Source organism: Bacillus rossius (assembly GCF_032445375.1).
Source record: "Bacillus rossius redtenbacheri isolate Brsri chromosome 4 unlocalized genomic scaffold, Brsri_v3 Brsri_v3_scf4_1, whole genome shotgun sequence".
NCBI classification, from domain to species: domain Eukaryota; kingdom Metazoa; phylum Arthropoda; class Insecta; order Phasmatodea; family Bacillidae; genus Bacillus; species Bacillus rossius.
In genome coordinates this window covers 31,465,200-31,528,091 of record NW_026962010.1, presented here as the reverse complement: position 1 = coordinate 31,528,091, position 62,892 = coordinate 31,465,200, and the positions used below count along the sequence as shown (strand labels likewise).

Genomic DNA, 62,892 nt, shown 5'->3' with positions numbered 1-62,892 from the left:
CCCAGATGTTTCGCTACGCCGTGTGTACTATACCCATTTCCGTTAATTAAAGGTGCACGGGAACGTGCTGGCGCCATCCGGTATGGGTCAGCTCACTGACAGCACCATGTATATTGTTTTGCACTCTATTAAACAGAACTACAAACCAGCCATGTGTCTTTCCTTCCAAATGGCGTCTTGAGCGGCCGACAGCTCGAGGGGTCACTGTTGTAAGCCACATGGTGAGGACCCTTTTAATCCCCGAGTTTTCATGCTAGCCGGCGCCCACATCACGATAGAGAACCATTCATTACAGGGGTCAGAGAGCCAGGTGTCGTCAAAGATATACGTTATTTTTTTCCATATAGGTAAGTTGTTGCCCATAATCTTCTCCCTGTATAAAACAATATATTTTATGTTGAAATCTCTTATTCGTTAGGATATTACCGCTTACTTATTTATTCAACAGACATATAAAGTTGTCAGATGTATAAATTTTCTTTTAAAGACTTTTCAAACATTATAGCCTTTATCTGTTCGTCTTTGTCGCCACTGAAAAAATGTAGCCAGCGCTATTAGGCATCATTCACGGTTGGTTAAGTGAAGTCTGTATGGAGTGCCGACACAAAGTCGAATATTGATAATCAATAGCTCATCAATTGCGTGCAAAGCATGCACTCTGTCTAGTGGTCAGTAAACTACATTAGATAGCCCATACTCTTCGTGGTGTGTACTACGACTATAGTTATGAGTTAGTTCCGACTCACATTCGGATCACGAATTTTAATTTTTCTATTTAATGTTGAACAAAATGTTTTTGTTGCATGACTTACTAATTTGTTTGGTGTGCATTTGTATATCGTATTTACTCGCATAACGTCAGCAGTAATTTGGCTACATTTTTGACAAAAAAAATGCGGTGCGGACATTATGAGGTGAAGACGGGAAAATAATTTTTTCCTCAAAATTTTACATGTTTTGTGTAGAGTAAAAAAATTGTTCTCTCATAATTATTTTATTAGTACCCTGATTTTACGTATGCTCATGGTTCCGCGGATTGCATTAGTAAAATCGCTGCTTCGTAAAATTGGCACCCTTCCCTCGGCCCAGTTGAAAAATATTAACGGCGGCACACTACTTTGCAGAGTGCTGGTGACTGGCGACCCTCCGCAGCGGACGTGAGAAATGTGACAGGTGTCGAGATAATTGGGTGCCGGCGATTAGTGGAAGACACCACTCATTTTTTTTTTCTTCTCTCACTCGCATGTGCGCTCTTACGTTCAGAAGCCGCAGCCAGCCTACACAAAATAAATGCTTTGCGTGAAAAGATGTTTTTTTTAATCTTTCATTGAAATGGCCACTAACGGCACGGGGCAGATGTATAATGTCTGCATTAGCCGGTGCCGGCGAGCCTCCCTCCCTGTCCCTTGCCCACTGTGTGTATAAAAAAAGTTACCGGCAGACGTCTGTGCATGCGAGTCCCCTCCTGCCCTGCTTTACTGAAGCGGGAGAAGGAGTGCAGAGCGTGGAAAAGGCTGAGCAGGAATTTTTAACAAAAACAAAGCAGAGCCCTGTCTTCCTGACATGTAAGAATTTATGTATGTCCATTCTGTTACAGCTGATGTTTTCTTTACATTGCGTATCATATCTTCATGGTTGCTACAGAAATAGAATCTTAGAATTCCCTGACTGTTTTCCAGAAATTTAAGAGAAAAATTCCCTGACTTTCTTATGAAGTACATACCATAAATATTAACGTGCATATGATTAAATTAGTGATGGCCCGATATTCGATATCGGAGATCGGTAATATCGGCACATTTTTCAATATCGGACATCGGTAAATACTTGCGATATTTTGATAACCGATGTTTGCTCTCGCCAATAATACTTCTCACATAACCTTAACCGTAATTCCAAGCTTATTTTCCGCGGGCGTAATTTATCTATCTTCACGTCACCATATTACCTAGTAATTTCAAGCATATTTTCCACAGAAACAATTTCAAGCCTATTTCTTCTTTCTGATACTGCAAAGCATCCCGACGGTACAATTCTTCCATGTGTACACAAATCCCAGTCATTAGTGCATATTTATTCGTTTCAGATATTCGCAAAATGTTTTCGCTTGATGAATTTTCGAAGTTCACTATGTGTACATAAATTGAAAACATAAACGAAAATAATTACGATATTTAATTTAATAAGTGGTGTAGCCGTAAGTAAACATGAAGAAGAATAAAGTTGCTGCTTGATATAACAGACATTTTCTTTCCGTGTCGTTTCACGGTCGCCAACTGCTGTTCTACACAAAAACATTACGTAAGTTTTTACAAAAGCTAAAATATGAAACGTGTTTACGTAGGGCAAGTTGCAGCAAAGGTATTATGTTGGCTATATTGAGTGCATTGAAAACAACATAAATAAAGATGTGTGGTTTTATAAACTCTGCAGTACGTTTCAAAGTTGTATTGAAATTACTTTTCACGTATTTTTAACGTGTTTTCGCACCAATATATGGAGTGATACACTTGAACAATGGTCACAAAATTTACTACTTGAAGACCTTCCTTTCTAGCGTGTCGTTTACCGTGATGAAATTTTACAAAGGGTACAAAAGTTTGATGTTTTTCGGCGGTAGCCTACAACTCACGTAGTTTAGGTTCCCTACCACGTTCGTGCAACTTCGGATTTCTCTCAAAAATTGAAATTAAAAAAAATCGAAGTGTTAGGTTAGGTCAGTCACAACATGCTTGAACTTCTGATTTAGCGGCTGAAGTGGCGTTAATAAACTTCGGAAATCTTCGGAAATTCTTGCAGGGAACCGAAACTACGTTAATTGTGGGCTTCCCGTTTTTCGGACGGTATTTTTCGTAGATTACAGTTGAGACACTGGACTCAGTACATGCAGTGGCTTGTAATTCATACATTATAAGCAAATACACTAGCGACTAATACCGGACAGCTACAAAATTTCTCAACATTTCTCCACAAAAATCTGAAATTTGTTTCCTTGTAGTTACAATATGTTTTTTTCATACTGTAGGTAATACCTACACCAGAATATTGCTTTATCTGGCCTTGAAAAACAATTTAAATTTTTGAGACCTTGAATTTAGAGAGCTTATTTGTAGGCCATTATGATAAATTCATTATTAGCTTTCATTTAATGTGAATTTACTATATTTTACATTTAATAAAAATAATATACATTCACATATGTATGTTTAATTAATATTTAACATTTTTCATTATTGTCTCTAACAATACTCCAGAACCACAATTTTATAGAATCAGTGTTAGAAATGAGATAGGCCTATTATCGGAATATCGGGTATCGGTTATCGGATCGGTAAATTTGGAAATATCGGAATCGGTATTGGTATCGGGTTTTTGGATATCGGGCCATCACTAGATTAAATGAAATATAAAAATTTCAACATGAGGTAAAATAAGGTTTTGTTATTGTGTTATTTTGACGGCAGAATTGCGAATGTGTTTTTTTCCTTCGACATGGCTGGTGAGAGCTCTTCGGCCCATATTGCTGAGTTGAATACTTTTGTAGCACAAAGTGCAGTACGCAGAATTTATGTTTTTAGCAGAGGGTTTGATATGCTGTAACTGTGACTTCTTGAGCCAACTCTCCTTAAAAGTAGTTTTCTTTGACATCTCTAAGCTAAAAAAAAGTACATATTAATATTTTCAGGTTAGGTTAAAAAATTATTGTTTATGAATTCTTAAAAAAATATTACTACACAAATACAAAAACTATTACAAATTCACACCTAGCAATATAACGGGCCTACTTAGAGAATTACAATAGCAGCATTACAACATGCAATACTCTTACATTCTTACAATGTTAACTAACGACTCTGGGGAAAAACATGTTCAGTTATGCATATTTTTTTATACACAATGTGTCACGCAACAGAACTCACGGATTATAACGGTTGAAAAAAAAAGTAATTAACAAAATTGTTAGAAAAAATGCAAAAACATAACCGCACACAAAAGCCACGTGTTTTCGTATCAGCTTGGTAGTTTTCAAAATGAGAATTGGTATTGCTTCTTTATCAAAATACACTTTATTTTCTTATGATCGCATCAAAAACTAACTTCACCTGAAATAATGCCTTTAAATTCACGTAATAAGCTTTGTACTCATCTTATTCCACGTGAAAATAGCCTTCAAAAGATAAACGACGCCATGCCCGTTCGGTAGTACAGATATGGAACGGAACAAAACACAAAGTCTCAAGGGCACAAGCCCCTGGCAAAGTGGTCAGAAAAATAACACTAAGAGATAAATACCATGTGCATCGCCAGAACCACTGGCAGACAAAACGAATAGTAGGCAGTCTTGTACTTGACGAGCGAGTTGTAGCGGTCCATGGTGTAGTGCTCCAGTCTCGGGCGGCCATCTTTGTGGAAGCTGTGGATGTCCAGCGACTGTCCCAGGAAGGTCTTGTGTGTGATCTGGAACAACACAGTCTCTTCAATAATGTTCCTTGTTTTGTTGGGGCTTACCAAAAGTTATGAGTTGTAACCCAGACATGAAATTTAAGAATACATTTCCAAGAAACACAAAAAAATATATATATAAATAAAAAAATTTCCACACAAATAAAATCATTCTGAATGTCACTACAAATATGGTAATGAAATGTGTTTAAAAATATGTCTGAAAGCCCAAAGCAATCAGTATTGTATTGTAGTCACCCATCTGAAACAGTAAATGAAACATATAGCATCGTGAGAGGTTAAACACAGCGGCTACGGTGAGTCTCACTGCTGCACACCTGGTGAGGCAGCCCTGCATGTGACATGACTTCATGAAGCAGTTCTGTTGCCAAAGTCCAGACTTCCCAATACTGTTTTCATACGTGGAAAATTATGAATGAATCAATCATAAAAATCAATGGGACTGTATCAAAAATAATCATGTTGCTAATACGTACTTACATTGCAAAAGCTACTTATATAAATAACTTTTAAAAAAACTTCAAAATTCACAAAAGTAACATAAGTTCACAAAAAAGAAAAAAAAATGTATGTGCTAATTTAGTACTTTTTTTATTTATTTATTTATTGTAATTAGGAACTTATTTTTTATTATGTAATTATTCTTTTATCATTTTGAAGTCGGTGCCAAGTAAAAAAATACAGAGCGCGTGTTAATCTGTACATGTGATATAAGTGAAACTTCCTTGTCATTTCAAACCTCAACTAATTATGTATACTAGTGATATCTACATCTCTCTTTGGCTAAATAACTATTCTTTGTCCTGTTCGCGTTTGAAACGTTCCACAAAAATGTTTCATGAAAATGTTGCACTATACATCGGCATTGAAATTTTAATCTCATTGCGCCCAAAGAAGTTTCAATTAAAAAGTAAACTATAATTGTTATTGGTAGTCACTAAATTCAATGTCTGTTCAAAATCAGTTTCAACGCTAGTTAGGAAACAACTATCGCTAGAAGTGCTGGGCGTAGTGGTTACCATGATTTCTAGAGTGTATCCGGTATTCAGCTGTGTAGTCTTTGCTAAGTCTTTCTTTATGTTGTTTGTATGAGTTTGCAATAAATAATGGATGATATATACATACATATCAAATATTATACAAGTAAATTTTTTTTGTTATACTAGGCAACTACTTCAAATTTATAAAACAATTAAATTGGTGTATAAAGAATCTTTTTTTTTAGTGAATTTATGTTACTTTTGTGTATTTTGAAGTCTTTTTTTTTAATTATTTATTTTTAAATTTTTTGTGATGGGTAAGCATAGTAAAAATGCTTCTGGAATGAGTGAACGACGGCTAGCTGAAACTGAAGATGAAAAACGGAAACGCTTAGAAAAAATAGAAACAGAAATTTTAAAAGATGTAAGAATGAAAGTCCAGAGGAGATAGAAAATAGTTTGCCATGTAGTAAGGTTTATGTGTTAAATAAATTAAGAAACAAACGTATGTTATGCTCCAACTACCAATGTATTACTCAAAACACAATTTGTGGAAGTTACATCCTTACCTGGAGTCACATAGTTAGAAAGACTCTGCATTCCATATTTTTACTTCCTATTGTAAAAGGCAACACCCTGACATATAAACGTTTGACTGTACAGAAGCTTCTTCAAGAGAGACGCAACTGGCACTATATAAATTGGCTAGTCATTGACCAAATTTCAATGGTCTCCTACGAGAATTTGAGTATTATCCATGTAAGTCCAAAGGAATTTAAAAACAACAAGAAATTATATGACGGAGTTCACATCTTACTCTTTGGTGACACTATGCAACTGCCTCCTGTCAACGGTCACTGTGTTTTTTGCAACCATCATGGTTTGCAGCAGAAATTAATTTGTGACATCAGTTTTCAATTTACGAGCTGACAATACATATGCGCAAACAAAACAATAGTGAATTCATCAATCTGTTAAATAATTTGTGAGTTAGTGAATTACCTAATAATCATATGCAATTGTTATGTCAACATCGCAGTATAACAGGAGAGTATGCTGACAACAATAACATCACAGCAGAAAATGTGCAAACACATAAGAGTTCATACCATAAACGCTGTAGATGAGTCTCATGAACTAGCCACTTATGGAAATACGCCATCAAAAAATGTCGTTCCGAAAGGTGTCAACAACTGCGGAGGTTTATTATCAACGCTATAGTTATCTGAAGAATACTGGGTCATGCTAAAGATGGGCTTGTAAATCAATGGGGATTGTCAAGAAAATAAAGTGGCATGCTATTCAGAGAGCATAAATTGAAGAAGGCGAATTACCTGAATGTGTATTAATAAAATTTGTTTAAGATACGATTGAAAGCAGAATGAAAGATGATGATGGTTTGGTTGCGATAACTCCTGTTGTTGCAATATTTCAGGAGACTAAAAGATATGGAGACGTCAAGTTCGGAATGTTATCCTTGATTCTAAGCTGGGCAGTCACATGCACAAGTTACAGGGCACTACACTTAATAAAGCTATTATAGACTTAGGAAACAAAAATTTTGCTGAAAGCCGGGTCTATGTAGTTTTCAGTCTTGTAAAAACCTTGAAAGAAATAACATTGTCTGATTTAGAATCAAATAAATTATTGAGTTGGCCACACGAATATGATTACAAAGTCTAACTTCATCCTAAGATTGACATTATATACTAAAAAATTATCCTTTTTACTTATAATACGTATTTTAACTATATCTTCACGTGACTAGACATATTTCGTGAAATATGTTACACACGGAGAAATTAACTCACATATATTATCAGTGGCGTCTCGTCACGGCAAGCAAGGCAAGCAGTGCTTGCCCAGGCAGTTTCCAGACATTGTATTTTTTAAATAAATATTTTATTCAGAATAGTATTTTACTTTGGCTCGTGCAGTTAGGTGTATGTATTTTTTACACTATCTTCTTGGGACCCAATACTGTGCGCTGTGCGCTATAAAAAAAGAACTCGTTGACACAAAAACATGCTGTTTTAGAAGCGTTGCTAGGTTTAGAAGCGCTGGCAGGACCGCTTTCAGCAGGAAGGCTGCCGCAGTAGTTTCCTTTCGGGAGGGGGGGTGGCATGGTACAAAGGTTCAGGGAGGGGATTGGCTGGAAAAATACGCGGTAGAAGCTACGAAGGTAACGCTTTCTTGCCGAACTGGAGCGAACATGGCCGAAGCAGACTGTGGAATTTTCCCGCCGACTGCTTCGGCTATGTCCGCCACAGTTCGGCAGGGCAGGTGGCGATGTCGCGTTTCAGTCGGCGGTCGTCTCTCGGGGCGCGCGCATCTCTCCCGCGGGCTGTTGGCTGGCAGTGCGTGGGGGATTTGTGGGCGTACGATGATACTCCACTCCCACTTAGTATATAAGTAATGTAGAGTAGGTATTTTACTATCAGAATAATGTAAGTCAATCATTATTTTTCAAAAATAATGTATTTAAAAAAAATGTCAATTTTTCTACCTGTGGAATAGTCAATGTTCAGTTAAGAAAACTACTTAAATAGCACCATTTTGTACCTTGAAATCCATATTTTCCCGGCAGAGGGCCCCCGGACCCCCCCCCCCCCCCCCAACTTCATCATGTTTTGGTGTGAACGGAGTTATTGCTTCCCCTCATGTAAACCTCACGCCTCGCCACTGTATATTATTCTATAAAAACTTATGCAGCAAATTAGTTTCTGAAAAACTGGAAATAGAAAATAATTAATTGGGAACTTTTTTTTTTTAATTAACTTGGATGCACAAGAACATGCGATGTCAACTATACTTGGCACTGAAATAAGATAAGAATTTAAGAAATCAATCATTAATAAGTTGTGTTACTAAGTTCACATATATGCAAAGAAAAGAGACAATACATTAAATAATCTACACAATATGCTAATTCCTTCCAATTCAACACTAGATCATAGGACGCATAAATTAAATTTAATGTAGTATCCAAAATTATATATTGTACTTACAAAAGTTCCAAAACTTCAAACAATTACATGATATTATATATATTCTTATCAAACCAAAACAAAATCTGAACTCATAAGTCATGATTCATGAACAATACCAGCTAATCACAATCAGAGAACAAAATGAATGAGAAAATTAACCTGTGCAGTAACCTCTGGACAAAACTAAGCACCAAATTATAGTGCAGGAAATCATGAAAACAAAATGTAATACTAAACCATCATTAATTTGTGTTTGACAGTACAGAGAAAATTGAATTTTGGATTGTACATAGACATATACATACAACACTTTACCCTTAAACCCTTTACCCCACAACACGTACCAACGGTCCTACACAATAAACACCCGTTGAATTCTCCTTCCTACAGTAACTTTTGCTCATGTGAATCCAAGTCTGTCAGCATACTACCAGATATGGAAGTCTGATGTTGCAAAACTGGTATTCTTATAGTACACTACGGTGTTTATCACCACTGCACCTTCTGTTACACCGTGGAACAATGCTCGGACTTTTAATAAGTGTAGTTTGGCACTATTATCTCTGTAGTAGGTCTGTACTTCTTAAATGACGCTGTTAACATACCATCAGTCATGAAAAATATTCTAATAAAGGCTTGGATGTGTGCTGAGTTATATTTGCATATGTAATACAGAGGTTGAGAGACCCGTTAAAAAACCTAACTTACGAATAAATGGATCGGAGTCTTTATAATGACCAGGATTTTCCACTAGATAAACTATAAAAAAAAAAATTGGTTGTCTGTAAAGTTGGTTTACAGACGATAGTTTAACGTGACGTCATAACAAAACATTGATGAAATGATTACATACTTTTATGAATAAAATTGAATAATTTTTATTGAATTATCACTATTTTGTATGGATACAAAGAAGGAGTGAAATAAAATCTACAATTTAATTGATAAATTTATTTTTTTTTTGCACTCATTAATTCAAATATGTTTATTACTTTAACGAAGATATTATTTTAACTATAACTTTTATACATGTTTGCTATTTAACTTCTTCCAATCTGTGTTATTCTGTTAAGGATAGTACGATGATAGGAAAAGTAGGAAACGAATGGGAGTGTTTCAAGGATGATGTGAAGGAAAATGGCTTATCCAACACTAAAATGCAGTCAAAAATAATATATTTGCACCACGGACTCTGCAGCAATGCTAGGAGGAACGGTTTAGCAAAGAGCAATGAATATGTTACATTGAAATGCATGAAAACAGAATTACGCCACGGACTCAGTCGTAATGCTAGGATATTCAGGTTAGCAAAGAGCAATATAAAATGAGCGTAACGGGACACAACGAAACGGGAAAATGTGCATAACGGGACACTTTTTGTGCGTGCAGCCGGCGTTCATCGATTTATTAGACGTTGTCATGTCAAAAAGGTTTACGTTAAGTATTGAAATAACTCGACTGAAAACAAATTGGTTGTCTGTAAAGTTGGTTTACGGACGATAGTTTAACTTGACAACGTCATAACAAAACATTGATGAATTGATTGCATACTTTTATGAATAAAAAAGAATCATTTTTATTGAATTATCACTATTTTGTATGGATACAAAGGAGTGAAATGAAATCTACAATTTAATTGATAAATTTACTTTTCTTTGCACTCATTAATTCAAATATGTTTATTACTTTAACGAAGAGATTATTTTAACTATAACTTTTATACATGTTTGCTATTTAACTTCTTCCAATCTGTGTTATTCTGTTAAGGATAGGACGATGATAGGAAAAGTAGGAAACGAATGGGAGTGTTTCAAGGATGATGTGAAGGAAAATGGCTTACCCAACACCAAGATGCAGTCAAAAATAATATATTTGCGCCACGGACTCTGCAGCAATGCTAGGAGGAACGTGTTAGCAAATAGCAATGAAAATGTTACATTGAAATGCATGAAAACAGAATTACGCCACAGACTCGGTCGCAATGCTAGGAGATTCAGGTTAGCAAAGAGCAATATAAAATGAGCATAATGGGACACAGTGAAACGGGACAATGTGTGTAACGGGACACTTTTTGTGCGTGCAGCCGGCGTTCATCGATTTATTAGACGTTGTCACGTCAAAATCAACAAATTTATATACAATGTATTATATATTTTGCTGGTCTCTTATCCTGGTTTTCATATTGAGATTATCATGTGGGTGGAAAAAAAGAAAGGGCACTTTGTACATAATGTACTTATTAAAAAGAACATAGATTCACCAATTATCATTTGAAATCTGTAATAAGTCACAAAGTTTTCAGTGTTTTGCTAATAAAATAAATAAAAGTTGTTGCTTCCCTAAAACATTGAAGCTCAGCAGAAGTGCAGGAAGTAGCATATTGAGGAGGCATCCTCAGGAATGAAGGCGAATTTTGCAGGAAACCCTTAAAATGAAGGAAACCGGTGAAGTTATTGGTTGATAATAGTATAAGCAGTAGAAACTTGAAACGTAAAGAAGAAGAAACTGGAAATATTGAACCCAATTCACAACAAATAATGTGCAGCGAATTAACATAAAATAAAATGAACACAAACCGACACAAGATTGTCATGTTAAAAGAAAAAGGAGGGGGGGGGGGGGTGTAGAAGAGTTAAGAAATGTAGGTCAAACTACCAAAAGGTGGGTAGAGAATGCGTGTTGTCACTACATGCCGACGAGAAGATGTCGCACAGGAGCATCCATGCTCCGGGGCGTGGCACAACACAAGTAATATAATAAACGATACAAGCAACTAAACTACATGTCGAAAGAGAGTAATAATTTGGGAACTATCCCATATACTTAAGCGACTACATGCCGTATTAAAAACTGGCACTAACGCAAGTGAATAAGAACTCGGACGAACAGGATGTTACGTCTGTTCAGGACGGAGGTGCGCAAGAGACTCTATGGCGTCGCGGCGAGAGCCGAGGGATGCGGGAAACCTCGTGTATCAGTGCGCAGGGAGCCGAAAGTAGTGCGAGAGGTAAAGGCAGGTCAAACATGGGAGTATTTGGACCAGGAGGGGGGGGGGGGGGAGAGGATAGAAATCAAACTGCACAAGAAGGCCAGGACGCTGCAGAATTGCGATAAGGATTTAGGCAGGGGGCACGTGGAAAGTTTTATTTTGCGAGCAAAGCATCGTGCTGGAAGGAAGGTGGGGAAAGGGTGTTAGAATGGCGTGATGCGGTCTTGCATGGGATACAGGAAATGTTGTGAACAGCACTGGAAAAACAAATCAAGAACACTGTTGCTTGGCGACAGGATGCTGCAGATGCCAAGCCGAAAGGCTTAAGAAAATTATATAAATATTTTAAAATAAAAATTCACTTGAATAAATCTAAAATAACTTCAATATCAAAGAAATAAAAATTTAAAAAAGTGCCATAAATTACCTAAAAAGTGGCACACTGTTTATATATCACTTATAGACACACTCTTCTATTAAATGTTGAGTCTATAGTTTGAAAACCACTGCCACGGACGCCTCTTGATTAGTAATGTGTCCCCCAGAAAGTCTATGTGGTGACTGTAGACACAAATTCAGTGGTCACTGACGAAAAGTCTATATCATGAAGTCTCACTTCGAATAACTCCTGGTTATCTTGTTGGTGATGTTAGATTTTTGTAGCTGCGATAATTCTGTATGCAGCCCAAAAAACATTTCAAAGTCTAGAAAATTCTCAACTCAGAGAATAAAATATACAGTATCTTCTTCGTCGAAAAACCATTCAACTGATGAATATTGTTTGTAGACTCACTTTAATCTAGGCTACATATAAATGGTCCTTGCCATTTCTCAATAAAATATTAGAATGAGACTGTAACTAGGTCTTCTATTTGAAAGTTCTAAAGAACAAACTTACATAATTTCTTTAAAATGAAACTGTTTGCCAAAAAGATAATATTTTCATTACTTACATTAAAAAAAAAAGTGCAATGCTATTGAGTTACTGACTTAACTGAATTTGTATAGTATTATCTGCTACATAGCATAGAGTAATAAACAAGTAATTTGGAAGGAAAATAAAACCTTAATTACCATTGTACGTCATTACTCATTGAAAAAGAAATATCCTTATGATATATATTACAAATTGTATAATTCACACACAATGAATGATTCGCCATACTTATGCTGTTGTTTTTTGTTAAAGAGTTTGTATGTGTTTCTGATTAGTTCTATAGTATGGTACCTATCGTATTGACATAATATCGATAATAAATCAATCTAAACATTCATGCTGTTTGTCGTTAACCTTTATAGTCCAAGTCCATTCCAGTCCAGCACGTCCTTGACCATAGTTAGGTTCCCACCTTGTTTTGGGATTATCATAAACCTAACAAAACCTCAATCACTATACATTTCAGATTTGATTTTGAGGAGTTCCCTGGTGTATCTTCAAAGCACAAAGTACAGTAACAATGAAATTAAAATGTGACCACTTTGGAACTATACTGAACCCAACGAAAAAAACATAATTACAATCAATTTGTAAACAAAGAAGACAAATTGAGAACCTCTTCCTTTTTTTTAAGTCGTTTAAAAAGCACACATAGGTGATATGGATATTAGAAATAGATTGTATCGGTTATGCAAGTAATTACAATACTAATTTTGATATTTTTCAGTTGAACTTCTTACTTACCAATAGTTCAAGACATGAGAATGATGTACAGACTTTCAGTATGTATTTTAAAGAACAAGTGTATTAAGTTAACCTACATATGTATATAGGTAAAAATATTTAAGGCATATTTTATATCTAAGTTGTGGAGCCCTGAGTGGCTCAAGAGAGTATTTCAGAAATCACTCTAGAGCTGGGATGTTCCAGGAAAAACATAATTAAGACAGCAAGATAGTACTAATTACCTTCTTAGGCAAAATTATGCCTTTTTAAACTACAGTAAAACCCCGTTGTTACGCCCCCCACGGTCAAAATATTCCATTTTTCACAGCAAGTCCTTGTTTAGTCATCTCTGGCAAAAAACTGACCAGTTTTCAGTACTATATATAAATTTATTTTAATAGCAGATGTCGGCATTTTGGACCACCTACTGCTGCCATCGAACCGAGTGTAAACATGGTGCAATACACAGTACACTGTATCTTTTAACCAGCGCTATATCCATTTTACACTGATTTCTCAAGGAAAATTTTAATTTATAAGATGTGGATGTGACTATATACCATGCCAGTGGTCAAAAAGTTTAGGCGCCATGACATCGCTTTGTTACAGCTGGCGTGAGCAGGCAAGATGTGGAATGTTACAAGGGTGGGGAAGGAGCGTGCATGGAGGACGGATAGCAGCCACTTGCGAAGTGTGCGCTGCGCTCGGGTGAAAGGGGCCACCTTTTTTTGTGCTGTGAAACTAAATTTATTCTGTGGGTCACCCTCAACTGTTCACCAAAACAAACCAAAAATTAGGGATGTGTGAATCCTTGATTTTCAGTTCGGTTCTAATCCGATTCGAATCCCTGACAATATTTGAGATATGAATCCAATTCTGAATATTAAGCACAGAATAATTAAAAATAACTGATTAATTTAAAAATGTGTGTTCTCTTTTTTTTAACTATAACTACTGGCAATAATTTACTACACTGAGATTGAAATGTTTATAATTATGTAAACTTAATTAATAATAAACATTTTAAAATATGAAAACCAAAACACATTCGATTCTCCTACTCAATCGTAATAAACTGCACGCCACAGAGAAATCTCAGTTTTATAAACATTTCAGCAAATGAAACCATTTTTTCTCCAATAAATAGCCAAGACTTTTTTTCTTGTAGGTATATAATTGTTTTTAGTTTATAGTTTGCTATACGACGAAATTCGTAATTATAGATTAAGCTCTCGAAATCTCGAAATTTTTTTAATGTTACTGTGTTAATTATTTAATTTACATGTCTTTCTTTGATACATCATATTATAAATACTTACGTAATAGTAGCCTAATTTTATTTTTCACTGCTAGTATTTTTGAGCCGTATTAAATTAACTTTTAACTTTTGTGAATATTCGTAATACTGTTTGAATCCATGTACGTACAACAATTCTGGGTTCGGGTAATTGTGGATTCGAACCATACACGAAAATATTGGGTACTCGCACATCCCTACCAAAAAAATTAATTACCGAATCAGAGTAAAACATGTGCAATAAGATGTCAATAAACAGTAATCAAAACCAAGAGAGACAGAAATCACTGATATCCAAGTCGTAATAACAGAAGCAAACACAGAGGGTAGTGTGTCCTAGAGCAAGCAGGAAGTAATGCCTTCTCCACGGAACCCATATCTGTGGTTGGAGGATGATGGCAGGGAAGGTGTTGTCTACTAAGCCACACACAGTACAGCGGCGCTCGACAAGAAAAGCCAGCATAACGTAAATAAAACAAATTTTCAGCCTTATTTCCTTAAAATATTTTTTACTTAGAAACACAAATTTTTCACGATTCCTTGAAAAGGGAGTGCATTCGTAACAGAGAGGAGGTCGTAATAAATGGGCTTCTAACAACAGGGTTTTACTGTAACCAACTGTTTCGAATGACGTGTTAGTGATAGCAGCACCGCTTGATTCAGTTCCACAGTTGCACTGCAGCCTTGTTTAAATGATGCGGGTTTATGTGGATGTACACAAACTCCCCTAGGGTTGGTGGCACATGCTCTCAACCTAATGTACCTGGGTTATGATCGAGTGATCGCTGGTGTCACATTCATACCACAAGACTCGGCCAGTGTTGTTACCAGCTTAAGCTCCAACATTACCTGAGGTCTTGTAACTTCAATTACCAACAAGGTCTAGTTGACAATGGCCTCTTTAGATACTTGGCATAAATGATAGCAAAACTTTGGTTTCAATTGAAAGCTGCAGTCTTAAAACTTAATAAATATTAGGGATTGGCCGAGACTCAAATTCTTGCTCCAAGTTGAGCGAGTAGCTAAAGCTAAACTTGAAAGTTGAGTTCTTTAAACTCAACAGGATGAGACTCTACCATATTTTTATTACTCATTACATATTTGACATTTGCAACAAGCATAAAATCACGTACAATTATTTTGCAAACACTTTCCAACATAATCTTATAATTACATTTATACAGTTTTCTTTAAGTACGGTTAATTTTACATAATTACTCTTCATAAGAAACGTACAACAATTCTTCCGCTATTTAAGTTTCAAAACACTGAAAAGACACTATTTTGGAATGGCCTGCTGTAGTCAGATATTTATTTATTTATTTATTTATTACAATTGTGCCCTGAACACCAACACTCATTGAAGAGACTCCAGTGGTGTGCACGGTATTAACAAAGAACTGTGACAATACTAAATAGTAAAACAAAATACAAAGAACAAAAACAAACAATGGACAAAGACACAAATGAACATTAAATACTTCAGAAAAAGTTAATTGAGAATAATATAAAGTTTATAAATTTTATAATATATAAGTGGCTACATACATATCTATTCAGTAAGTATTCACATAAAAATATTTTGGCAAAAAAATTAAGTCACTATTGGTAATGACTAAATAAGTTAACAAACTAAAATTATTAATTAACTTTATTTACAAGTTGATCAAATCTATTGTAATTATTTATTAGTCTAAAAATAACATAAATGTTTCTGTTAGTGTACATATAGTAGATGTTAAATGACTATGGAACTGTGGAGAACTTAAACCAGTATCATCCAGGAGATATTTACAATTAATTTTGGAACTGTAACAGTTTTTCATATAGAGCGGGTCTTGATAGGTTCGCCAGTCAGAAATAATAAGTTAATTTAGGGGGAGGAAATTGTTTTAAAATATGTAATAAGTTTGATTAATTTATTTTGAATATTCCGAATTTTGTCATTATCAGATGAATTAATATTTTTCCATTTTCAATATTACTGTACAATATCCTAGTTTTGACTTTTTTTTAAAAAAAAAAGCATAATACGTGATGTGTTTGTTAAGGCTAGTGTTCTACTGTAACTAGAGGTTAAATAATCTACATATTGACGATAAATTAATTTGGAATTTTAAATTAATCTAAGATCTTTTAAAGTGATAGTTTTTGGAATTTAAGTATTTTCTATTTTAAATTCTTATTTGATGGAAGATGTTTCCTCAGGCCGAATATATTTCCTTTTCTTCTGGATCAATCATTTCATCAATGTTTTGTTATGACGTCACGTTAAACTATTGTCAGTAAACCGTCTTTACAGACAACCAATTTATTTTTTAAATTTTTTTTTCTGATTTTCACATTTTTGTCAAAATGTCCAATTTTTTGATGGTTCCCAAGAATGTATTCGTAAAATTACTGCTTCGTTAAATCCGGGGTTTGTGACATCGGGGTTCTAGTGTATTTAACTACGGCAAGCAGAAAACGTACATGTAAACTAACCAGTAAAAATAAAACTGTCTTTTGACATATTTTCTTTAGAGGTGGCCTGTAGGGCGACGGACTTGTCATGAAGGTTGAAGTGGGTTTAAAGCAAAGCCGTCTAGCATTGTGAGTGACAGCATCCAGCCATTGTACGGCTGGTTTCTTGGCGAGTAGCGGTTTGGGAAGGGGTAGGGGGGGGGGGGGGATGATGAACTGAAAATTTCTGAAAACATCTATTACGACCCCCCCCTCTATTTCGACCCTATTCCTGGGAACCGTGAGGGGTCGTTTCAGAGAGGTTTGACTGTATTTGGAGCGGTTTGAGGAGGTAAATAGATATTACAGAGAGTAAATATTTTGGTTGAGGATAATTTAATTTTTAAAAACACACAGCTTCAATACCAGGGTAATCAAGAATATGTATAAGCTGAACTGACATGAAGTTAAATTTTTTGACAGCTATTAAGACACTGCCACCACATTCTTTCGATGTAACACATTTTTAAAATGGTACATTGGTCAGTAATATAGTGTGAATTTATACTAAAATCATTAAACCATGTTTCAGTAAGGCAGATATCATGAGAATTGACAGGATTTTCAAAGAATTTAATAGATTTAGTTCTTGGACCTCTGTTATTTTGATACAATAATTCCCACTCCTTGGGATTAGAAAGCACAGAAGACCAAAATTAAAATAAAAACTTTTTAATGTGTCAAATTTTACATTTATTTTTTTTACTCCAGTAGCAATGGGCGGACATAATTATTTTCGTAAACAACAAAAGTTATTACATAGTTCACACGCAGTTTAATGTCATTTGAAAAATAAATTTTTGATGTATTGTTTGAAAGTGCCTATGTATTGACTTTTTGAAGTCGGGACATTCGTTTCCAACCAGAAAATGTCAGTAGATAAGTAAAATAATACCGTGTTAATTGTCTGTTTGTTTCAGTTTTCATTTTGGAAAGGTAATCCTTTGTAGGCATTATTTTCACATGTCCATTTAATGAAATTAAAAAGATACTAGAGAAGATAACATTTTTTTAAGAGAAAAATATAAGAAAATTCTAAAAAATGTATATATGAGTACAAATTTTGCTAAGTTATTCTGCATACTGCAATTAATTTTACAAATTAAATTTTTTTAATAGAATTTTTTTTTCTAGTTTATGGAGTTTAGGGAAATAATCCTAAAAAAAATGCATTAACAATTTGAAAACTTTTATTTTCTACTTCATAAAATGTTTTTGAGTCCTTTAAGAGGATTCTGTTATGTTTTCATTAGTTTATCAGAAGTTCACTGTTTTAGCAAGTGGTTGGGTTAGGTACATGAAAAAAAGGGCAAAATTGTGAGAACAATCGGTTAGGTTGGGACAGCTGCATTAAGACTACTGTGATACATAGATTTACAAATGTACCTATTTTAACCTCATCTAATACTATTTTAGGTAATTTTAATATAGCTAACCATTCAAACAATTTTTCACTATTTTTCATATTGCCATACTAAACTAACTAATAATTTAAAATTCTTTAAAGTATTTTTTAATGTAGCTAACCCAGCCAGCCATTCTCACCATTCATAATTAGCTAACCTAACCACTGTTTAAAAGGTAAACAACTAGTGAAATACCTACTTGATGTGTTAAAAGGCTTTTTATGAAAACATGTTAGAAAGTTTCAGAAAAGAATATTACTTTTTTATTTTTTATTATTAATTAGAAATGACACTCCCCTTCAGAATTACTAGCTAGGAATGTTTAGAATTTGAATAATTTAAAATGAGAAAAATATTGTTTAAGTTTCATCAATATCTTCTCAAATTAAATTCACTTTATCACAGAATTTTCCTTGACATCCACTGAGTATTCCAGAACCCAGTGGGGATAAAATACTAATTTTAAAAGATATTATATATAAATGCATGATTAATAGTTATATTTTACTTATTCACTTGACACAAATGACTTACTCATTGAAGACATATACAAACTTTAATATAACGTTAATTGTAAACTAACGTAAACACCAGGAAAATAAAATTACCTAATCTCTAAAATTTATGCAATTACTCGAGATCGGCTTAATTTTTGAGAATTCAACTCGACTAAAAAATTATCATGTGTGAACTCGAATAGAAGGTATTATCGTATTAACATGCAGAATTGTTGCCCCTGAGTATGGGTGGCACATATAATTTGGGTCAAAAAAATCCAACGTTTTAAAAGTAAGAGTCACCCTTGAATATAGGTCACACCATATATCTGTCTTCAGTACAGTACCATGGATCTGAAGTCTTTGTTCCATGACTCAGCTTACTGGTGGGTAAGAAATCACATTCTTGAACCCACTTCTCCCTTCCCCCCCACCACTTCTTTTCAACCCTTCCTACCAACAAAAAGACAAAGGAGAAGGCTACTATTTTTATACCTGTGTATCCCTTCTGGCTATTGTATTTTTTTTTTTTAAGCAGTCCTCTTCCCGAATAAAAAAAAAGAGCACGCTACTCTTTCTTGTCAGTTCTCTTTATCAAAACTAGCATTAGTCAGCGAGAAATTCGTGAGGGAGCTAAGAAACGTAAAAACAAATGTGCTTTTAAGTGCGGCTTTCAATCACCAAGGTGGCTTCACCAAGATGACTGCAGTTTTGTCGTAGAATGTTGCATTTGAAAGGCTGCAGTTTCGTCGTGGAATGTTGCATTTGAAAGCTAAGAATCTCACGCAAAAAAAAGTAATGTTGAGTCACAGTTGCGTTACAAAAACCTGCCAAAATAGACCCATGATGATTGTGTACAGTGCCAGTTCACAGACACGATGATGGGAGGGAGGGAGAACCGTCAATACCGCTACAAGGCCACACGCACTCATAGAACGCACACACACTAACTCTGGCTGGTTTAATTTAGGTTTTCCCCTCCTCCAGCCGAATGCTAGCCCCGCAAGTCAGGTGACTGACGGCCGGGCAGACAAACACAATGGTGCCATTCATAGTGCTTTTCACCCACTGCCGAGATACTTTAGCTAAATAATTTTTAACTATGCATGACATTATATATATATTAAAAACCAACACCGGAGAGTTATTTACACATACTCTATGACACAATGCATTTTTTTTTACCCAAACTCACATAAGGATCGCACTACATTTTTTAAACTAAAAATTGGCACAAAATGTGTGACCCGTACACGGGTAAATATGGTATAACTTAACTCGGCTCGACCCGACCCACAAATTTGCAGACTCGAGCATCTCTAATAAACATTTTTTTTATTTTTACATTATGAATGGTTGAAAAAATCTTAAGAAACATAAGTAAATTATTAATGTTGGAGCGACCAATATAAAATATTTAAAAAAAGAAGCATCTATGATCTTCCTGAGAGGTTGTGCAACAAAACAAAGCACTTGAGAGCCTACCTGGAGGAAAGCTTCGACGGCATCGAGGTAGAACGGCTTGTCCCGGAAGTGGCGTCGCAGGAGCAGGTAAACACCGCTCTCCAACAGCAAGCCATCGTTGATGGCGGCCAGACCCAGGTTATTGTGCTTGTACCAGCACGGTTTCCCTCGACGCTCCTCCCCACTGTCCATGATGTCGTCCTCCAACAGGAAGAAAGCCTGCAGCTGCAACACACAAACCGAGCTCAACAACACTGGGCATGCCTGCTACATAACCATACAGAACCAACTGAAGCTACCTACAACAAACCCGTCGGTGGAATCTATGCCATCACCTAAAAGACACAAGAACCTCCTAGCAAGTACCAGTAAAGTTTCAGAACCCAGGAAGATGCTAGTGTAAATGTTTCCGCAAGCATGGAATTAAAGGAAAGAAGTATGTTTGGAAGCAACCATGGCTGGACCAAGTCCTTAGTTAGCAGGACTCCCCAGTTCTCGGTTCCGTTCTGGTTCTTAAAAATTGCTTCACGTCTCACTAGATGCTGGAGCAGCACTGTACCAACATCCTATTATTTATTTATTTAATTGTTGTGACATGGTATTATTAGTGTGTTATTATACCTTTCATTAAAAAAATTAAGATATTCTATTTAAAAATACATTATTTGACAAACCATTTGGATTTTTTTATAAAACCCACTTGGTTTAAACCCTGCACAGAACACACAACTATGAAGGTACCATCTCGATGCACCAGGCCATGATGTACGCCAGTCGCAAGTTGTCCGGCGTCAAGTGTTCGGCTGGTACCAGCTGCTTGTAGGCGTAGATCAGGGCCAGGCCTCGGATCTTCCTGCCCGACGGAACATTGTACTGCAGCACCTGCAAGCAGCGAGAAGCCACCTCCGTCTCCACGTGACGATTCCTGGTGTCATTCTGAAGCCATTTTGTCTGATTACACATAGGATAGGGAAATTTACGTTTGACTATGTTTATGTGTTTCTCAAACAGTAATTATGTTTGTTTGGTTTCAATGAAAATCAGTTAGAGAAACAATTTTGATACCCATAATTAGTTACATTACCTCGTTTACACCTAAATAACATTTTCCCTGTATTAGTTGTCACCATCTGATTTCAAATGATGAAACAATAACACTGTAACTAGTGATTTCATTGAGCCTTAACTATATTTTACTGAAATATATTTACAAGTTAGGTTAAAATAAAGTCACACACTTATAGCAGTGATAGTGGATCCAGTTTTGTTGTTTTTGCGGGCAAGTAACAAAATCTTTTATTGTAAACAAGCATAAAAAAGCACAACGGTGCACAGGAAAATAACATATTATGTATTAATGGTAAAACAGGAAAAAATTATATTGTAGGTTGGTTGACATTCTCACAAAAAAAAAAAACAGTTATTTAAAGAATTAAGATTATCACACCATTTCTACCCTATGCTTAAAAAAATAATGACAATTAAATTTTATAAGTTTTTTTTGGTACCATTCACGTTTGTAATAACCCGACAAAAAAAAAAGTTTTAATTTCCAAACTTATATCTTTACTGTTTTAGTTGTAAATCTGCCATCTCTCATTCTGAGTACACAGAACATTCGTACAGTAAAAGGTCTTATGCTACATGGCGATCAAAGTCCACAGATAGAAAATCCACCCAAAAGAATTGGGATTTGAGCGGTGCAACTGATGCCAGATTAAAAAATGTGTCGAACCATAGAATGCAGGATTTAAGACCTTTCACTGTACATACTCATCTACCTGCAGCTTGATATCGTTATTTAGAATAGCATGAATATTATTAACACTTTAAAATTTGTGTTTGATCAATTTTTGTTAATGCCATCAACAGACTATTACACGAAACATATAATTTAATTTAATGCAAATATTCTTTTTTCCGTTTCCAACCAAGAAGTTGCGGCATACTTATGATTATGCTAATGATATTTCTTCCAGTGATATAAGTAAACATCTATGTTATTTCACATCAAAATCTTTATATATATATTTCTTGTGTGCGTGTGTATGTCACTGAACTCCTCCTAGTCGGCTGGACCGATTTTGATGAAATTTTTTGTGTGAGTTCACGGGGATTCGAGGATGGTTTAGATTCACAATTGAATATTTTATCTCGATTCTGAGTTAAGAAAAACTAAAAAAAAAATCACGCTTTAAAAGCAAAAATTGCAACGCATTATTAGAAGCCATTAAGTTTTGCTATTGTAAGGAACTAAGTAGAGAGTAAGAAAAAAATAAAGATCCTGACAGTTTATAGTGTCACCATATTTGTTTCAATTTTCAATACCCTTTTTGTATATTACAATTTAAATTGCAGAAAAAAATCATGTTTCATAGCCACACAAATAGTGAGTGTGTGTCATTTCTCTATGTCCACGAGGTCTCGCCGCGTCAATTTTCTCCTTGGAGTGAACCCGTCCGCTTAATTAAATAAACAGCTTTTATCGTTGAATGATTTCATGATTTATTTAATGAAAATATGCTCTCATAAAAAAATTAGTTATATAGACATTCAATAGGTGTCTTTCTCTCACTCTCTCTCTCTCTGAAATGTATGTAGCTTGCTCGCGGGTCAGTAATGCACACAATCTTTACATTCTAGCTCGAGACGGAAAAAACAGTAAATGTGGTTTACAAAGACATTTCATGAAGTGTCTTCCCGTCATTACATTTGAAAGTAGAAACATATTTACTCAAAATTTAGGTAGTAACATATTTTTATTGCAAAGACTGAAATAGAGGTGAGAAAAATTATCATTTGTGAACATAAGAAAACTACTACAACTGTATCAACTGTTATGTTATAATGTTTAAATTTCTAAATGGTGCAAGATAATACAAAATTCCATGCGGAAAAAGTCGTGGGCAGCAGATACGTATAGTTATAGGTGTGGGGCTATGCATGCTGATTTTTCATATACTGCATGAATGCGAACATGTAAGAATAATCTATCTATCTTACTATAATAAAACAGTACTTTTTCTGTCTGTCTGTTTGTACGCGATTTTGATGAACTTTTGTGTGTGAGTTCACGGGGATTCGAGGATGGTTTAGATTCACAATTGGATATTTTATCTCGATTCTGAGTTAAGAAAAACTAAAAATACACGCTTTAAAAGCAAAAAAACTAAGCATTGTTGATAATTAGCCTCCATGGCAACGGGCTTTTGCATTGTTGTTGCCTTCTGCGTAACCATGGGAAAGGTTTTTGGTAACGGCAGTGGCGTGCCCAAGAGGAGGGGTATGTATAATGAGAAGATACAAAATGTCCAGCGTATAAATACTTACCGCCATATCCATATCTCACAAAAAGTACATTTGGGCAGGACAATGTCTGTCGGGTCCGCTAGAAAGATATATAGAGAGATAGAGATATAAATAGAAAGATAGAGAGAGTTATAGAGAGATAGAGAATTAGAGAGATAAAGAGAGATGCTTAGTATACTTTTAAAAAATTACAAAAAAAATTGATTGAGGCATTGCAACGCATGCCGGGCATTATCTAGTATATTATATATTCAGAGGCCAAATGAAACATAAACATCAAATCAATCCAGATTACAATAAATATGGCAATATGCTGTAGCCTACAAAAAATATTTGTTAGGGACACTTAAAAAAAAAATTATATTTATACACTGTGTCTTAGTTAAAAGCAACCAGTGTCTAACATTTCTTTAAAAAACAAAAAAGTAATCTGACATCTTGTTAACCACTGTTAAAATCTGTCTGAGTTTGCTCAAACAAAACTCCGTCAAATTCAATTTTTTGGGAAATCAGTATCAATTTTTTTTTATGATATCTTTCTCTTTTGTTATTTTACTGCTAGTTGGGCATCCATGTATCGCATTATTTGGCTTTCTGTCATTTCAATTTATAAATTTTCGTATAAACTTGTCCTATTAGCTGCAATATTTTCTGCAGTAGCTGCAATGTCACATCATGAGCAGAACACAATATGTGTATAACTGTATAATACTTACAATTATAGTACACCTGGCATTAACACTTATCATAGTAGACTCAGCACTCCCAAAACACATGGAACCTAGCAAAATGTAGATATACAGACAGAGATTCATAAATTATTATTATGTAAGCAGTCATAGCCGATGTTTCTGAGTAGTTTATCAATATGTTTATTATTAATATTTACATATTTTAAAGATATCTGAGACCAAGGGTAATTAATAATTGTTAAAAATGTAATATTTTGTGGAATATTGTTACCGAATGTAATGTAATTTGTTAAAAATTTAGTTGTATTTGAGCAAATATTTATTATAATCTCACATTTAAGTGATGATAGAAAATTTAACTATTCTGCCCAGCAAGTAAAAAAATGCATTTCATACGGATTTGTGTTAAAAGCAGGCCTTGTGAGTTATTTTCAAGATGAAATGCACGCTATCAACAGAAATCATGTGATTCTCAATGGCCAATCAGTTATAGCAATGCGAAAATAAGAGTTTACTGATGTGGTTAACTAACTGTATTGGCGGTAAGTGGAGGAGGCCACTAACTGGAAAAGCAAGGGGTGTCTCACAGACGCAATATGATGAGGAGGCAGGAATACATCATACGCCCGCGAGTGTTCAACCAATGTTTACACTATGCTGTCTCACAAATCAGCAGCAGCTCTGATAGAAATGGTCAGAAGCTTACAGGGCCAGTTTACTGCTTACCAGGATGCGCTAGTGGCAAGTCATGTGGTTTGCATTTCAAGTGTTGCAGTTGGTAAAACTGCTTTTAGTAAACAATACAGTCTGGAATTTGGTTCTCGTTCATAGAAAAATTAAATTTTATGTTTATTTAATCTTATAAGACATTTAAACAGAGCTTTTAAATTGATAACATTGTCACAGCACTTTCCAACACCACAGCATTCACCATGCTGCCCATGTAACCCACACACACACCATCACACACGTACTCCGGAGAGGTGCTAGGTGGCATAACGGTCTGCCTTTGATTAGTTAAAATTATTTGAGCTCAACCATCCAACTTTAACTAACAGGCAACCAAACGTAGGTTTTGTTCTATTCGTATTATTTTTTTATTTAATTTTATGAAAGTTATGACATGCCTACCATGCCTTAGGTGTGATGAATGTTTTATATATTAAAAAAAAATTTTAATGAGTATGAGGCATTGTATCTTTATTTTTCAAAATGATCTCGTATATAAATGTTACCATGGTTAAATTTTGTTTGTGCAGTTAAAATCTTAACCCAGTCAACTTCAATGCCGGGGTTATCATATACGTGGCTTGGTAAAACAGTTTAATTTTTTTTTTATTGTTTGCAATCAATCATTACATTGCCTCCTCTTTCCATCATTGTAAGGGTAGGATATCTGTCCGTCCTAAAGATGAGGTAGTTGTCACTAAAGTAAAGTGAGTTTACACTATAGTTACTGTGCTATGTTTCAGTAAGAAATTATATTACAATCAGTAGCTACTAAATTCTTATTAAATATAGTTCTTAAGCCTCTAACATTCTGGTAAAACACACCCCACTCACACGACCCTGGCATGCTGGACTACAAGCATTATGGATGGCACTCCTTCAGGCACAGTTGGAAGACTGATCTAAGAATAAAGATCGGCCTTGCTGATGTGTGTGTGGTCCTGGGTCTTGATTCTTGTTATTGAATATTTTTTTTTGTTACTGGATATTTGTTCAAGATGAAGTTTTCCATAGAAATGACTGATGAGACAGCCATTCTACCAAAAAACAGTGTTATGTGTCCTATCAAAATCTTTTTCCAATAACAAGATATGAAAATAAAATAAAAATACGTTCTGTATTTCAACAAAACTTAAACACTTTGGCTTGTGACACTAGTTCATTGGCAAAAAGGTCAAATATTACATTTTCTTGTACTGTTGGATCAAGACATGTTACATTAGAACTTTGGACCTTTTAAATGAAGATTTTGCTATGGTTTTTACAGAAGACATATTCCTAACTACAACTTGCAATGGTGTTTTCTTTTTGTTGTTCATATCACACTTGGATTCATGACTCATGTAAAATTTGGGCTAAAGTGTGATCTGTACAATGATAAAGCTCTCATCATCTACAGTCTTGACGTGACCGAGGGTTTCATTATTGGATAGAGGTTAGAGCTGATGGGCGCCACCATGCATAGGAACACGGACCCAGAAGAGACTCAATCTGAGGTCATGACGTCGCCTGTGTGAGGCGTGACTCATACCACCTGGGCCCGGCCCGCTCTCAGCATCAGGCACACTTCCATCAGTAACGCAGTGGGCTCTTATGGCGTCCCACACACCGACAGGCATCAACAAACACATGATCAGGTGAATGAGGCGAACATGAGGTAGGCGAAACTGAGACACACGTTCCTCGTACAATCTTTACAATACAAAATTAAACTGTGAAAAGCCTTGCAGCACAACCGGTTTACGGAGGTTCCAACCACCTCGTGGTTGAACGGTGATGACAAATTCTGGTGAGCAGATTTAAATACAAATTAATTATGCATTCGTACCCCCGAGGAAGGCTACAAGGATAAAAGTAAACGATCAAGATAAATTACGGCGGACAGAATAACTTACATCAGATATTACCGAAGGTGAAGTCCTCGGAGTACTGGAAGCGACCTACCTCGGGTGGCAATGCAAAGTGGCTGGGACGAGATATGGCTGCCAAAACTCAAGTACCGTTATGCCGCTGATATATTCATCAATTTAAACAAGAATATTCTCATAAAATTACAATATAATACATCACACCATAAAACCCTTTTAATTAATTCCATACAATTACAATTCAAATGCTAACATATAAAATTGCCTTTGGCAGTCCGGGTCCATTATAGTCGAATACTATTTAAATAATAAAATGTCTGATCGTTTATAGTAGCTGAAAAACAAAAGCACTTTCCACTTAAAGAAAAAAGGTTTACAATATTAATCATTAATTACAAAACAAACTTACACTATTGATTATTATATGTTATTGGCTTGACTGCGCCCTCTGGCGGACATCAGCGGCACACACCCATGTCGCCGGCAGGGCGTTCAAAATGCCATAAGGAGAGGTATTGGAAGTAATGGCGTATCGGGCTCACATGACGTCAGTCTGTTGGTTGTGAGAGTTGCGTGTAGTGTTTGCTGGTATCATGGGAGTTCTGCTGCGATGTAAGTAGGTCAACCCGGCAAATGAAGCAACATCATACTATGCCACCCTTAAATTAACTTGTTACTTAACTTATAAGATTTACTTTGGATCTTTTTGTATTTTCAACCCTTGTTCAATTTAGATAAATTCATTTTGCACCATTAGATCTGTGTTTGGGCTAACTAAAAATATAAGTTTTTTCAAATTAAGTTGCTTTTACAAGGGCACCAAACATAAGCTTATTTAAACAAAAAAGGAAGTACGTACTAAGATTTTATGTACAAACAATTTTCTAAACTCCACCAGCAGAAATTTATGCGGCATTAAGTCTTCAATAATTCTTCAGCAATTTTCCTTACTTTATTGCACTTTGTGTGCTCTATTGACAAAAGTTAACTTCAAAATGAAAACTACAGACAGAGTTTTGAAAATAGTAAACTATAAGTTTGCATTTCAATGCATCAAATACCTTGAGGTTTTGGCCAACTTCTCAGTAATTAGTCCGACAGTTCACCAAAACGCTGTATGATTCACTCAGGATTCTGTGTGTGTTCTAAAATGTAAACATGCCGGCCTAAGGTGTATTATGTTACTTAACTCCATGTGTAGTACGTGGAAAGTTAGGCAGTGAGGTCTGCCATTGTTAATCTGGCACTTCTTACATGCAACAATATTTGAAGTGAGTGGGCTAGAAAATGTATACTAATAATAAAACTGTTCAAGGCAAAAAATATGTATGTTGGATGAAATGACAAAAATGGAAATTTACATTAATGAAAACTCAAAATAGTTTTTAAATTTTCGGGTCTCTTTATCTGTTTTTTTGAGTATCAATCGAAAACTACTTGGCAGATTTTGATGAACTTCTTTTATTAGAAAGGTCTTTGTCCAAATTAAAAACTAGGCTATATATAATTCCAGAATTCCACCCCTAAGTGGATGATAAAGGGGTAAATCTGGTTTTAAGATAATTAATTACATCTCTGAAACTAATCAAGCTAAAGAATTGATATTCAATACCAATAATTAACATACAAAAAGAGCCGACCAAAAATTTAAAATTTTGCGAAAATAAACCTTTAAGGGGTGAAAAAGGGGTAAGTAAGTTTTAAAGATGAATAATATCTCCGAATTTAATTAAGCGCAATTAATTATATTAGGTATCAATAATAAACATACAAAAACTACCAACCACAATGTTTATATTTTGGAAAATTCAACCCTTAAGGGATGAAAAACAGGTAAGTGTGCTTTTAAGAATAATAATTATACCTCAGAATTTAAATAAGCATTATAATTGATATTGGGTATCAATAATAAACATACAAAAACTACCAACAACAATTTTTTATATTTTCCAAAATTATAATCCTAAAGGGTGAAAAGGGGTAACTATATTTTTAATATTAATTATTATATATCTGAATTTAATAAAGGTACAGTACTAAATTATATTGGGTACTAATAATAAACCTACAAAAATTACCAACCACCATTTTTATATTTTGTGAAATACAACCCCTAAGGAGTGAAAAAGATAAATATGGTTTTAAGATTAATAATTATATCTCCTAATATAATAAGGGCACTAAATTATATTGGGTACCAATAATAAAACTATGAAAATTAACCATTACAATTTTTACATTTTGCAAAGTCAAAAGGTTAAAAAAAAGTATGTATGGTTTTTATATATATATATATATATATATATATATATATATATATATATATATATATATATATATATAGACACACACACACACAAATTAAATAAAGAACAATACATTTTTTTGGGTACCCATAGTAAACATTTGAAATCTACCAACCACAATTTTACCATTTTGTGAAATGCAAACTTTAAGGGGTGAAAATGGATTAGTATGGTTTTAAGATTAATACATGAGTATAAATTAATTATGAAACATTAAGATAACATCCTCAACATAAAACATTCTCAGTGTTATTAATAGCAGGGGGCAGGAATTCTGCTATGTTACAAGGGGTTAAAAAATTTGGGGATTTTATTTCAGTAATACTAAGCTAACTAAGAATCAACGAATATGTTGGATAAGAAATTCATTATCTGTACTTTACATTTTTTTTAAAAAAAAAGAGAGATTTTATCAAATATCCTTAAATAATGGGTGGTATTTATAATAGAATGAAATTATTTAATTATCCTAACCATAGCTTTAACTTATAGTACATGAAAGTGTTAGAGTACACAATAGCATAAACATACTTAAAATGAAATAGGTGCATGTTTAAAATTTTTTAAATTTTATAACTCATGAAATGAAAAGAAGGTAAGTGTGATTTTATCAAGGTAAAACATTTACTCGAACACTCTAAAACAGACGTATTAAAATCAGATACTTGATCTATTATAACTTATAAGGTAAAACCTTATTAGAAATTCTCATTAATTTGTTTTACATTTTTGATGGTAATTAATTATTAATCTTTGACTTTATGCTATGCCTTTGATTATTTAATTAGTGCTGAGAAACTTTGGTAATCTATGGACAGTTCACAGCAATAATAATTTAAAACATTTTATTTTCACTTGTGCTATGGAAATAAGTTGGAGAGATACTTTTTTTGTTCATACATAGTGACGATTAAAAACGTTCTAGGAAAAGAATCATGGAATTATTCTGAAGTGACAGACATTAAATTCATAGTCTTGTGTAATTTTGGTTGTTTTACACCACTAATTGATGGAAATGATTCGCTGCTATTAGTTAATTAGCAAGCTGAACTCGTGGTGTTATAGTTGTGCTGATATTTTAATATAGCACCATTTCAAGACTTCTCAACATGGACTTTACTTTCGTCCCAGTAAGTAGCTGGAGGAAATAGATATAAACTGTATATTGTTCGTACACACTCCTATTTCTACGAATTATGCAACATTTAAAAGTTATTGTACGTTGGAGTGATAAAATTTCATGAACTGTGTTACAAGTGCAAAGTTAAATGAAGAGGCACTATTTGCTTGACCTGATATGTGTTAAGTGTATGAAATTGGTGGATGTACAAGTATTTAGCGCATAGCTATAAGAAGAGGCGCTCTTATTCATCTGGAAATAGAATACGTCGCAAATGTTCCTGATTGCACGAGCCTGATCCACGCCCTAACCAAGACACGAAGGATGGCATCCCGAGAACTGTCGAAGACCAAAAATGCGTTGGAATAAATTGAAGTTTCCCTACGGAGGTGTTTAGATTGACTGCCTCTGTATCTCATATGGCAAGAATTATTTGATCGGCAGCATTGTATGTTTCAAGGGTTTTTATGTTCTTACAATGTTCAACTCAAGGTATTGTGACTTAGAATTTAAGTAAGTGTTCATTGTGTAGTACTTAGTTTAGTAGTTTTAGTGTTGGTAGCTAAGGCATTCAAGATATATGTAGCAGCATAATTGAGCATGCTAACAACTTTTAAATCACACTTGTTTTGCCTGCACTCATTAACCTTACAGACCAGTGTCCTACCAAACGCTCAGTGGTTCCTAGAACTTTAATAGAATCTCTTATTTATGATGTTATATGCCAGAGCTAGAACCGAGTGCAACCAAGTTGGCTATAAAGTTTAGAGTCATTTCTTTTGCTCTAGTCAACTTATATATTTAATTGTATTTAACGTAGAGTCAAACACGAGACTGCGAAGCAGTACTCAAACATATATTTTGAATGCCCTCAATTATGAGTTCTGTTTATTTAATGTGTTACTGTTTAGTAAAGAAGTTGAGACCAACATAATTTCTGTAGCTACTACGATTCTGTTCAGGAAGTCAAGTTGTAGGATTTAGTTTTGGTTTTTCAACAAAATACATTTAACTTCAATTCAAGTAATTTATTATTTACGTAACCTGAGAATAGACAGAAACTTGATAAGGTGTTCAGAATTAACTTTTACTATACGGCGCCCAAACTATAATTATTTACATGAGAATATTTTAACTACCCATAATGCAGGTGTTGCTTAGTGAAGAGCAGAGTCTATATTAGTGAATGGTAGATAAGTCTCAACACTCGCTCACTCACCTAAACATACAAGGTTGGGGTTATACACACACACACACAATGCATTCTTCACCACCTCATACTATACTAAAAATTAAAACGGCGTACAAGAAATATCGCTCTTAACGGCTTTGTTATGAAATAAATCTTTTATGCACCTGAAAAATTTATTGTGTCTATTTATTTAGTAAAGATGTTTGGAATTAATCAAATACTTTCCTTTCAACGGTAAGATTTTACAATACTCTCAAATTGTGTAAGCGAACTGCTGGTTTTAAGTTAGGTTTAAATAGTTTTACAAAATTAATCTTTTCACAAAAATTTAATTTGTGGGATGAAATTGAAGAACAGGTAAAGGGAACAAATAACCAATAAACCCAAGTGAATGGAGCAAGTGTAGCCTGGGTTAGGATGTGAAAGCAGAAACTGCTGTGCACGACTTGGTTCCATGTCCTGCCTACAACATGTATCATGAGACGAGGGAGTGGAGTGTTCACATCCCAAGTAAGGTCATGCGGGCGTCTCACAAACATGTCTGGAAAAAACTCCAGTGGAGCAACGACAGAATAACAAGGCAAGTGTCTGCAAAAAAAAGGTGGCCTGTGCAAATAAACGTTAAGCAGACGCAAGCAGAAAAAGTCCACAACTTCTCCATTGGCAACCAGAGGTATCAGATGTCAAGAGTGGACCCTGAGTAACTTGGACACAATAGCCACTGCGACTTTGCTGCCTAAGAGATACTTGGACAAGTAATTACATCTTCAGAGCTCAGGATCTGCTGGTTACAAATTTTTTTTTTTGGAATTACATAGGTTAATTAATATGGTTCATTGGGTTTTTTTAAGTTTAGAATTTTCTTTAATTTTTAATGTCTTTTTTTTAATTATTGTGAAAATGTCAATGGTTTTATGACTTTTGTGACCTGCAAACGCCTGGAATAGTATGACTGAAAAACACAGAGAAGACTAGAGTTGGTTTCACAATGCAAAGTCATCTTTAATGGTCTCTGTATCAAGAAACAGACAACATCAAAGTCTTAATTCATCATCTGAAAGCTATAGATGGTACTGTTTACAATTCCATAACTAATCCATAAATGTAAGTAAATTTTTAAAAAAGGTTTTACCAAAATCACACCAACTCTACAATTCGATTCTATTCAGTCACTATCACTATCACTATTTCTGTGTCATATTGTTTCAAGGTAATCACTAGTAAGTACATGTAATTTGCCACCTGTACATAGTCGAATAATTACAGACAAGTGTTCACAATTAAATTTTTTTGGTTTTGACATGCAGAGACACAATCTTACCTCATCATCACAAATATTAAGCTTGAAATAGTAAGCAAGTGCCTATTGATGCCTAGGAATGAGAAGCAAGTTCGAAAAATGAAAGGTAATGTTAAGAGCTGTTGGTCACCTTTGCAAACCACTTGTTTGCCTCTGGTATGTCGGTATGCCGTCCTGCGTCCGTGAGGTCGCGCACAACATCCGGGAACACTGCCATGAACTCTCTGCTCTCGTCCTTCAACGTGATGGTGTTGGCGGCAGTGGAGTTCACGGTCGACACACCTCTGTGAACAACGCAGCTCATCTGAATAGTTAGGCATCTCTCAGGACAATGAGCACCAGCTCCTCGCGCGACACAACCGACAAAAACCCCCAACTACTTATTCCCTCGTCTCTTACCTGACTTCCCGGGCAGCAACCGCTCAACTGATCAACTGGAGCGTCACGTCATTTACCTTATCACATTTGGATTCATAATGAAACCAGCAAGTGTGGCATATTGTAAGCATATGCATATTTTGAAGTGGTAAAACACCCAACAAGGCTGTTACAAACCAAGATACTGTACCGATTCTTCATGCACACATTTTACAAGGATCACAAGAAATTTTCAAAACTAATGAGTCAAAAGTAGCTGTACCACCTAGATGTACTATAACTCAGCAAGCATGCAGTAACTTTTGAAAATTACAAGAGAGCAAAAAACTTTCTGTGTAAAGCTCATATTCTGTTTCTGAGGCAGCATCAATCTATGCTAGTGTGTTAACACAGAAGCCAAGATAAATGACAATGTGTGGCATCAACTACTGCAATGCACTCTACGAATTGGTAGTCGAGGAAAAATTGCTTACCACCTCTCCAATAAAGTAGTGTCATTTGAATCAAGTGCTGGAGTTGTTCCCAGTTAGTTTCAGGCACACTAGCCATTTTCAGATGAAGCGTGCTTTAAACTTGTTTTGACCCCTCCATGAGTGTCAAGAGAAGTGATGTCAAATTGTTAGTACATTTCATTTTAGTGTAGACCTATGCATGAACAAAACATCGAAAATCTCATCATGTTTTGTGCTTTTTGCATTTTGCTTTTTGAGAGTCAATGTACCATATATATTTACCATGTCATGGTTCAAGTAATTTACAGTTTTCTATGTCTGAGTGTGTCAAACACATCTACAATTTTTTTTATTTTAATCTCATATAAATATTTTCATGGCCAGTAAAACTTTCCTCAATTACTGCTACACATAATAATTTGTCATGTATACACTACAGATGATAAAAGCAAAACAAACAAGAATGCACCAGTCACATATATGTACTCAAAGAAGCATAAACAAGCTTGATGTCTTTACTGTTGGCAGTGGAAGTTAGATATCCTAGAAGATAAGAAGTATTTTGTAACACCATTCAAATTTAAAATATTACTGTAAATGATGCAGAATCCGCTGTTTTTTTTTCTAAAAGAGATAATTTGATAAGAGACTTACAGCATTTTGGAGCAGCGTTACACATTATTATTTAGTAGTTTAAATTATTATCCAATGAACACCAGCCACTGAATAGCCAATAGCCACTGAAATTAAAAAAACCTAACATTCTGTAATGCTAGCAATACTAGCTCAACAGCTATCTCACACGCTCTAGTAAATATTGTATCGTCACCATAGGCCCTATTCTTAAATGCACTATTATGGAAGGAAAATTCTAGTCGCTCTGATATTGTATTGAGTATATTTTATGACTGTTCTCATCACTAAATTTACTGTTTCAGTAACCTATTTTATAATCAATGATCTATGTTCAAACTACTGCATGCAAATTAATTAATTAATTAAGTAGGGTTTGATGACTGGCTGAAATTGAAGTCATTATAGACAATGCATGGAATGAATAGGTCGAGGAAACAGGAGTAGCCCGAGAAAACACACCACCTCACAGCAATGTCCACATAGGTGTGGCTTTTCCATTAAGTAATAATAAAATTACAAAAATAATTTTTTTTGAACACTAGATACGTTCCTGTATTTACCCACTGTATTTACCCAGAAAACAGCATTTTTATTGAGAAATCACAGTTTATAGCATACATTAAATTACCTGTGCATTGAAGCTGTCATCGCAATTTTTTATTACCATTTTATATGTTATGATAGGTAGCCTATGCAATGATGTCGCCACAGCCACTGTGTTTTAGAGCAGCAACTTTATTCTGTGACCCTTGATATATACATATGTGTATATTTTGTATTTGGATTTTGTGATGCAGTGGAAGGTAAATAGAAATTTAAAAAAAAAAATATGTGAGTCTGTATTGTGCATCCAAACCCAAGCGTCAACCATTACCGGGATTTGTTTTAGCACTATGTAGGCCTGAAGCGCATACTTGTTACGTGTGATAGCACGTAACCTGACGTATATAAAGGAATTACTATGTTTGATACACGTAATGACAATTCCTTTTAGGCTATGCGTCAGGTTACGTGCTACGCACATAACAAGTCGATGCTATTGCTCATAACAAGATGGCACTTCGCGCCTTCATACTGCTAAAAAAAATTCTCTGTCAAGGGTTGACATTTGGTATTTGATGTACAGTATGGACTCAAGTTATTTATATATATTTTTTAAATTTTTATTTACCTTCCATTGCCCATTGCATCACAATATCCAAGTACAAAATATACACGTCCTTTTGTATGGAAAACCACACAATTGGCAACGCAATTAAAGCACAACATGGTGACGGCCCCTTCACTGCATAGGCTAGCGAATGTGACCTATAAACCGAAATTTCTCAGAAACCAGTAGGAATTTAGAAATACTGTTTTCAGGGTAAATACATGAACATCTCTAGTTTTTAAAAAAGGTATTTTCCAAATTGTATTTTTACAACACGGTAAAGCCACACTGTAAGAATATTACCTCCAGTGTTTCCCACTTGACCGCCGGCAGTTGAACCCGGATCACCCAGGTAGAGTAAAGTGATCTGACCACCCTGCCACCCTGGCACCCTTTTAAGGAGTCTTGTGAAGCATACATGAAAAGCAATGAATTTCAAAAAAAAGGATTTTTTTTAGTTCTTAACACTTTTTCTAATGTTTCTTTAAAAAGGTATTATTTCATATTTCAAGTAGGTTACTAGTTTGCCCGTTTAAACAGCTGGTTAAGTAAGATCACCTACATTTGAAATTCAGTACAATAGTTTTGATGGTTGGTTAGGTTAGGTTATGTTGGAACTGTAAAATAGTATTAACAGTTAATTAGGAGTTACCAATTTTAAGCATATACTGATAATTAAACAAAAATTTTTTTTGGTAATTCTGAAGAAGAGCAACTTTTCATAAATATTTATAACAAAACTTCAAATATGATTTATTTCTTCCTGATATGTTTTTCAATCATTATCTAAGAGGAAGTTATGATACTCAAGTAGACAATTTTAAAGAGTGACAATGTTAGATTAGGTACCTAGGTACATTAAAAAGTGTAAAATCATGAGAAAGTTTGTTTAGGTTAGGTTAGCTAAATTAAAAATACTTTATAATAGTATAGACAGTTTGGTAGGTTAGATTAACATAATTTGAATTCTTTAAAATTTGGTGATCAGTTGGCAACATTAGATTACCAACATTATATATAAATTTTTAAATTGTGTGAATGGTTGGTTAGCTACATTAACACGGAGCGGCTACATGGGTGATGGTCTATGTGGAGGAGGTGGGAAGGGGCGAAGGGTGAGACGCATAGGCCATCTGTGATGATGAAGGAGCTGGGGTGGGACACACTACACAGAAGGAGGAAAGTAGAGAGATTGGTGAAGTTTTTTAAGGTGACAAGGGGCAAGGGAGGCTGGGGGATGCTGGGAGACAGGTTAAACAAAGGGGTGTATAGAGGGACGAGGGATCATGGGTGTTGTCGGGGAGGGAGTGGAATGGGATTGAGGGAAAGATGCTGGATGTGAGAAGAGTAAAGGACTTGAGGAAGAGGCTTCAGAAAATGGGTGTTTTTTTTTTTGGGGGGGGAGGGGAGGGGAGGGGAGAAAACTCCTCGGCACCAGGCAGAAATGCTAACCTACGCAACCATACTCACAATATCCAGTATTTGTAGTATGTAACTTAACCTCAATATTTAGTAAAACAGTAAATATATTGTACTTAAATCACTTGAAGTAACACAAGGCCCTCTTTAGATATTTTTTTGGAAAATGTCAGGAAGTAAACAAAAAAAGCACTTAGTTATTTTATACCTAATTATTTTATTTCAGAAAAGTGGCTCTCCTCGGAGTTGCCAAAATTTCAATAATTAAAAAAAAAAGTCCATGTTCACAAATTTCTCTTCATTTTAAAGGCAAGCCCCTCTTATTAAGAATTATCAATTTTTTTCATTTATGCTACAATCTTCAAATGAAGATGCTTAGGTTTGCACTAAAATATTAATCTTTTTTTCCTAACCAAACAAACTAAAATGTAATATGTTTAGGAGGGGTCAGGGAATGGAAGGCAACCTAGTGCTTCTCAGGCCAGTTGGGCACAAACCATGCAGGAAGGGTCACATGAAATAAATTGTATGTTTCAACTGTGGATTGGACAGCCATAGCAATAATTGTCACCATGACCAACTCACATATATTAACTCTAGACTATAACTAGTTCAGTTGAGCTTAGGTAAAGCCTGCTTGGACACAGGGAAAGCCCTGGGCTGGCATGCGGGGTGCATTAAGCCATGCATTAAAGAAAGCAGGTTAAATACAAGACAAGAGGATGGTCCTGTAGAAGAGTTGGACCGGCAGACAATATCTAGTAAGCAAAGGATGGGGAGCTTGGGCTACGCGGTTCTAAATACTACTGAAGATATTTATGTCTTTACCTTTGGCAGTGAAAGTTAGATATTCTAGAAGATAAGTTGTATTTTGCAACACCATTCAAATTTAAAATATTCCTGTAAATTATGCAGAATCGGCGATGTTTTTCTACAATAGATGGCTGAATGAGAGACTTGAAGCATCTTCGAGCAGAGTTAAGCATCATTACTTATAAGTTTGAAGTATTATAAAATAAGCACCACGTACGCAACAGTTATGATAACCCTACGCCACAATAATCATAAATCACTTCAGTATACCATAAACGCACAAGTAGGCGTAACCGGTGTGGAGCGTGACGTTTCCAATGTATATGTCACAGTAACTGTTTATTTATGAATATTCCAGTATGGCCACGAACTGAAAACCAAATTCTGGTACAATGTGCAGCTGAATTATAGTACTCACCACACATTATAGTACACCCTGGGGATCGTTGTAGTCTTGGAGCAACGGCTCTAGGTCGTTGTCTTCGAGCATAATATACATCATAGAGGGCTTACTAGTCTTTGGTTTGATAACCCTGATCTTAAACAGCTGATATAAGGCTTGACTGCTAGATTTGCAATACGAATCAATGACGCGGCCGGTTATCAAGTATGATGATTTGGGTTTGAAGTATTTACGAAATATTGTAGGCCTTTTTTATATAAATAAAAATGTTGACTAATTAAAGTGCATTTCAATTTTTGATCAAACGTGTATAAAGTGTTTGGAATTTAAGTCCGCGAATGGATTATTTATATTGTGTAGATAAGCTTAATTTTTTTCAATATATAAATAATGGTGACTTGGCTGGGTATTGTCGTAATAATTTATTTGAAAAAGGAAGCTGATTTATTTTTACAGGTAAGGTTGTTATACTAACGTCGACTAGAGCTACACTACGCCCTAAGTCCGATGTGCCTCACACAGCTGCCGAACACTGCCCCCTCCCCCACCCCCCTCAAACAAATATATATTTCAAACCTCCTGCCAACAAGTGCATGTATGTGTGCATGTATTCGGTCACCCAGCAGGAACCCTTTCGGCGCACACCCTAACATGAGCAGTGGAAACTATCTTTTTAAATTATGTACCTAATTATTAAATAACTGTGATACCACTCAACTAATTCGTTATCATCCGCTGTCGTAATTATTTCCAAACTTTTTGAATTAACCTTCGAGGCCTACCCCGGCGGCAGACTGTAACTTAACTAGTTAGAGCCCCCCGGAGCATTTTGTAGTATTCGGCGAGCTTGCACTTTCGGGGCCAGTCCATGTGGTGTCCTGGTCAGCATTAACGCTGGACTATTTGCTTCTTTTTGTACGGATGGTCAGTGTGCGTGTCAGCGGCAATAAAACTTAATATTCACCCGACTCGTTGCACTCAATTCTCGACCATAAACTTCCCAGAACAGAGACGGAGGTGTGTAGGGTGCCTCAAAACACCACAAGCAGTTGCCTTCGCCAGTAAAAACGTGACCGCCACTGAGAGTGGGCTGGTGAGTTCTAGCATATCCAAACAGGGAAGTCGAGCCTAGCTCCACTTGGGCCACATCACGGCCCTGGGACAGAGTCGGTAGCCAGGTCCACGTGCCCATCCACGTAGTGGCACCCAAGGTCTATACTTATGCCGATCCAACCCCCCCCCTCTGCCCTTTCCCGACAACACAACTAACCCATCAAGACAATACAAACTGAGGTTTAAGTTGTCGTTGGCTGGTCGACTAGTCCCTGAAATGTTACGGTATTGCCAGCTACTCAGGGGTTCGGTAGAGAGGAGTTCAGGCCGTGTGGCCGAGGGATGTAGTCTCCAGAATTAAAAATTAAAACAAATCGAATAAAGTTTACAGGTTCTTTATGCACATTTGGACGAATACTTTACATGAGGCTGCCGCGAATCTGCCTGTGACTATCTCTATAGGGCATAGCCTGGTTCCGCGCACTTTTATTTTACTGAAATACGGGACGTCCCGCTTGTGACGATGATTACCCAACCAGCAAAGACTCAAATTCGCTATGACTCGCGTGCAATAAGATAGCTGTCTGACTGTACACCTTGACTAGGAAGACACGTAAGAGACACTACTTGCGACGGCGAACGTCCCGTTTATAAAAATATTCCGCGACACGCAAAACTTGTGATGTGAACATGCATGAGAGAATGACAAAGTGAAAGATGCGACTGAAAGACTAGGCGACTGAAAACTGTGATTACTCCCGCACGGCACAGCCCGAAGCTACTGATAATACCGCACCCGTTCGAATCCACTCTTACCGTCCCGGAGCGACGTCACTCACGCGTCCGCTGCCTCTCGTGCCGGGTCCATGACTGACCTCCCACTCCCCTGGTCCCTGACTCGGTCCAGCTGTTACGCGGAAACTGTCGCAGCGCCCGCCGCCTTTGTTTAGGGTAACACTCCCCTCCATCGGCTTCCTAGTCATCCGACGATGTCTCAGAATCCGTCATGTCCGCAGACCCATCTGTCCGTCCATTGTCCGTCGGCAGGGCCGGTGAACCTTTCCGTCATTCCCCTCCTCGTCGTCGTCCATCTCGGGCTCCGTGATCCGGACCTAAAAGTCAGAGTCAGTGAGCCTAATGTCTAGTGGCCACAGGGGCTCCCCAAGCCTCTGGGGTTCCTGGTGCCTACCGACCAAACTCTCAAACCATACTACCGTCCTGGTTGTGACTCGTGGGTTGTCGTCTGTCGGCACTTGTCCGTCCATCGGGGGCTTCTGCGTCTGCCCTTCGTCTGGCTCCTCAACCGACACAGGAAGAGTCACGTCTGTCTGGCTGTTCTCCATTGACCACCTGGACACCTCGATGGCCGGGTCCTCCTGCCCCTTCCGCTCACCATGTCCTGCCTGTGCCACTGCCTGCGGCTGGTCGTGCCTCCCCTCGCCGTCCTGTCTCCTGTCCTGTCCTTCCACCGAGTCATTATCCCGATCTTCTTGTCTGGCGTCAGTGTCCCGTTCGTCCCGCGGCCCGTGAGGAACGCCCCTCGCATGGCCGGTGTCATATCTCGCGTCCCATCGCGTTGTCTGACGGGGACTCGTCCTGTCTTCCCTGTCCTCGTCGTTGACCCGCTAAAGTCGTCACGGTGTATTTTAGATGGGCGTCCACTAGGTGTCTGGCTGTAGTAAGACATCATGCCTGCCCGACGCAACACCACTCGGGGCCCGTCCCACTTCGGGGCCAGCCCCGTGCTGAACTTGTTGGCGCCCGACGACAGATGGTGCCGTCGGACGTACACTAAGTCTCCGGGCTCAAGAAGTTTGGGAGGATGGTTTGTCAGTGGAGTGTTGCGCTGCAGGTACTGCTCCTGCCGCTGACGTGCCCTTCTGGCAGACGAGGAGGTCCCCGAGCCAGCTACCCTCTTGACCAGGGCCGGAACTAGGAGATTCGTTAGGGGGGGCAAAGCTTAAGTGGCCGCCCCCTCCTTACCAATAGTATAAAATACCCTTTTTCGTTAGAAGCGGTGGTTGAAATGATACCATTCACTTATACATAATTGAGAACTTTTATTTATCAAGTACACTAATTGGAAAACTAATACAATTACATTTTTTATTATAATGAAATAGACTGTTATCAAACTATTGTTTATTGTTTGCACAACAGTGAAAATTAATGTCTTACCAATAAGTTTATTAAGTACTAAAATTACATAAGGAACATGTGATTATGAATTAAGTATAATATTGTATTGATAACCATACAAAGAAATTAAATTCAAAATTTAATTTTTCGAGCATGATTAGCTGCAATAGAGTTAATAATATCATCAAAATTGATCAAAGCAGCTCGTTTGTGTTCAATAGATATAATCATAGGCGTGCGCACGGTAGGTGCCACAGGTGCCTTGGCACCACCATTAGGGTTAACGTTATTTTGTTTTTTACAAGCATAAATAATACATACTTACAAAAAACCGTATTATTTCCAAAAAAATATGTTTTCCAATCGTGTCGAGTTACAGATATGTGCTCATAACACTATCAGTATATCAGTTATCAATCGAACCAACTATACATACGGAAACAAGCCAGTTGCAATTACTTGTGTTGTACACGCGGGCCGCGGCTACGAAACTTCTGAAATGTAAATACTTCTCATAGTTCTCCTCGAATTACATAGAATGCGCGCTCGGTGTCCACTGTTCACTCCACTCGGCAGGCGCGCGGAATAATAGCCGCCGTCCGCCAGGGTTTATTTAAAAAAAAGTGTTTAGATAGTTAAAAGGATAGGCTTACTCGATGACTTATATGCAGTCGCCGACAAAACATTTTTATTGTATTCCAAAAGTTAAAACTTTTGCCCACTCTTATTTGTGTATTTTTATTATTTTTATATTTGACATATTTTAGGTATGTTACAAAAACTCCCTTCATTTGTTGATTTAAAACCTAACATTTGAGAATGTTTTTTCTAGCATTTATTTGGCGTCTTCAGAAAACATATAAGTACGGTTTTTCAAAGCCCCAGCATGAATTCCGTGCAAATAATTTGTGCAATTTACTTTATGGCTCAACAAAGCTTAAAACTGTAAATAGTTTAGTAGTTTTCCTGGTGATTATAACGTTCAAAGCCATAATTTGTCATAAAAAATGTTAAAATTTTTACATCTGTGTATTTAATGTTTTTGTTCGGAAACACCTTAAATAGCACCATTTTGCGCTTTCAAATCCAAATTTTTCCGGGGGAGGACCCCCGGACCCCCCGCTTTAGGCTCGGGGTCCGTGAATGACAGAGCTGTTGTGTAATCTGGCACCACCAATACTGAAGTCCTGCGCACGCTTAATATACAAAAAATATGGCACAAAGCGCCTCAAGCTTTTTTCTCATTTATACTAGTTTTGCTTATATACTATTGTCATAAATTAAATTTTAAAATTATTTTTTACTTTTTAGTTTGATAATCTTTAAAAGCATGTTTCTGTAGTTTTTTAAACTATATTTATTGTTTATAGGGTCCTAAGGCTCAACATTGTTGATGCTGTAACATCTTTTAATTCATAGTCTACTGTTAATGCATGGTGCTTAAAACTTTCAATTTCAAATACGAATTCTTTTTTGTTAAGATCAGCACTGTGTTTCCTAATTCTGCTGCTTTGAATTTAAATCTTCTACTTCCATTTTATGAATTTGAACACCACTTAAAAATCCAAACTTTTTGTTAATGTCCTCCAAAGCCTTAAACCTGTTACTCAGTTCCATAATTAATCTGTCAATGACTTCCAACATTACTTGAGATAAGTTTTTTTGACATACACCATTGCTAAGCACTTTTTCTGTAGAAGAAAACTAAAAACTAAAATAAATAAATAAATAAATAAATAAGTAAAAATAACAAAAAGACAAAAAGCACAAATTAAGCAAAAAATTGCTGTTGTCAACAGGATATAAACACCACAAAATATTCCGTAACAGGAATATGGTCAACAAACAAATAAAAACAAAGAAAAATGTACTAAGAGAACGAAAAAACCCCACAAATGATGACGACACAAAAATATTGAACCCAAAAAAATTAAGCACAATGGTTGATACGAGACAAAAACACGACAAAACGAAAAGACGAAATAAACATAATAGTTTTTCCAAAACAGAAACAAGCGACGTTTCGGGAACTGCTATCTGCTCCCGTCCTCAGGCAGAGACGCACATGGTACGCAGGGCCGGCGCGTCCATATAGGCGAACTAAGCAACCGCCTAGGGCGCCAAGTAGCTGGGGGCGGCGCAGCACGATGCATAACAGCTGATATAGTTAACGATTATTGAAACTAGATGAAAATGGATTTTTGTAACAGTTTGGAATGTTTATATTGATATAAGTATTTATTTAAAGTCCACGGTGACCTGTTTATGATTTGTAATAAGTAAAAAAGTAAAAAAAAAACACAAGCCAACTTACATTTTATTGTTGACAAAATCTTAGGCTTACGTGATCTATTTTGAGGCAAAGAAAATATTTTTGAGGAGTCCGGGGGGGGGGGGGGGGAAGAGACATTAAGGTTTTTCGCCTAGGGCGCCAATTTACCTTGCACCGGCCCTGCTGGTACGAAAACACAGGTGCGACTGAGTAGGGGCTGGAAATTGAGGGTATTTATCAGAGAAAGGGCTAGCTACATCTTGCTCAGCCAAGTTATCACCCGTGCAACGGGTCCTTGAGATAGCAGCTCTCATCGCAGTGGTTTTACTCACTCCAGACCTCAAATTATGGTAATACTTGTTTCTTAGAGTGAAGTAACGCATTTGAAGTTCGAATATATTTAAAAATTATGCATAATCAAGTTAAATAGAATTTCTTAATTTCTTGGCTAACTTATTGTTTGCGATATGTACACTTTCAAAACTTTTTTTAATGACTAGTTTCATTTTGTTTTAGTAAACCACTTTTCATATTTTGCCGCGCCCTGATATTTGCCGCCCGGGGCACATGCCCCCCCATGCCCCCCCTTAGTTCCGGCCCTGCACTTGACAGTGACACAGCCAGACCCAGTGCCCGAACCGAGCCCCGCTGACAAGCTGGACGCCCTCTTTCAGACAGTGCGTCGGGCTCAGCTGGGTGACGCAGATATGCAGGCAGGGGTGACGCAGATACGCAGGCAGCAGTTGCGGAGAGCGGCGAGCACGTCATGCCGTTCCAGCGCTGTCTGGAAGGGGTGCTACAGACTCGGGTGCCAGGCAACATGGAAAGGTGGTGTACCCAGGTGCCAGTGGGGGCATGGGTTGAGGTTTTACGTTTTTTCTACGACCACACAATAGCTGGACATCCCGGGGCCGAGCAGACTCTGGAGGCCCTGAGACAGATGTTCTATTGGCCCGGAGTGACAGGCGATGTCAGGAACTACATCAGGCAGTGCCACATCTCTCAACAGCATAAGGTGAGGAGTTTGGGGGAAAAGGAGCCCCAGCACCCCCGCCGGCCCCAAAAGGCTTTCCAGGCTATTGCCTTGGATATAATGGGTCCTTACCCCAGGACATCCAAAGGGAAACTTTTTTTAGTAGTGGTGACAGACTTGTTTACCAGGTGGGTGGAGGCTTACCCCACCTCAAACGTTAGGTCCGACAGCTTGGTGTCATTGCTAGAAGGAGAAGTGTTCCCTCGTTTGGGGTATCCGGAGGTACTGCTCAGTGACAATGGATGTCAGTTTCGAGTTCATGGGTGGAAGGTGGCATGTGGGAGGTGGGGTGTGAAGCACCACACTACCCCCACATACCACCCCAGGGCGAACCCGACCAAGAGGCGAAATCAAGAAATCAAAGCACAGCTTCGCCTCCGGTTGGGTGACGACCACAGCAAATGGGACATACACATTCCAAACTTACTCTACTGTCTATGATGACGAACCAGTGCTGTCACGGGGTACTCTCCCGCGGAGCTGGTGCAGGGGCAGAACCTGGCCCTCCCGGGAGAGTGCCGGGTGTCATCGGCAGCAACGGAAGGAGAGTGGGGAGAGGAGCTCCGGAAGAGACGGAAAGCTGTTAGGGAGCAGGCCATGGCAAACCAGGAGAGGTATCTGCAGCAACACACACTGCAGTCTAGCAGACCCCCAAAAATACTGTGTCCAGGGGACCTAATGTACGTCCGCCAACACCCACTGTCCTCACAGGCTTAGAAATTTCATGCCGGACTGCCCCCCAAATGGCAAGGTCCTCGATGGGTAATCCGCCAGGCGGGGCCCTCGTCCTACCTGGTACAGACAAAAAGCGGCCGACCGGCAAAAATTCACCGGGACGACCTGCGTATGGTCGCCGGGGAGACGCCACTGCCCTGGGCACCAAACACAGGGGAGGGACAGACCACTTCTCCACCTACCCCCCCAATCAGGCACCACCCGACTGCAGGAACCTGGCACGGCGTAATTACGCCGCGCCCCAGTGCGCCGACACGTGCGCAGACAGATCGGAACAATGTGACACAGAGAGACATGCCCCAGACAAGAACGGGGGACACGATTAAAGCCCTGACGTGGGGGAGCAAGCCTCTACGGGCACGAAGGAGGAAGAGTCACTCCGATACCTGGCCCCACCGGCCACGAGCGGGACGGACACGACGGGGGGGGGGGGGGGACAGACAGTGCCCGTGGCGTGCACAGAATTTGACACGAGAGATCGGGACGAAACTGACGAGGGCACAACATGCGAGAGCACAGTTGCCGCGGGGATTGACTCGAAGGTCCCCGGGTTCGTCACCACACCAGACTCTGAGGGGGCCGACACAGAGGGGGAGACACTGGCCCCACTCTGGCCTTTGGACATGAGCCTAGCAGACTATAAATTCACTGTGACAGTTACAGAACTGGACTCTGAGGAAGAGGAGACGAGAGAGGAGACATGGGTCACACCCTGGCCATTGGAAATGAGTCTGACAGACGCAACATTCTCTATGACAGTTACGGAACCTGACTCTGAGGGGGAGGAGACGGAGGAGAGACACTACCCCCAGCAAAGGCGACGGAATGTGAGGCGGACGGGCGGTTCGAACGAGGGGGAACACTGGGAGGAGATACAGGAGTTAGAGATAGATGAGCAGGCAATCCCCATACAGCGGGAGGTTCTTCCCCCCCCCCCCCCCGCGAACCCGGAGATTGGCGAAATTTTCACCTCCACCCCCAAGGCAGGCTCTTCACCACCGGCTGGAGCAGAGCCGATGACGGACTCTCGCCCCGCACGAACACAGAGAGCCCCCACGTACTTGGGGGATTACGAGTGCTACCAAATGTCGGTGTCACGGCAAGGGGACATGGTACCCCGGTTTAGCATACAGCACTGGCTACCCTACTTCGTGTGGAACCAACATACTACACCCCTCCCTAATGAGGGGGCACACTTGTTTCCCTTAACTTCCAGTGCAGTGGCGTGTGAATAAATGAGAGACATAGGCGAGCAAATTGGTCTTGTGGGAGGGGGGTGGGGCATTTGACGTCGACCTAAGTGTCGACCCAGCTCTCACAGCCTTTTATGCTGCGCCAACGCCTGCTCCTGCCCTGTGTCGTGTGTGCGACGAATTGTGCAGTGTAGCCAGGGCGGGGGGAGGGAGGGTAAGAGATTCGCGCACGCCAGGGGAATCAATGGTAAATATGTCAAGACTGGACGCTGTGTTACAGCAAGACAAATCATTGTAAATATTTATTAACTTTATTTTTATTGTAAATATTTAATTCCATCATTTGAAATGCTTATGTTTTGCTTTTATCATGTTCACTGGGCGACAACATCTCAACCGTCGGCGACACGTCAGGGGCGGCGCGGGACGCGGGGGAGGGGAAGGGATGAGCCGGCCCGTGCCACAGCACGGAGGGGAAGTCAGTCGTTGCCAGGCAGGCGCGAGGTGCGAACGCGTCACAAGAGGAGTCGTGCCTCGAGACGGTCGCAGAGCTGTGAGCCAACTAGGAGTAGGTGCATCGCGACGCAGGCATAGGGGCAGCTAGGAGTCAGTTCCTTAAGTATAATTTGTTCTTTCATGTGGCGAGGAGTAGTGGCCTCTGCGGAGCATATAATTTCTTGCGGGACATTTAGGTTTACATACAGTAGCCCGTGGCTTAGTGTGTTAGTGTCGCGCCACCTTTCCGGGTGCATCTGACCTACCAGACATAGTACGGTTCAGGTTAGCCAGAGCGTAGCTTGGAGTATCTAGTCAGGGGACATTAATTCCCTCGGGTCGCCGCGCCAACCAGACTGTCGCAGGCGAGGTGGGAACAGCCCCATGTACAGACCATTGTACCAATAAATCGGGTGTTTGTCGCGGACTGGTGGATATTAATTATACGTCTTAGCTTTTCCCTCCCTGACCACACTGGCCGAACCCCTCTCTACCTAATACGACTGAGCAACCGGGCGTCGAGCGATGAGGGAGGGCGAGCGGAGCGACGTCAAGAGGACACCAGGCTAGCCTTTGTGTTTGTGTGGGTCGTCAGCCCCAGCGTGAATTACTGGACTTGCGGTGAATATTAATGTATTAATTCGAGCAGCAAAACAATTTTACTGGTTTACCAGAGTTTCCAAATAAAACTGTCCATGTGCACTGTTTTTACCCAGTAAGCATAATCCTTCTTCCTGATAATTATCTGTTGCTTGTTGTACTAGCTTGAACCTTCGGTTGATGTCACCACACACTTCAAATAGTTCTTCACCACCCACACTATTTACATCTGTCGCCGTTAACAAGCGCTGTGGAGAAAATCGTGAATCGTTATCCTAATCAGGACACACTGTTTTTTTCCGTGGGATGGGGCATCCTTCCTAGGCCTCGTTCTGTTGTTGACTGCCTAGCGACGGTGTCACAAACTTCCTCCGCTTGGGTAGCGCGAGGGCTGTGTTCCGCCAGTGGGATCCAGTTCTGACATTGTGGGGACCGAGCTTTACCAGGTACGACATCAAATGGTTAAATTTATGGTATTTTACACACATTACTAATGCACATAAACATATATCTTAAAATACCTCAATTTTGAATATATTATATTTAAAATTTATGCTAGAGACGCCACCCATCGGTGCTCCTCTCATCGCACAGGCTGTGGAGCATCATCAACACCTGCTCAGAAGCATGTGCGACAAACACGCCAATGCGTGCAGTGTAGTGCAGACGTCAGCAGTGCATGAACGCTACAAAGATAGCGCCGCTACCGGCCTCATTGGCAAAATCACTCTGCTGGGTGTGGCAAGATGCTTCCACTGAACTAGGCAAAATGGTTTATGTATTTCTTTAAAGGGACAAACTAAAAATTGTAACAGTTTTCAATTACTTTTCTAATAAATACAAATTGTTCAACATGAGACTATGTCTTAAAACTGGCCGCTTTTGTTTTCCAGCGCTCTGCACTTTCTGTCACGAGTTAGCGTGTCCTTCCGGCCCGGTATTGAGCAGATAAGTAAGTCACCGTCGGGAGCTCCCAGAGGCCGGCAGACTCCACACCACGCGAAAACAGCACTTTCGTGCGCAAACGAGCATGTAGTGGAGATGTCCACCATGCCGGTAGTATAGTACGACATATCACATGCACAGTCAGTACGGTGTAGCACTGAAATGGCACAACAGAAGTGTTTACGTCTTAAATTAATTATTAGGGATTTATGTAAATACTTTATTATTAGTTTCGGGGAATGAGTTCCACACAGAAACAACCACCATGCCACTCGTCAGGAAGAGACCTTCACTAGCAATGTAATTAGTGCCACCACTGGAAGGAACCAACATCTTTTGTTGTTAGTGTTTGTTGTATGTACGTTAGTATTAGCTTCAGAGACTTTGTTCAATGCGGGAATATCTGCCATGGTAGTATAGTGCCGCACATCAGGTGCACAGTCAGTACGAAGGTGTCTACATCTTAAGTAAAGTGTTAGGGTTTCATGTATGGGCTTTAGTATTAGCTGCGGGGACTTAGTTACACATGGAAACGTCCGCCGCATCCCCTGTCGGGAAGAGACCTTCACTAGCAACGTAATCAGTGCCATGAGACTGGAGGGGGCTGCATTAGTACAGAGACGTCTATCTGATAACATAAATGGCCAAGAGTACAATTGCACAGTGTATATCATGCCAGGGCTAATAAACCATTATAATTTATCTGTGTATTATTATTTTCTTAATTTAATACGGCATCCTGGGTAGCTCGAACAACCTAGGGAGTTCTTCAGTCGGCACTCCTCTGCCTCTGGTCACATGGCCGAACCGAACCATGAGACCCACTTATTTTCCTTACAGACTCTCAATCTCTACAGGGAGGAAGACGGAGCGGTATAAAAATGGCACCCAACTAGTACTAGAACTACTCTCTCTCTCTCTCTCTCTCTTTCAGGGCCTCGTCGTCTCTCTCTCTCCTTTCTCGATTCCCCTCCCGTCTTAGCTCTGCGCAGGCGCGCTAGGCCTGAGGCTATACTATTTAAGCCCAGGAAAGCTCAGACTCATCCTTATTTGTCGTAAATTTTTCGGCAGTTCAGTAGATTTGAGATTGAGTAAAACTGTAACTAGCATGTAGGAGTCCACGATATGTATGCAAAGAGCGGCGTGGTGATAGGAAACGAACATGGCAAGTATTTAATTATTCTGGTGTTCGTGGCAGACGGTGGCTATGCATAACCATGGGTTAGAATATAAATCCAAAGTACTTCTAAATTCATCTTTTGGCTGCCACCTTATGAAAATTTAAGTTTTGGGTTGACTTGTTATTTTTGTGCAGTTAGCTCGCTGCAGTGAATCCGCCTTGGGGAGCGTAGCTCCATGAAGTTGCCATGTTTTGTCAACCTGGGTCAGGTTCGCATGGTTTGACTTTGTTTTATGTGTTCACTCATGATGCTTGCCCTGTGGCAGGATAACTTTGAGCTAGTAGTGTTTAATAGAATGCTTCTCGTTTATTTTTTCTCACAGTCATGTTGAGGTATATTTTTGACTCAAATCTTAAGGAAACATGCGTGCGCAAATTCACACACCGCTACTGATTTTTGTCCCGCTTCACTGCGAGAGAACTGAGCTCATTAATTCAGCATTTTGTCGAGGAGGTGCTTGGTAGAGATTACGGGCTTGCAAGTCACGCATGGTTTGTGTTAATGCTAGTATTGAAAGGCATGGCATGCACGTAAAAATGTTATTTGTATTTGTTGAAAGTAGTAACGTAAGTAAACTTTGAGCATCCTTGTAAATTACTGTTTCTTAATAACCCCTTGAGATAAGTTATTGTACTCATATATCTTCCTTGCTAATATTTTTTTTTTGTAACGTATTTAACCTTTTTGTGTGTTCACTATGTCTCTTACGTGGGACATTGGCCAGTCCCGGCCTATTCCGCCCGCTAAACACGTGTAGATAAGTTCACGTATTCGAGAGAGAATTTTTCGAATTTGTATGCTAATGTAATTTATTTATTTTGATTGTCTTTGACATTGCCCCATCAATGTAACAATAATTATTGAGTGTAGCACTTGATAACTGTTTCGTATTTATTCCTTTCATATTTCTCGTATAGTCGGGCGGATAATTGTAAACCTAACAGTATTATTCTTGTAACAGTTTTATTATCTGTGTGTTCTTATATTGTTCATCCTCTAAAAGTTCCGGAAAATAAGAGAGCTGTTGTATGTTAATAAAGATATATGATATAAATTTTGTTTCTGTTGACAACACAATAGGCCAGGCTCCGAGCCTTTTAAAGCCCAGGCCATTTAGGAATTTCTGATAAACTGCTTCATGTGTGTGTGAGCAGTAAAGTCTGTGGCGTACTGGCAGATTACTCAGTACGTTGCAAATTGAATGAACCAGTTTACAAATTTTATTTTTTTCCTTAGCGGACAAGGAACTGTGTAGGAACAGGTGACAGTGCACCACGAAACCGTAGTGGACATGTGTATAAGAGCGGCTCAAGTTCCACACCGGAAGCAGTATGGGGAACAGCACCCTCCTACACCCGCGCACCTGTCACAGCTGCAAAACATCAGCCGACAGCCGCAACACATCAGAACACCGGGCTTTAACACAGGCTTCCATGAGACAGGAAGCGTGCGAGCACAGGGACTAACTCGGGGGTGAACAGAGGAGGCCCTCCCTACCTGCTCGTACCCTGTAATCGATGTCCCGACCCATAGTGCGACAGGCCGTACGTGATCTCGATTCAGAACCCAGAGGTAACGATTGACATTGACGAGCTGTGGGACACACATCTACTGCCTGGGGTGTCCATGGGCAAGACAATCGCTGGCATGTATGCAGGGAATCAGTGCAGAGTGGAGGTCAAACTAGAGGGGTACGAGCGACAGATAAAAGCCACGCCGGCACACAGGTGCAACGATGTGGAGTGCCACCGACAACCCAACAAATTGTCATACTGTCACCAGTGTGGCACCATGAGACACTGCAGGTACACAAAGGCCCGAAAGTTCTTGAATTTCTGGGATGGTATTTTCATGTGTACTGCATGTGACGACAGAGTGATGGGACCAGCACAAGGGACCCTTGTGATTGACCCTTAGCGAGTTAGCGCCTGCATCAATCTACCTAACTTCATGGGGCAGGTGCTCGAGGACCCGGGAAGTTCAGGAGGATATGTCGTGACTGCCTGAACCAATGGACGAATGGATGGAGCATGTCAGCAACCAGCTCAAGGGTAGCATGCAGGATTGGTGGGCCATGATTGGCGAAATTCGGCATTAAGTGGGACGACTTAGCCACATGCCTCGAGAGGCGATTCATTGATGCACATGCACTTGCGAAATGGGAATGCGCGATAGAGAGAACAGACGAAGATGTGGAGACCTTCATAAGAACCAAGGTTAGACTGCACCGATGCCTGGCCACCGGAGAAGACATCAGCATCGCCCTGGGCATTGTGGTGGAGCTGATGCTATGGGAGATGCGCCCCCTTCTGCGAGGGGCCGTTGACAGAGGCCTCGAGGACTATGTCCAACTGGCCAAGTAGGTCTAGACCTCCAACTGTCACCTCAATCACGAGATGCCCCAGCCCGACATCAGGGGACATCGCCCACATGGGTTTTGATAGCTGAGGATGCCCTGGCAGTGGTACCACATGTGGTGTCTGCAGCTTCAGACACCACCAGATGGGCAGGAGAAATGCGGGGCCACAGTGCCACTGCGTCATGGCTTCGAGGACCTCGAGTCAGCTGAGTCAGAGACCCAAATGGATGAGTGCGGGAACCCTCACTCCAACAGACAGAGTGATAGATCCCCACACTGCAGGTACTGCAGGGAGGAGAAATATCACTGGAATGATGTATGCCCAACCCGAGGTGCGGTGTGGCAGACACATCGACTGGGAGGACCTCTGGTGGGGAACACCAACTAGGAAGCAGAATACCAGCGGGCTACTGTTCCCGGATCATGTCACTAGCAGCACCTGCAGGGCCAGTCTGCACAACCCAGCTACTTACCAGAACAAGCGGTGGTGCCATGCACCACCCATTCCAGCTCCGCAACGGGTCGTCGGCAGCGATAATGAGCACTAGGCACCACCTGCAAGGCCGGACCAAGCACCACTGCCACCCGCCAGACAAGGCAGTGGTGCCACACACCAGCCATTCGAGCTCCACACCGGGTTGTGGGTGAGCGATGCTGAGCACCAGGTGCCCCCGATGATTCCGGCACAACCTGCAGGACCGGGCGATGGACCTTCTTGACTGGGACATGCGGGCGACGATCCGGGACTGCTGATCCAGGTGCCAGTCATGCTGAACGGCCGGCCAGTGCATGCCCTGGTGGACACCACTGCGAGTCACACCTACATTGCAGCCCACCTGGTGCCGGAGGCGGACCTGGAACACGGGTAGGAAGACGTCCAGCTGGCCACGCAGAAGACTCGCACGCTCATGTCTGGAATACATTTCGAGATGTGTCGAGTCTAACAACAGTGCTGGTGTTGTGGGACCTGAGTGACAACCTAATCATGGGCCTACCCTAGCTCATCCAGGAGGATGCATCTATAGATGTTAATGAGTGTAAACTGCATGTGGGACACCAGGGTCGCAGGACACTGTACAGCATCGGCCGAAGGGTGATGCCTCAACCCACACCTGCTGTCACGTTAGATGACCTTCACAATAATATTCCCTCAGAATACACAAACTTGTTCAATGATGTCCTGGCACAGCAGCCCTAGGTGTTTGCTGCCATGGACAGGCTGCAGTGCACCACAGTGACTTATCACACCATCCCAACATGTCCTCACGAGACTCGCTTTTTCAAGCCTTACAGTTTCGGACCTCATGAGCGAGAGGCATTTCAATCACAGATCGCAGAGCTGCTGTGCGATGGAGTAATCGAGCCGAGCAAGTCGCCATACAACTGCTTGGTATGGCAATGAAGAAGGACAGCTCTCTCCAGTTCTGTGTAAATTTTAGGCCAATCAATTCAATCACCATCCCCAATAAAATAAACACTCAACATCACAATTGTGCTTACAGGGTTGGGAGATGCCCCCATTTTCTCATCCCTGGACCTCAAGTCTGGTACTGGAAGGTGCCCTTCTGCACAGAGGACTGATCAAAGACCTCTTTCGCCGTGCCCCACGGCCACAGATTCCAGTCCTATGCCATGCCATTTGTGCTGATGGACGTCCCCATGACCTTTCAGGCAATGATGGTGCGTGTCCTAGATGGGTTCATGGGCCGGTTTGCTGCGGCCTATCTGGACGACATGATTTTCTGGTCATGGATGTAGGAGGAGCATGTTCAACAACTTGCCTTGGTCCTCGAGCAGCTGGACAGACAAAACCTGACCTGCACACCCCACAAGTGCCGCAACTAGTGGGCCTGCTGAACTGGATCAGGAGCTTCATACCGAACTTTTCCATAGTGACAACCCCAATGACCGACCTGCTGTTCCCTTAACTCAAATTCAGATGGACCCCAGAGGCGAACCACGCATTGAACACTGTCAAATGCTTGTTTCGTGAGTGCCACGCCCTGGCTCGTTTGCAGCCCATGGATCATATTTACCTACAGATAACGCCAGCCAGGAGGGCATGGGCGTGGTCCTGTACCAGCTGGGGCCGGAGGGCGAGTGGTGCATCGTGGAGTACACCAGTGACAATTTCGGGCTGGCGGCATGCCTCTACCACGTAAACGAGCAGGATTGCTTTGCATTTGTGTAGGCAGTGGGCAGGTATCAGCATAATTTGGAAGGCAGAGTATTCACACTTAGGACTGACAGCCAGTGCCTCAAGTTGCTGAACTCAGTGCAGGTGTGTAAATCTAAATTTACCCGGTGGGCCCTCACACTACAGAATTTCAACTTCCATGTAGAACACATGCCAGGGCGTGAATAAATTGGCAGATGAGCTATCTTGTCACCCAGACCCCGAGTCAGTGTGCCACCATGAGGGCAGTTGGGAGGACCTATTACCACCACTGGGAAATCCATGTTCCCTGCGGGGGTTTGACACACCCACAATCCTGTAAAATACTCTACCTGCTCAAACCCAAAACCCCGGCCTACCTGACACTCTAGCCGATCTCACCAAGATAATATGGTAGGCACACCAGGCCGACGAGGCAGTGTGCGATAAGATAGTAATTTGTGAGACGAAACACCATCTTTTCCGTAGGTGCGTTAAAGGGGCCCCTGCCAAGAGGTGGTGCTGTCGCACATGCACCGGCGGGAGCGGACTTGGACTCTCTGGCAGTGGCGCTGGAGAGCAGGTAACCAGGCCTAAAAACGGGCTGTAAACTGCACGGCGAGGTTTCCCCTTTAGCCTTGCAGTCGGTGAGGAGATTCAGGCAACCCCGAGGTCTCCTCTGCCTGCTCTAAGGTTTCCACACACCGATAGGAAGGTGATTGTCGTTTGAGGTGTCGGAACTGTTGTCGGTTCTAGTATCCGAGACATGAACCATCAAGTCCGCGGAAAGGGTGTGTGATGCGATTATATAGCCTCTCCACACCAAGTGGCAACCCTCTGCCTCCACGTTGGCACTGCTGTTGGGGGAGGATCGTGGTGACTATGTTGGGAGGGTTCCCCAACCTCTGGTCATAGCACCTCTATAACTAAAGAGGGCGCTGCCGGGTCTAACTCTGCCACAGTGCATCCTCAATTGCATGTATGAGACCGGAAATGGTGAAAGGGCTGAATCTGTGGGCAACAGCAGATGCGATAGAAACCCTTCCGGGGGGTTCGACGGCCGAGCCTCGGTGCATCGGTCCCAAAGGGCCCCATAGTGAATGGATTAGGCCCCATGGTAAAGGAGTTCGACTGGGTATGGTGGTTGCGGTGTCGGGCGACCGGGCCTAAAAACGGGCTGTAAACTGCACGGCGAGGTTTCCCCTTTAGCCTTGTAGTCGGTGGAGGTACTGAGGAAACCCCCAGGTGCCTCCTGCCTGGGCACTGTAGTTGCCATTTTCCAGCTGGGGTTGACAGCGGTCGTCGCCTGACGAGTGCGGTCGCATCCGGGCCTTAATCGGCTGTAAACCCGCCGGGCCGAGGTACGGCGGGTCGGAGGGTTTTCCGAGGCGACGAGGACACCTCGTGGCCGCACTCTGAAGCGCGGTGGTCTGGTCAAACTACCGGCGAACAGTCTGCCGACGAGACCAAAAGTTGGTCGTAGTACGGGAAGAATCCATCAGGTTTGAATGGTTCCCCGCTGAGGTTTCTTTAAGGCCCAGGATTCTTGGTGAGGTAGGACTCGTACTTGGGAGTGGTGCCCCGAGTGCTTTAGGGGCAGGTATCAGGGTTCCCTAGCCCATTGAAGTACCGATGTTGTGAGCGACGAGGACAGCTCCGGTTACCAGCCTGGACAGCTGGCAGAGGTTGGGTAGGCCTCCACCGGACCGCGGGTTCGCTGGGTGATTGAGGAGTCCCAGTGTGAGGCGGGAGACCGGGGTAGGCGCCAGAAGTGATGACAACTCCAGAGGGCTAAGGGAGCATCCAACTTGCTGGTTAGCTTAGTGGAGTAGGGGGCCGGAGGTGGTGCATAAACTGAGATGGGTAGCCTCAGTCCCTTTGCATAGCCAAAAGCTCTAACGCTCCTCCTGGTTGCGTATGCGGCGTATCCGCATCCACACCCGTGGGGGCCCCAGGGCGGTAGGGCTTATTGCTAAGAGCGCTGGGTTATCAAAGAAAAGGGGGGAAACCCTTATTCGTGACTTATGTCACACATACACCCACTGTCCGGGTTCAAAGGGGTATGGTAGGTGTGTGGTCTGTAGTGTTTTTTTCTGCGAGGAATATTGTCTGTCTTTAATGGGCCTGCTCTCGCATGGTAGCTATCTGAAGGCACAACCTATCTACCCATATGTCCTCGGTGGCCGCAGTCCCTACTCAGCAATCTCCTGGTACGGCTTTATACTGTCCCACGAAGATTCAGCTGGGTAGTGTCCAGTGACCATGTTAGTGTGTCTAAGTAAGCAGTACATCAGCTTAGGGAAGTTAACACCCCACCTTGAGTGGTCATGCCTCAGGCGGAGGCGATGTTGAAAATTTAGGTGCTGGTTCGTTCACTCTGTGGGATTCGCACAGGGGCTGTAGGTGCATGTGGTATGATAAGCAATACTCCATTGACTACAGACCATTCGCCAGCATCTCCCTGTAAACTGGCAGCCATTGTCTGTTAATAGGACCTTATGAGAACCCGTAATAGGTATAGATTGCATTTTCCAGCAGCTTTATGATGGTGCCAGGTGTACATTTGACACTGTGAATGGTTCCTCCCATCTAGTGAACAGGTCGATAATAACGTCCAGGAAGCGACCCCTCTGTACATGTGCGCATATGGGCTCATGATGTCTAGGGCGAGAGTATTAAATGGTTTGCATGGCCAAAGGGGCCGCTGTTGCTCAACCCCATCAGCCCGACGATGCGCCTTCGTCTACTGATACAGTTGGCATCTCCTTACTGTGCCGGAAATTAGGCATTTCGACAAGTTTTTTTTATTGTTTATATAATTTTAAATTATTATTGTAAATTTTATTTTTCTTTATAATTTGGATACTTAGGGTGATTTACACTTTTTTAGGATGGTGTACTCCCCTTAGTTAAACTTTGTGCCAGTAGACAGAGGCACCTTTTCTCAGAGACCTATCTGAGCTTTTGCAAATCTAAGACTTCATTGGCAGCCCATTTAACTTTTCCCTCGCTTGCAGGCACGTCCCAGGTATGTAATATTACTGCACTTCATTACTAAAACTGCATACAACAGCTCTGGACGAGTTGTTACCATTTCTCAGAGACGAGCTGAGCATAGCCTTTACCGTCACGAATACGTCTTAGGTTCACTCCTCAAAAGTCACGGCTAGGAGGCCCGTTCCCAGCCCGGTTGCGTTTTATGCCCCCCACTTACTCCACCCCCCCCCCCCCCTTCAGTTCTGAGAATTCAGCTCCAAAGCATTGCCCTGCCGTTAACCCCGCCAAGCGACCGACTTCCAAGGACGACTGGCATAAAAAATGTGTGTGCAAAGATGGACAACACATGACATCTAGCGGCGGACTTAGTAACTTATTCTCTTGGCACCAGCTCGTGGAGCTGACGCTCGCGACACCTGTGGGCGAGCTTGCTAACTCCCCCCTCTTGTCCCCTGTAGGCCGCCAGAGTGCAGCACTAGACTTCGCCCTTATCCCCAGGTTAGAGCAGGACGGCTTGGGCGAGTCGATTCCTTTTTATTTCAGACACCCCTCAACAGGTAGCGCTAAAGTCGGCCAGTGCTACCAACTTCGAGACATCTAAGTCAGAGTTTTTTTATGATGCCCATTCGAGGAACTTCGCAAACTTTCGGTCCGGACGTCCCAGTCTCCTCCCCCCCACTTTTGGTTGAACATTTACTTTTAATTACGAGACGCGGTTCTTCGCGAGACATTTCGCGTCGCGACTGCAGACGGACCGTTAGCGATTATCGGCGAGTCGACGAGACACTGCAAGACTTCCATCCGGTCTCAACCGACGATGTAGTCACTTAAATAAGGGATGCTATCCCTGTAATATTTTTTAAGTAGTTTAGTCCGTCTGCATAGTACAAAAAGTAATAGTTAGTTTTCTTTTAAATAATTTCTCTTGAGAAAGTAGAAACTTCCGCGCACAGCCGCGTATTCGCGGACTCCAGTTCCTGTCTGGCGACGCATCGGAAAATAGAAGCCAACTTCCCTGTCTGACAGGGTCCGAGAGCCGGACGCCGAATTGGCATTTTCATCACCCTTCCTCTACAACACACAGGCGCCCTGGCATCATTTTCCCGATGGATCTCCGGGAAACGAAGCCCCGACCTCCGGTGCTTCTTTATCTTTTAACCTTTTCTGAACTTTCTTAAACTACGCCGTCAGATGAAGTTCATCATATAAACGTCATTTCTGGACTTTCAGAATACTGGGATGGTTTTAACATATTTGTATTTTTTTATTGATTTATGTATTTTTTAAAATGAAACCTTTTTATAATATAATTTCGGGTCGACCCATATTTTTATTTCTTCTTTCTGAATATACCTGAGAGCTGTTTAAGTACGTAATTGATATTGTATGTTAATATATTTCTTTAATATCTGTTATAAATTTTCCTTTAATAAATTTGACGTGATTATATTCAGAAGGAACCACACCTTGTTTCTGTTCATTCCTAATAACTTTGTGAAACCTTAATGATCCCCAGCTCATTACGTAATCCCGCACATCGCGGGCGACCCAGGGCCAGTGAAATTTCTGAATCTGCTCTGCGCCTGGGTGCCATGTGAGGTCGTGGTCATGAGGTGTGTCGTCTGCTGGGCGGAGTCGGGCACATACATCCGCCAGGCACCGTAAAATGACCCATTAATGCATTAGGAGCTAAAAGAAAGAGGTTTGTGTCAGAGTTGTATTTACCAGAGTAGCGAATCGGTGCTGTAAAGTTGAAGGCTCCCCATGGAATTGTACATCCCCCTCCCCTCACAGGGCTGAGATCTGATGGCTGCGGAAAGAGGATGGTGCTAGGTAGGGGAACAGCATCACCTCGCACCAAAACTCACAAATAAAGGTAATTAAAAATTATGCGAATCTTACAAGATAGTCCTTACAATATATTATTCTTGAATTAACTCCGTAGGTGTAATGTAAGTGGCTGAAACTTAGATTTTCTGCTGATAAATTTTACTTTAAATAATAATTTGTAAACATGAGTCAAAAAATGAAATATGTCTTATGTGCAGTAACTATTCCGTTTCATTACTACATTAAAAACACAATCAGCAGCACTATAAATTAAGTCAGGTCCAAGGCTGCAAAAAAGAATTACAGGCAAACACAAAACATAATTATAATTTATTTGCATGATTACACAATTGTGTTTGACTGGTGCAGGCTGGGTGGAGGGTGCTTTCTGCCAGAGGGGACTGGTACAGACGAGTTAGGGACCTGGCTTGCTTTTGCAGTCGATATGTCGGTAGGCGGGCATTCGTTGGCTGTCGCATAATGCATTCCAGTGTCTCCCCAGAAACTGGTTGCTGTTGTCCAAGAGGACAGACTGGGGGAAGCCACATCGTGGCAAGGACACGCATGTTAAGATGTCCATGAATGTGGAAGTTCGCGTGTTTCCGAACAGGTAGGCCTCCGTCCCCCTCGTGAACAAGTCCGTGACTACAAATAAAAATCTCTTCCCCCGCGTCCAGAGGTACGGGACTATAACATGCAGCACTATTGTCTGGAATGATGTGGTAGGCTCTCGTGGCAGTTGCTGTTATTCCCCGTGCTGTCTCCGAGCTTTCCGTGACTAAGAGGTCTTACTGTTGTGTGTGTACTCGCGTATGTCGTGAGTGACGCCAGGCCAGTGGTGGAGGTGACAGATGGCAAATTTTGTTTGGTCCATGCTGGGGTGTCTGGTCATATCATGGTCGTGGAAGAACTTGAGTACTGATTTCCCGGGATTCGGGCATCACATATGTCTTCCAGTCGGTGTTGTTTCCTGACGCACGGTTCATTAATGTTCCATGTTGCGTGCCCCAGGTCTCGATGCGACTCATCGTTGCCTGCTGGTGCTGGTTGGCTTCAGGTAAAGTCCTCACAGCACTAAGCGCACAGCGGTGCACATCAGTGCTCGTGCACGGCAGGTCACTACCCTCTTGTGCATCAGCTGTTATGTGCATGTCTGTGCTTGCTCTCTCTTCTCAGTGACCAGTCTTCACTATATATGATCTTGCTTTGCTCATCTGACTCGCGAGATGGTAAGTCGGGCAGTTGGTTTTCTGTTTCAGGGATATGTTCCATCTCAAAGTCGATGGACTGCACAAACAATATATGAATGTACGAATGCACGAACAATCAGTTTCCCTTTCCTCCCCCGGTTCATGTGTAAACAGGTAAGTTACCAACTTGACATGAATAGTTTACATTAAGATGTGCCTGGCTACAGACTGCTTTTACCTAACCACCAACTGGTTGTGTTAGCCTGACCACCCACTGGATATGACTGGTTAATTAACTGTCATATTATGGAGATACACTGCAAATACATGTCATGGCATGCAAAGGAATTACTTCGCCTTTTAACAAGGCTGTAGAAATTGAGAAATCTTGTGATTTGCTTTTTTTTTTGTACTTGTTGAATTTACATAATACTTTTAATTTGTAATTTAGTTTTTTTCTTGAACATTTTTTTTAAATTGATGTGATATTTAATGGAATTAAATTTTTGCATCAGTCAATCAAGGCTCGATCCAAGGACGAAAATTGGTTTAATCAAGTATTATTTTAACAAGTGATTTTATTGATGAATTTAGGAATTTTTCCCAAATTTCTAGATAGAAAAAATACAGAATTTCAAGATGACGGTCCAGATGGCCTTACAAGAGTCAGGATGACACGGTATTAAATACTACCGCACTTAAGTGTGTAAAAATTGAAACTAATATAGCGGCAGGATATGATGTGCAGGCTATTATGTGACACTAGCACTCGTATAGATTACTAAAAACAAAATGGTTGGCTGCGATGTGTGTTAAATATCGCTTCTGGCAGCAAAAATAAAAAATAAAAATGGCAGCTCGGTCTCCAAATGGTGATTCTGTTATACCTTTCAATTAAAAAATAATTACATTTCCGAATGTGTTATATTAATTTTAAATACATTATTTAATTCTCAAATGGTAAATGTCTCGATGGCCATGCAGTCAAAACCGTATGTTTTCCAACCCAGAGGCCCAAGCTGTAATGGTTCGAATCACCTTGGTTCCTATGTATTTTGTATAAAAAAATTAAATTTAATATGTCGATAAGAACCACAACAACACTGGTAGCTAATGGGACATAGACCTTATGTTCACGAGACAGGTGCGAAGCTGGTGCTCTCTTGGAACAATCAGCAAAAACAAAGATGTTGGTATCCAAGATGACGACCTCTAGCAGAACAGAAAAATAAAACAAGATGGTGGTCGTGACATCTACCAAAATGCGGCCTCCAGCAGACAACAAGATGACAGACTTGCTGTCAGAATCGAAAGAAGTGTTTGTGATATCAATCCAAGATGGTGGAAGTGACTTTAGATGATTGCAACCATAACAAAAAGTGTAACATTAGGGGATTGGGGTGCCGGAACAAAATTTGCAATGAAGGTCAAGGTCAAGTTAAAAGCTCTCCTCCAGAGGCTTATTGAAGGATTGTAAATGTGTTATTTAATCCTCAATGGGAAAATTTCAAGCCTCTGGCATTTTTTTGGAAATAAAATGGGAATTTTTGTTTCAAAATGGGAATTTCTCCCTCGAACAGGGATATTTCTAGGAATTTGGAGGGGGGGGGGGGGTTGAGTAATTTTTTATAGAAATTTTTAAGAAATTTTACACCAAAAATGGCCGCCATGATCTGACAATTCAAGATGGTGGACGTCAGCACCAGCACCAGATCCTGGCACAGACTGGCTATTATATACTACTTAAGTGCTTCAATGGCAGTTACTGAAGCATGTGAACTCCTGGGGGCAAAATATCTCTGGATAAGGCTAGAGCAGAAAGTTTGGACTGCAGCCCAGTAGAGCGTAAATTAGCCATGCGGGTCTCCAAACTGGGACCCAATGCACAACAACTAAGCAGATAAAATAAAACAGAACTTTAAAAGAACAAGGATCGAACAAGGATGGTCTGGAAATAAAGAGGAGGTGAATTCAAACTGTTGAGTCTCACTTACCACCTGATGGCGGGCAGTGATATCTCGTAGCTACATTCTCGCAGAAATGATGAAAGAAAAGATAACAAAATAATCAAACAGGCGAAGATACATGAAAGAAACTAAAATATTACATTATCAAAAGAGCTGTATAAGATAACATTCGGAATAAAAGTTCCAAATTTAGGCGATTTCATGACGTAGCTAAGTTTCCGGCACAGTTAGACGAGTCTCGAGCTGTAGTCCCAACACATATGCTGTAGAGAGGGCCTAGTACAAATTGCAATTAATGTCGCGCACAGGTGGTGAAAAAAATTGTGTAACAAGGGGGCAAGATGGACAGTGGTAACTTCGGAGCAGGCCCACGAGGTGGCGCTAGAGGTGAAAATCTGAGACATTGAAAGGGCCTAAACTTGGATTATTTCCAGTAGGTAGAGCATGGTGGCCGCTTGATGAAATGCACTCAATTACCAGCATCTTTGGGGAGGGCCTGGCCGAGATACAACACATCCACACATCGTGGCCCAGAATTCCTGCAGATACATTAACGCGTGACCACTGTCATACAGGGAAAATGAAGGCGGGAAGGACATCAAAAACTACTGGCGCCTTGTGAGCTGCTGCCATCAGCAGGACACGGCGCAGGGTCATCTCAAAATGATGCGCTTTGTATGTCTGGATCGACGGAAATGGGAAACTGTACTTGACGAAAGATGCACAGCG

The 62,892-nt window shown here is 39.9% G+C and overlaps 1 protein-coding gene across 1 annotated transcript; it reads right to left on the bottom strand.

Moving 5' to 3' along the window:
- Window positions 1-4,189: 4,189 nt before the first annotated feature.
- On the bottom strand, window positions 4,190-37,967 carry LOC134541545 (farnesyl pyrophosphate synthase-like). The gene is made up of 5 exons (XM_063385059.1): window positions 37,632-37,967; window positions 32,899-33,052; window positions 20,994-21,134; window positions 20,274-20,477; window positions 4,190-4,458 (listed from the first exon to the last, which is right to left on the bottom strand). The coding sequence occupies exons 1-5, from the start codon at window positions 37,790-37,792 to the stop codon at window positions 4,279-4,281; spliced, it is 840 nt and encodes a 279-aa protein (XP_063241129.1). The 5' UTR covers window positions 37,793-37,967; the 3' UTR covers window positions 4,190-4,278.
- Window positions 37,968-62,892: the final 24,925 nt, after the last annotated feature.

What these genes read in the sequence shown, in the direction of transcription:
- LOC134541545 (XM_063385059.1), bottom strand. Translation starts at nt 37,792, where the DNA reads ATGATGCTTAACTCTGCTCGAAGATGCTTCAAGTCTCTCATTCAGCCA. An exon ending in TGGCCTGGTGCATCGAGATG is followed by an intron (nt 20,478 to 20,993) that starts GTACCTTCATAG and finishes TGTGTGTTGCAG; the next exon opens with CTGCAGGCTTTCTTCCTGTT. An exon ending in CCGTCGAAGCTTTCCTCCAG is followed by an intron (nt 4,459 to 20,273) that starts GTAGGCTCTCAA and finishes GTGTTGTTCCAG; the next exon opens with ATCACACACAAGACCTTCCT.